This window comes from Amphiura filiformis, chromosome 11, assembly GCF_039555335.1.
Source record: "Amphiura filiformis chromosome 11, Afil_fr2py, whole genome shotgun sequence".
Lineage (NCBI taxonomy): Eukaryota > Metazoa > Echinodermata > Ophiuroidea > Amphilepidida > Amphiuridae > Amphiura > Amphiura filiformis.
Genome location: NC_092638.1, coordinates 24,778,754 through 24,844,745, shown reverse-complemented (window position 1 = coordinate 24,844,745; position 65,992 = coordinate 24,778,754). Strand labels below are relative to the sequence as shown.

The 65,992-nt window shown below is 36.1% G+C and overlaps 2 protein-coding genes across 6 annotated transcripts; both read left to right on the top strand.

Annotated features, from left to right (window-relative positions):
* Positions 1–7,961: 7,961 nt before the first annotated feature.
* LOC140164619 (uncharacterized) lies at positions 7,962–28,939 on the top strand. Of its 5 annotated transcripts, none has more exons than XM_072187953.1 (11): positions 7,962–8,074; positions 10,838–10,916; positions 11,552–11,650; positions 14,556–14,621; positions 15,345–15,527; positions 15,918–16,193; positions 17,113–17,178; positions 23,195–23,407; positions 24,662–24,934; positions 25,881–25,919; positions 26,825–28,939. In XM_072187953.1, the coding sequence occupies exons 2-11, from the start codon at positions 10,847–10,849 to the stop codon at positions 26,965–26,967; spliced, it is 1,428 nt and encodes a 475-aa protein (XP_072044054.1). In that variant the 5' UTR covers positions 7,962–8,074; positions 10,838–10,846; the 3' UTR covers positions 26,968–28,939. The 5 variants fall into 5 exon arrangements, with proteins under 5 accessions (XP_072044054.1, XP_072044053.1, XP_072044050.1 ...); XM_072187952.1 differs by having other exon boundaries at positions 15,327–15,527; positions 24,662–24,928; XM_072187949.1 differs by having other exon boundaries at positions 15,327–15,527.
* On the top strand, positions 9,192–10,133 carry LOC140163578 (uncharacterized). Its single transcript, XM_072186892.1, has 2 exons — positions 9,192–9,202; positions 9,416–10,133. The coding sequence occupies exons 1-2, from the start codon at positions 9,192–9,194 to the stop codon at positions 10,131–10,133; spliced, it is 729 nt and encodes a 242-aa protein (XP_072042993.1).
* Positions 28,940–65,992: the final 37,053 nt, after the last annotated feature.

Below are 65,992 nucleotides of genomic sequence, written 5' to 3'. Positions count from 1 at the left end.
CAAACGTGTGACTTGATCGAAAGACGTTAAGACAACATTCTTTTAGTTACTACTGTCGAGATACCTCTCTTTTATTACGATGGGCATTCAGGATTGATGTGCAAATCATCCTGGCCCGTGCCTTAATGTTTAATAAGACGAGTTCTCAGTGTACTTCTCCTGCCTATAGAATCATGCCAATTCCAGGGATGTGAGAGTGAACCTCACATCCCTGTGCTAATTCCAACTCAGTGCTCTCTGCTCTCTGGCTATATCGATTCTGAATAGCTAGTTGTGCACTTGTTTATACATTGTATTGACATGTCTCTTAGGAGAGGGCAGTATAATACTGAAAACATGTGGACTTAGCTAGTAGAAGCTAAGAGTATTAATGTTGACACATCACTTCCTTCGAATCTGAACTATGTATGACCTATCTATCCAGGTACTTCTTATATGAAGGATTATTACACATGCAACAGTTTCTGTCAAACTCGGTCCACTTTTGGTCAAAAAACATGCATACAGCAAATTAAATATATATATCAAAAAACGGTTCGGTTCGCCCATAGAACAGGGTTATTTCCCTTTTCTTTGCCTTATAGTGTATTATGTACGTAGTGTGCAATTGTAGTTTATTCAGTGCAACTTGAACCATTAGCAATATACCTATAATATTTGTTGGATCAGTTTTGTCCATAAAGGGGACATGCTTATGTCATTGGAAAAACACTGGAAGATAGAATACAGGCAAACCAATGTGCAATTTTAACCCAGTTGTGACAATAATATTGCGGGAAATTTGCACACATTATGTATTTTCACACTTTCGTGGTTTATTTCAGAACTATGAATGAAATCCTGCAAAAATATTTTCATCCATTAATGTGTTGCTGCTTGAAAGTTGAATTAAAGAAACTGTAAACAGTTCACAACTACCGTATTGGTCCGAGTATAGTCCCATGTTCGAGTATAATCCCACCCCCCCATTTTTTTAAAAATTTCAGAAATTGTAAAAAAAAAAAAAAAAATTGTTTAAGTTTTTTTTTTTTTCGGTTTTGGAGTGTCCCTGGACCTAGACCTAGATGCTAGAATCATTCATGATTGACAAAAAAAAAAAAATTTCAAGATATTTTGTATTTTAATATGAAAATTGATAATTTGTATTCATGTCATACTCTATTAATGATTTCAAAATGCATTGAATTTGAATGCATTTTGAAATCATTAATAGAGTATGACATGAATACAAAGTATCAATTTTCATATTAAAAATACAAAATATCTTGAAATTTTTTTTAAATTTTTTTAAGGTCAACCATGAATGATCCTAGCATCTAGGTCAGGTCCAGGGACACCCAAAACCGAAATTTGAAATTGAGTATAATCCCACCCCAATTGTGAAAAATTTTCACATAAAAAACGGGTGGGACTATACTCGGACCAATACGGTAGTTAAAATTAACACCACTAAAATTTCCTGCTCTACCAAAGATGTTTTACTTTAGTAAAACTAGATCCGTTGATGCTATACTGATGCCACTATGTAAACAATGTAGAGGTATTAATAATTAGGTAATACCAAATATGGAGGTATCCAAAAGTATGCAAATTAGAAGGTTCAACAAATCAGACTACGATCCTGGTATCCAAAATTATGCAAATGAGTTGAAGGCCAATACGTGAACGTGTACAGTAGATCCATCTCTTGTTTAGTAGATCACTGTATGTGTGCTGTATTAAGTAAAATGAGAACATAATGTGTACGACCTTATTGGTTAATATTGGTCAATCTGATTTTGTGCTATATTTGTAATGATTACACATATGTCCCATCTAACACCTGAATGGAATCAGCCACATTCGTTTTGTTTGTAGTTCAACAGAGCAATTTTATTTTGACACAAAGTCATATTACGACAGTAAGTCTCCCATATAGAACTCCACGTAAAATGGCTAAAAAAATATAATAGCCATTGGTATTTTCCCCACTTTACCTTGTTATTTCAACTTAAAATGGACAGAAATCCATACTGACATTTTTGATAAAGAATAGCAAAATTCAAATTTGATGGAAATTGTACATTATGGCTTTAAGCATTTTATTTTAAAGACCATTATTCAGTATCGAAGTTACGTAATGTTACTATGTCAACAGGATCACGCTTTTGAGTAATGGAAAACAATCGACACACAAAGTATATGGCATGTGAAGGCATACCAAAATAGTGTGATCTGGCAACCAAGAGAATTGCGTAACCACCATTGGGTATGTGGTTAATTCACTTCCACTACGTACATAAAGCATTGTAACCCGCATTGTAATAATGCCAAGTCTTTCATTGACTGAGCAGTATCATGTATAATGGTATCTTCTAATTGTGTACCAAGTGCAATGCTTATGTTCCATTGTGAATTCATTTTAACTTCCATTTATATTTATAGATAAGTTTGTGTTTTTAGCAATTACTAACAATGTACAGTAATATAAAAGTGTGTGTTCAGTAGATTGGTAAAATGCAATTAATGTACACAAAGTGTAACTATTTATTTGTATTTATTAATTTATCATTTACAAAGAGAAGAAGTATGTTATGCTTGCTGAGATCTTATTTGAAATTTTGAAGCTTTTTTGTTTAACGGGTAATTTAATGTACTTTAGATAAATATTCTTTACTCATATATTTTATTTATTTTTATTTTGGAAGAGAAAATGGAAATATTTATTATGGTACCAAATTTGACCATAACATGTCATCTAGAAATGATACATGATATAGTACCAGTAAAAGAGTCACAAGTTTGCAGTTGGTAAAGTATTTGATGTGTAAAATGATATATTTGAGAGTGCAAATAAAGGGCATCTTAGGGGCTGTGCAATAATTATGAGCCCGGCAGGGGGAAAACATTTCGAACGGCCTGCCAAAAATTACTTGCCCCCTCCCAGCCTGCCAAAATTGCTTGCCCCTCCCTGCTCAGCCTGCCCAAAATCTTTGCCCCCCCTTTGCACATGCCAATTTTTTTTGATCCCAATATCCAAACCTAAAATGGTGTAGATGTATATTGCGAGCTCAGCGAGCAGGAACATTTGCATATTCAAGCGTTTTCATCATGTTTTCCCAAGCCTTTTAGAGCATTTTATTTTAAAAGTGCCCTATGAATGTATGGCAAAAATTGCTTCCCCCCTCTTCACCTTGCCAAAAATTGCTTGCCCCATGCATCCCTTTTTTTTGGCTGACCAAAATTAAAAAGTTCTTGCCTCCAACTTCCAACTTTACTCTCCCCCCCCCCCCATTGCTCATAATTATTGCCATTTGCATTCATGTATTGAGGTTAATAATAAAAATACTGTAAATGTCAAAGTGACCACACACATATAGTGAGTTAAAAAAGTTAACTTTTTCAGAGGCTTGGTTAGCAGCGATGTAGCTTGCAACGCCATCACAGCGTCTTCATTCAGCATAGTGTTTACAATCCTCCGGTCACCTGATCACCTGATTTACATGTGTTGGGATGTTAAGGTGATACTACACCCGCTGATAAATTTTGTGACCAATTTTGCATTTTTCTCAAAAAATAACTACACACTGGTAACAAAAGTTATATATATTATAGGGGCAAGGAATCTAATTACTTCACTGAAATTTCAGTGATTCAAGACAAGTGGTTCATTATATATGTTAAGAAATGATGTACATTGTAGCGATACCTCTTTTCTTATCTTAAATAACGCATGCAGCGTGTCTTGAGTCGCTGAAATTCCAGCGTAGTAACTGGATTCAGTGCCCCTATAATATACATAACTTTTGTTACCAGTGTGTTATTATTTTTTGAGAAAAATGCAAAAATAGTCAAAAATTTATCAAGGGGTGTAGAACCACCTTAATTAAACCTAAATAATGGGTTTATGGAACGTTGTGTTTGGAAATGAGATCATATGTCATAAATCAACAAAAAGTACTTTTTCCAGGAGAGGGGATATTAAGATGTACATTCCACTATTTGCATGTACATGTAAGTAAATTTATTTTAAAGAACCACATTTTGGATATTCCAATCCCTCCCCAAAAATGGCTATGGGTCTGTATATGGAACATCATATATTATGGGCTTAAGTTTATATGGCCAAAAAATGGAATACCATCTTGTTCAAAAAAATATTGTGTTGTACAGTACTTGGTGTATATTTGGTCACATCACATACAGAGCTTTAAATCTAATACCATTTTAAGCAAAATTGTTTTACATACAGAGCTATAACGTAAAATACCATGTTACACAATATTACTCGAGATATTGGCATGAAGAATTTGCCAAAATTAAAATTAAGTGTCTTCATAAAAAATACCCTCTGAGAAAAATTAATTCAGCAATAAGTTTAAGGCTAAATCCAAAACCAGTATTGTATAGCTCTGTATGTGAAACACTGTTTTTGTATAGAAGAGTATGTGATGTGACTGACATAATGTATATAACAAAGTTGTTTATTGTAGCCACAGTGTGGTATATTTGTATGTACAGATGACACAGTATTAAAATGAACAAATAAATTGAAGAAAGCATATTTATAATGACTCATTTTAAAAGTCATTTAAGAGCAGTATAAGTGATTTTCATTTTTCTTAAAATGCTCAAAATTTTCCCAAAAAGGACTCGAAGAAGATGATTTCAACTAAACTATATTGGTGATATATAATATAAATGATAGACATGGGTCCATCTTTAGGGCTGTTTACTAAAGTGAATAGTGATTACGCAAATTAGATAGCAGATACCCCAAATTCGGTAATCACTTGTAATTCTTGATATGCAACTTTTTACCAAAAGAGAAAAATAATTTGCTGTGAAATTAAGTAAATACTGATCAATAAACACAAAGAATGACCTGCAAACCGTAAAAAGAGCGAGAGAATGACGTTAAGCATATTAAAAGCCAGACAATTTCTCTGAAAGCCACAAAAGCACATCAAAAGCCATAGGAAGATACTTACAGAGGTAATTACCTGGTCTTTACATGCAAGCAAGTTCAGAAACTTGTATCTGAAGGGCATATAAAGACGGGATAAAGTGCAAATATGGTAAGAACCAGAAAATATAATTGCAAATCACAGACCGCGGAGAAAGGGAAAGTCATAAACTGGCATTTATAGAAACCATACGAAGCCAGACAATAATGCAGAAATGTAAAGAAAGACACAGAATGACGCTCAAATACTTTAAAAAGTCAGACAATTCTGCTGAATGCTACACAAGCACAGCAAAGGTCATAGAAAGACACAGAATGACGTTCAAATACATTAAAAGCCAAACAATTCTTCTGAAAGCTACAGCAGCACAGCAAATGCCATAAAAAACAGAATGACGTTCACATAAAGTCTGCACAAAAAGTAACGCAGCTGTTATAAATACGCATATAGCTTCGGAACTAATAATTGTTTACAGCAGCACAGCAAATGCCATAAAAACAGAATAACGTTCACATAAAGTCTGCACAAAAAGTAACGCAGCTGTTATAAATACGCATATAGCTTCAGAACTAATAATTGTTTTTACAATTATTTAAAAAGAAGGATTGTTTATTTATGCGTATTTCGATACCCAATTTGTCCCATTTTGTTCAATATTAACAATACAGCAGTGTTTTGAAAGAACAATGCCCGAATTTAAAAGATGCAGCTATTTGTATTGATTTGAAGTAAGCGAGAAGATAATGGCGGGCTGCAGTACTGGCATGACTATTAATCGACGTAAACTGCAACTTTTAAATTCGGGTATTTTCCTTTAAAAGCACTACTGTGTTGTTAATATTGAACGACATTTGTCAAATGGGGTATCAAAATAAATCATCCTTCTCTCATTGTTGAAATATTGTGAAAACAATCATTTATAGTTCCGATGCGTATTTATAACACCTGCGTTACTTTTTGTGCAAACTTTACATTAAAAGCCAGACAATTCTGCTAAAAGCTACAGAATAGACCTGTAGAAAGACACAGAATGACGTTCAAATACATTAAAAGCCCTGCAACTCTGCTGGAAGCTATACTAGAAGCACAGAAAAGGCTATAGAAAGACAGGATGACGTTCAAAATACAGTAAAATTCAGACAATGCTGAAGCTACAGAAACACAGCAAAGACCACAGAAAGACACAGAATGACGTTCAAATACATTAAAACCGGATAATTCTGCTGAAAGCTACAGAAGCATGCACAGCAAAGGCCAAAGAAAGACACAATGACGTTCAAATACATTAAAAGCCCGGCAACTCTGCTGGAAGCTACAGAAGCACAGCACAGGCCATAAAACATGAATGATTTTCATATCGCTCTTGGGAAATTATTTCAAGATCCACTGACTTTTTACTTGTAAGTTAAAATAGTCATTTCCTTTTTTATTTAGGAGAAAATTTCGGTGAAAATCGCATTGTTGTAGAATTTTTAGCCGAAAATCAAATTTGCCTATACTTTTGTACATAGCCAGAATTTCCAAATTAGCATGGGCGCCCTCACATTGATTTTCGTCTAAAAATCTACAAAAAGGCCTAACAAGTAAAAAAAGTCAGCACCTCGTGAAATATTTTCATAACAGCGAAATGAAAATTATTGGGGCCTCACCAACCCAACCCCCTCTATAGTCATCTTTGATGACCGGTCCTACCCCCGGGTAAGGTTATGGGGTAAAAATTTCCCGGGAAAAATGTTATCACTAAAATAAGCGCAAAGGATGGATCTACGACTAGCTTAGGTCATTTGGGCGTAAACGCGTGCGGTTTTTTTTATGACGGTAGAAAATCTTAGGGGGGGGGGTGTAGTTCGTAGTTCAAGTGTTTTAACAAATTCTGTTGTGATGATCTGATGATGAGACCAAAGCTGCCAAATGGCTAGAATACTTTGATCAGACCATATGCGCCTTTTATATATAAAACATGTTCAATAGCCTCGTCCGTACAAACCACAGCTTCCTATAAACAGGAATTGGTTTAGGTATCCGTCCTACATCTGCTATGTCCTAGATGTTCATTTTGAATTGATAAATATTTGTTTAATGTTAAGCAACCAAATAAATTATAACATTTCCATAGAAAATAGATTAGTATTTCTTTTCCATAAAATGTTAGCTTTTACTGTCAGATAATGTCCCCTTTCAATTTTGAGCGGAACAAAATAATGTGTAAAAGCAAAGAAATTGGACTGTAGAGGACAGTGGCGTAGATTTCTTTTTGACATTGGGGGATGATGTTGGAAATTTTTTTAGCGAATCCAGCACCTTTTGGCGCAAGAAAAACTTTTTTCTACAATTGCGCGAGAAACGCGCGAAAATTTTTGCTATAATTGAAATATAGTGCAAAAGGGGAATAAATTCGCCCGAAGCGCGCAAAAATTGGCACTTTGTGTGCTAAATGACCAAATAAGAGGTTAATTTGGTCAGAACCCCACGTACAGGCCTCAACATTGGGGGATGATTGTATGGACAATCCCCCCTGGCAAAATATTGGGAGGGGGGGGGGGTTATCCTGATCTGGTGTATTTTCTGCAACAAGCTCTGTCCACGTCCTTTTTACGTTCAGACAGTCTAATGCCAAATTGTCTACCTGTTTCACCTGTAAAAAGAACTTGTTTTCTTGTTGTTCTTGCTTTTGTTGACCCCATTTTTTCTTCGCCAAGGCCAGCCGAGTACCGGCGGCCTAAGATGTGCCGACGGCCATGATGAACGGGGGCACCGGCCTTTCCCCAGCTACTCATGTAGTAAAAATTTTGAGCGGTTACTCGCCGGTTAGTAGGAAAATCATTTCCATGTATAACAACTTCCTGACAGGATCTACAGTGGTCATTAAAGAGAATTCTACAATGTGGGCTGAAAATGACAGATTTCCAGCTAACAAATTAGTGGTTTCAAAAAATTAATGTCCTTTAACGGCCATAAAAGGATAGACCAAGGTTATATGTATTGCTTTCCTCATTGGCTCGTCATTAGATCTACTCAAATCCATATAAATTTGCAAAACTTTTGAGAATTACGACCACAAGTTGCTTGGTTTTGGACACCAACACAACACGGACTAAGAACCTTTCCGAGTCAAAGCAACACAAGAGGTAAGAGTTCTTCAATTGCATTAAAGCCATAATATACGATCTTATAACATGAAACTAGTTAATTTTTTCAACTCTGAATTTGTTTGCATATTTGACATGTTTACACGTGTCCCAACTTACATCTAAATGCTATCAACCGAATCTGTTTGTTTGTGGGTCAACAGAGCATGACTTTACGTCCGCTATATTATCAAAAAGCTCCAAAATAGGCGGTGGGGTTTCTTTATTTGAGCGGGCTGGCTCACACTATGGCGTCAGACTCAGATAACCAACGAAAGGTGACGAACGTGAAAATCACAAAATGTTGGCGGCAAAGCGACGGCAAAAAGGAGTGGGAACGACCTTCAGCGACAACACGACGGCAAGGGACGAAAGGCTGCGGCAGGAAACGGAGATTAGCGACCAAAATCGGACGTTGTCTGGGCGGCGAGTGACGATGTCTCGACGGAGCCCGACAACAAGCAACGAGGTCAGACGGCTGGTCGGTAGCGGATTTGCTGGCGGCAAGAAACGGCAGCTGACGATGGATTGCGGCGACGATGACGTGACTCAGCGGTCGACATCAAAGCCTGTGTGTATGCGGGTCGTATAGTTCACTTTGGCAGTCACATTTTTCCCAACGTTTTAGTCATCCACTGAAAAATATTGATATCAATAATAATCAAAAATGTTATATTAACATCAATATCAATAATAATCAAAAATATTAAAATCAATATCAATATTAATCCAAACTATTGATATCTATATCAATAATAATCAAAAATATCAACAACAATATCAATAATAATTAAAATTATTACACATATATAAGTTATGTATTAGAGTCAGTAGTTTCCGGGACTTCAACATTATCGTATGAAGGTTAAACTGTATCATCTTTGGAATGTATTTTATAGCAATAATTATATAATTGTGGAGTCCAGAAAGACTTATCTCAGTGTTTGACCAAATTGAGTTCAGGCCAGAAAGCCTCAACTCGAAGTTAAGGCTTTCTGGCCTGGCCAACTGCAAATGTGTAGAAATGTGTAATATCTGCAATATGAAATTTGATTGGGTTATTATGATAGGAAGAATCCGTGGGTAGTGGTGATTATTTTGGTACAAAAATCTCAAAATGGCCAAAAAGTAAGTAAAGGGTTTCTGGTTCTGAACCCTCGACTTCATTATAATCGACAGTTAATCAGACTTTAAACAAAAGAAATACAATAAACAATGGAACAAAAGAAGAGGGCTAGACGTACATTGAAGAATAAAGAATGTTGAACAACGCAACATGTCTTCATGGTCTTGGAGCGTGCTTTGGCAGATGTAACCTCTTCGCATCTCATTTCTGTGCAGGTCAACATATGATCTATTACCAATACCAGCCAACCTGAGCGTCTGGTATGAGGATAAGACGGATTGTTGCAATGCGTGTGGAAAGAAGGGTACTTTGCAGCATATTCTGAGTGCATGTACACCTGCTCTTGCGAGTGGTATGTACACCTGGAGGCACAATAACATCCTCAGAGTGATATTGGAGGCAGTCAAGCTGCAAGTTGATCGAAATAATGTTTCACAAGCTCCAACCAACACCAAGCGCTACATATCATTTGTGAAGGAGGGCTCTCAGTGCAGGTCATATGAAAGATCGAGCATCCTTTCTTCAGCAAACGACTGGCGCATTAGGGCTGATCAGGATGGCAAAGGAGGTTTTCCAAGAGAGATAGTGATCACCACACTGCGTCCAGATATTGTCATATGGTCAGAGCCTGAAAAAGAAGGGATCATTGGAGAGCTGACTGTCCCATGGGAAGACAACATTGATGAAGCTCATGAGAGAAAATTGACCAAGTATTCAGAATTGAGAGCAGAATGCAAGGATAGAGGTTGGAAGGCTTCTTGCTACCCCTTTGAAGTCGGCTGCCGTGGTTTTGTTGTACACTCTTTGCAGAAGTGGCTGCGAGATCTAGGTGCCAACAGAAGAGAGCTAAAGTCAGTTAGCAGGGCAGCGTCAGAGGCTGCAGAATCAGGATCGTCGTGGGTGTGGTCCAAGTACATTAAGAGGAGTAGATAATCTCAAAGTGAAGTACATCATCGGTATCCTTAGCCAGATCAGGCGGGCCAGCTAGCTTTTACTTGTTCTCATTCCTTCATATCAACTCCAGTTAGCTAGGGTTAAGTGATTCCAGCTGCGTGGTAGGGTTAGAGGCGCCGGATCCCGTCCGCTTACTACAGACTAGTTTGGTCATCTGGGGCACACAGATCCCCCTTTTGATGGTGATGGCGTATCCCCATATGGGCAAAGCGTCTTGCTTTGTCATGCTGACATAGTATGGGTGCTAACTGGTGCCTGATCTTCTCTTTTGGTTGGCTGGCCTGTGCCTGTTACATTTTTACTGAGAAGCAGATTATTTATTTTGCAACAGATGCTAGAAGCATAGTTTTAGTTTTATTAGTAACTCACAAGCGGGAGGTGGTGTTTCTTTCACTGCCGGCCCCCACCTCGAGGGAGTCTTGATTATAAGAGGGCCGAAACTACCCAAGACAGGTGGCAATCAACTGATGATCCCGCTGGTGAAAGCACAAGACAATTTCCATCTGTGGTCTTTGTGTATATTTAACTAAACCACTACACTCATCATTTGAAAGTTGATAATATCATAAAAAACCGAACCAAAAAAGGAACTACGGATTGTATCCTTGACCTGCTGATGGACTATAATTTTTTATAATAACTTGTAAACTTTAAATATTTCATCCTTCTTTTCATATTTTCAGGAGACAACAATGAAGTTGGCCTTTGGTTTGTTGTTGCTGCTGTCATTTGCCTGTAACATCGAGGCATGGCTGATACGAGGTAATAAAAATGAATTTGCTGTTTCAGTTGACATGGACGCGCTAAGAAAAACGAAACCGCACGGCGGCTACATATCTTTTTTTAGCCTAAGCGGCGAGGTTTTAGTTTTGTCTCGTTAACGGCTCAGAAATCTGCTGTACTTATATCAAACTCATAACAATTATTACGAAAATATAAAATTAGATTGTTCTTGCATATTTTCTTGCAGATTCTTATTCAGGAGATTCATCTTCTGGAGATGATCCGACTATCTTCGGTCTTCCCAATGATATAGATCAAGACGATGCACGTGGTGTAGCAATAATAGGTAAGTTGTACGAATTATTTTATCGCGTGCAAAGAATTAAGTATTCGAATTGGTAAAAAAGAGTTAAAAATATCAATACCTAAACAATACAAGTATCAAGTAATTTTTCTTCAAAATATGTCTCAGAATTTCATGATATTATGGAAATAAAAATGAATTTGTTGTTTCAGCTAACATGGACGCGCTAAAAAAAACGAACGCGCGCGGCGGCTTTAAGATAGGTTTTTTAAGCCTAAGCTGTAAGCTTTGAATTTGTTTCGTTAACGGCTCACACGTTTGATTATTACGAAAATATATAATTAGATTGTTTACGCAAATTTTCTTTAAGATTCTTATTCAGGTGATTCATCTTCTGGAGATGATCCGACTATCTTCGGTCTTCCCAATGATATAGATCAAGACGATGCACGTGGTGTACCAATAATAGGTAAGTTGTACGAATTATTTTATCGCGTGCAAAGAATTAAGTATTCGAATTGGTAAAAAAGAGTAAAAATATCAATACCTAAACAATACAAGTATCAAGTAATTTTTCTTCAAAATATGTTTTCAGAATTTCATGATATTATGGAAATAAAAATGAATTTGTTGTTTCAGCTAACATGGACGCGCTTAGAAAAACGAATGCGCGCGGCAGCTTTAAGATAGATTTTTTTAGCCTAAGCGGCAAGATTTAAATTTGTTTCGTTAACGGCTCACACGTTTGATTATTACGAAAATATAAAATTAGATTGTTCTTGCATATTTTCTTTCAGATTCTTATTCAGGTGATTCATCTTCTGGAGATGATCCGACTATCTTCGGTCTTCCCAATGATATAGATCAAGACGATCAACGTGGTGTAACAATAATAGGTTGTACGAATTATTCTATCACGTGCAAAAAAGTATTCGAATTCGTTAAATTAGCGACATGATATTATCTGCTAGAGAGCAGAAATGTGAGGAAAACAATGATTGAACTGGATCTGAAATATCAACTGGTGTTTAGGAGCTTAGGCGACCGTGTTCGAATGTAGGAATACATTGATTATGCCTCCACCGGAGGTATTATGTTTCCTGGTTGTCCGTCCGTCCATCTGTCCGTCCGTCCGTCCGTCCGAGCTTGCGAGTGCAATTTCTCGGAACTGGTTATGCGTATTGTGATGCAATTTGGTGGAGGGGTGGCAATTGGTGGTCTCCAAATTTTAGCAGGTTTTTGTCGCAAAATATGGTAATTAAGTACCTAATTTGCATAATTTATGCATATCAAGCAATATAACCTTGTGCATAGATTATCTGGAGATCTGTACGAGTTACAGTGATGAAACTTGGCGGACAGTAGCACAGCCAGAGGTTCTTGACCTGATTTGCTTTTCAGCGAAAAATTTGCTAATCGCAAGGTCATTGTGAGGTCATTTGAGGTCATCCGGGGTCAAATCGCCATATATTGTTGCACATTCATGAAATTTGGTGGGAACGACTACTGTAAGAAGAAAAAAAATGTCAAGGTCATTTTGGGGTCATCCAAGGTCATCCGAGGTCAAATCGCCATAGATTGTCGCAGGTTCATGAAATTCTGTGGGGACGACCACTGAAACAAGGCAAAAATGTCAGGGTCATTCGAGGTCGTCTGGGGTCAAATCGCAATAGACTGCTGTAGGTTCATGAAATTTGGTGGGAACGGCCACCTTAGTGAGGCAAATAATGTTAAGGTCATTGCACTGGTTAAAATGAAGGGGCGTCAAGGTGGAGGCATTGCGGCCGACGCTTTGCGTCGAGAACCGCGCAGGTCGAGAACCGCGAAATTCTAGTTTATAATGAGTCAAGGAAGCAATAAAAGCATTTATATTTCCATAGGTCTTGCGGTTCTTGACTTAAGGTCACTAATATGTGATGGAATCAAGCAAAATTAGTCGGAAGTCGGAAATATTGATGTGAGATATAGCCATAAGTATTTCCTTTTGTTTCCCATTGTTTTGGAAACTAATTTTTTAACTATTTTTAACTGCTCATATCTTTTGAACTAGTTGTCCAATTTCATTGGGGTTTTCTGCTAAATGTAGCTTGAATATGTCCGACTTTAGGCTGATTTTACTGGATCACACCACTTATACTAAAACGTACGTTTTTGGACATTTTCTAATCTGGAGAAAATCATGCACATGGCATACGACACCCCTTTACAAGCTTTGGGATCTCCTTTATAGAATCCATAATATTCTTGACAGCTTAATTCAAAACGAATCTGAAACATACCTGTTCAAGTAGTTTGTCGTGACATATATTATGCTTTGTATTGTTTGTATTAGTTTATGTCTCTGGTTCATGTACCCAGCAAACACAAAAACGTTTTAAAAACGTTTTTAATAAGTTATATTTTGGCTTTTGGTTTACATAAAAACGTTTTAATAACATTAAAATGTCGGGTTATATAAAGGTCAAGAAAACGTTTTAAAACGTTTTGTATGAAAACACACTACAACAATATTTTTAAAATGTTTTCAAAAATGTTATTGTAAATTATTTTTGCAAACATTTTTTGCCAAATATTTTGTCAACACTTAAATAACATTATGTTAAAATATGTGCACTCAGCAAACACAGAAATGTTCTTAAAATGTTTTTTCAAAACGTTTTAATAACATTTAAATGTCGGGTTGTATAAAGGTCATGAAAACGTTTTTAAAACGTTATTGCAAATATTTTGGGCAAACATTTTTCGCAAAATATTTTTTCAACCCCCAAATAACATTCTGTTTAGAATGTTTTGTATCAAGTTTTCAAAAATGTTTTTGGAATGTTATTAAAACGTTTTATACCCTTTATATAACCCGACATTTAAACGTTTTCTCTAAAACATTTTTGTTTGCTGAGCAGTAGATTATCAAAAAATGATTTTTATTGTTATGAAAACGTTTTATACCCTTAATATACCCTTTATATAACCCGACATTTAAACGTTTTCTGACAACCTTTTATAACCTTTTGCGAATGATGTCGAAAACATTTTGTGTTTGCTGGGTAACTGTATAATTATATTTTCTTGTAAAGCGCTCCGTTCTTTCTGGGCGCTCAATATGTTATGTTATGTTATGTATAATGTTATGTTATGTTATGTTATGTTATGTTATGTTATGTTATGTTATGTTATGTTATGTTATGTTATGTTATGTTAATTTGTCGTAATATTTGAATGCAAACACTGCTAGGTTATGCTCTCTCCCGACACGCCTTAAAATGAGAATAGATGTTTGAGAGATGAAAATTGCGCATTGCAAGGTTCGTACATTATTAGTAGGGCATTGCTTTAACTGTTTGAAGCTAATTTTGTTTTATCTTCTTTTTAACAAGTAAACACTGGTGAAGTTGGTTCGGGCGCGGGACCAGAAGATTCAGAATATTCTAGTGAAATTTCAGGTATGTAATTGTCTAAAATAAAATTGTATGGGTTATAGCGAACCAGCGAACCCTTATATTCGATATATCGGACGATATAGCCTTCGAAATAGCTAACCTTCAACATAAAACGCGGTATACCTAAACAATTTTTAAAACATTGCTGGTCGAATACGATAAGATTCCAGTCATAGGCAGTTTAACACAGCTACCCAATAGGGCTGGGGTCTAAACTTAGTCTCCGGTCGAAAGAGGTAGTCGAATTCGGCAGGCGATCATGCATAGAGGCTTATAGGCTTGAAACATTGGTTAGGGTTAGTTTAGAGTTAGGATTAGGGTTATGAATAGGCTTAGGGTTAGGATTAGCTTACACAAAATATTTACATGAAGGTTGGACCCCCAGTAGCTAGAGAGGGCTAAAACAAGATCAAAACGCTCATCAGAAAAGTTTCTAAGTATAAAGAATCGAAATCTTATCGTAATCGACCAGTAATGATATTGCAATAAGACAAGAGTACAGTACATGGCATATTTTTGGCTATTTTGTAACCTCCCTATTTATCTCTATGTAGTGGTAAGTTGGGTGGGAAAGGTCAGAATAATCCCGTGATGGTACTGTAAGAAGACGTGGTAGAGGTAGGGTAAATATTTCTGGTATTTTCGAAATATTTGCTATTTATAATGTTGTCAGTTTTCAATTTTTATATTTATACATTGTAATTGCAGCAACGTGCTTAAAACAAGATGGGTCAAGAAGGGTACAGAACTCGGATTTCCAATACCCCTTTCCACAACTTCCCGTTGGTACTAAAAGGTTTACCTTTTCCGTCAAAGGAGGAAACAATGCTTATATTCTTTTGTCACCGACTAACAACGGTCTTCCCAATGATAAAGACCAAGACGATGCACATGGTTTACCACAAATAGGTAGGTATTTATTAGTGCCAAAACAATCTTTTGGATTAATTTGCAATTCACACCAACCTGGATAGTCACCTATTTCATTTTACTTAACCACCATTTCCGACATGAGTCTGGAAGTCAAGTGTTATCCAGTTTAAACTCTGGGGTAAACTCTGTGCATGAACTCTGGGTGTGCAGTGACACCCCGTATGTCGTAACATTCAATTTGAGAGTGGACAAATAAAAATAAAAAAGACCAATCATTCAAAACCAAATCTTAAAAACCAATCTATAGTCACTGGGCTTTAAATGGGAAAATTATCAATTTGAATTTTTTTGGCAAAGTGACAATTCTGACATCCAAGACACAGGTGGAAACCAGAAAATTGTATTCTTTTTCGTTGCTGTTTTCAGTTATTGGTGGATGGAACAATCAAGAATCAGCATTATTGTGCAATTCAAACGATGGCTGGAAACGTTTCCCTTCTCCCCATGTTTTGAGTGCATTCGAGGCAAGAGAATTTTTCGTTCAATTTCTTCCCGGCACTAATTATCTACAAGTCGGTAGAGTTGGACATCCTCCATTTTTGTCAACGCCGTATTGTTCAGAGAATGTGAAATATATGAAATATGTTGGTATAGCATCTGGTTTGGGTAGTAGCAACACTCAATGGAAATTTTGCTCGCAGGGTAAGGATACTTGATTTGACTTGTTCATTTGAAAGGAGTTTTCCAAGATTTCTGTTAAAATTGTTGCATTTCTATTCATGTTCTCTGTATGTTTGGGACGGTAAGGGCACCTTTTTGTGGTTTTGTGTATGAAACCCAGCTTATCTTAATCTTAATACTATTAATCACAGAGTGTCCGTCCGTCCGTCCGTCCGCGCGCTATCGCGTTCGCGCGGTGCTTTCGCGCTGTGCGATATCGCATACTCGCGGTGCGATATCGCGTGCTCGCGGTGTGCTATCGCGGAGTATCAACTGGGTGTGCGCAGAGTACCGCATCGCGCATCGGAAAGCATTACAGTGTGACTAACAGGTGCATCTCATCGGACCAATAGGCCTATTTTCAAGACATGATTAACATAAAAACCATCAGTTATGGTAAGGCCTATATAACCCGTTTGCCTTCACATTTCTCCCGATTGAATAAACGGCCTACATCCAGACACTACTAGAATTTCGGGGTATTTTTGGGTCCTCCAATGTGGTAGCAGGACAGGGCTTGGAAGAGGCGAACGATGGGTTACCAGATTATGGGTACCGAAGTAAGCGTCACAGCTACAAAACAGAGTTGATTAAGTTATGTCTTAATCATCGAGAGACGTATATCTTAGCAGATTGGAAGGTCAGGACAATTATTATGGGTAACGGGTGATGGGTAATTAGAGATAGGCCTAGGCCTATCACGAGAACCGCCCAACCCGAGAACCGCAAAAACACACAGCCTTCAACACTTATTTTCAATTACCTAAAATAAAATGTGTGCACATTTATTTCAGGATCTGTATCAGAATCTAGAGGTTTCTTTAAAGTCTCATTAAAGTTGAGTATAGGTAATGGGCTACGCACTTTGAAGCTAATTTGTTTTATCTCTTCTTTTAACAAGTAAACACTGGTGAAGTTAGTTCAGGCGCGGGACCAGAAGATTCAGAACATATTAGTGAAACTACAGGTATGTAATTGTCTGAAAAAAATTTCATTGGTTAAGGGGAAATTGATCTTGCGCATTGCAAGGTTCGTACATTATAGTAGGCCCCTGCTTTTAACTGTTTCTTTAAAGTTGAGTATAGGTAATGGGCTACGCACTTTGAAGCTAATTTGTTTTATCTCTTCTTTTAACAACATGTAATTGTCTGAAATAAAATTTCATTGGTTAAGGGGAAAGACTCTGGGATAATGACCAAAAGGTCCTATGATCAAAGATGATATGATAAGTGATGATGTAACAGGATTAACTGCCATAGCAATAGGTTAAAATAATTTTTGAATATATCGCACTACACTAATACGTTCACGTGGTACATCTGCATTGAACCATATCATGCTGAAGTGACTCGCACCTGTAAAATTAGTATCGTTGAAAAGAGCGGTGTTGTATTCAATCTATGATTGCAGACATACACAGGTGATGAGTGCAATCTGCTTGTAGTGCAGAGCGATATAGACGAATCCAAATACACACATCCCTACACCTGACTAGCAGCCTTTTAGTTGGGTCCCCGTCGGCTACAATGCATCCAAAATGTGAAATGATTCGGCCTTGGCGGAAATTTTAAACTGCATTCCATCACCCGTTTTACACCTTCCGCGAAAACACAGGTAGACAAAAGATTGATTTAAGTTTACAACACAATACAGTTCCCACAGTTGTGCAAATAAAAGCCGCCTTACACCTAGATAAGGTCGTCGAGGGTTAATAGAATAATACAATAGAAGCTAATAGAGATAATTCCGCAGGTAATCCCGTCGCATCTATTCATAGATGTACAAATGGATGAACAAAAGGACTAAGTATGAATAGATGCGACAGGATTACCTCTATTGTATATATTATTCTATTAACCCTCCTCGTCTTTGCATCTTCTCCAGGTGTTAGGCGGCTTTTATTTGCACAATCGGGCGCTCAAAACCCCAGGTTGGTGCTAGCGGGAAACCAAAGATGGCCGACCAAATCCTGACCATGACTTGGCTCGTTGGATTCGTCTATATTCCAAATCTGTTTTAACATATTGTTATGGTAGTTAATCCTGTAACACCATCACTTCTACGGCGAATACCATGATAGCCAATTCTCGCTATTCGCAATAAGGGCGCCGCCAGCGGTTTGCGATGTAATCGTGATGTATCATGGGAAAAGGTCGACATCAAGTCCGCGCAATACGAATATTACCATGCTATTACATAGGAACACGTGACAATATTTTTTAGTTTGTCAAAATAAAGGTGTTACACGCGAATCGATACTCAATAATACTTAATAATGTGATTTGAAATGTGCACAATTAATTTTTTTCTCTATCGATTTGCGTGTAATACCGTTATATTGACAAACTAAAAATATTGACACGTGTTCCTATGTAATAGCATGGTAATATTCGTATTGCGCGGACTTGATGTCGACCTTTTCCCATGATACATCACGATTTTCCCATGATACATCACGATTACATCGCAAACCGCTGGCGGCGCCCTTATTGCGAATAGCGAGAATTGTAGTATCTTAATTCTCCCACAACTCGTAACTTATATTGGGCTATTCCAGAAAATAAGTGCACATCCCCTATAGAGGAGTAAATTTTTAATCAAAGAAATGTCTGGATTTCCAAGTCTGCTTTCTGAAAACAACTGGAATTCCAGTTGTCAATGCATGCATATCACACTGTAACTACTCAATAAAAACATAACTGTACATACAAAATTTTTCAGCCAATTGGCACACAGGAGAGTAGACACACCTACATTGGTTCTTTTGTCTGATTGCTTCTGACCTCGAATGACCCCAATTTTCATTCAACTGGTATGAAACCTCTGTCCATTAGTTTTTCAAATTTTTCAAATTAGATTCAAGCTTAATATCTTATCTTTCTAACAGTACCAATCATATAGGTCGACTGTTACCTCAAATCGTCGACTTTCTTGTTAAACTTGTGCATGTAGAAAAGTTAAAAATATCACATGAGACCATCAACTGCATCTCTGACAGTATTGATTTATGCAAATTTTCATTCACAACAATATAAACTTTATTGACTAAGTGGATTAAGTCATGGTCATAAACGTGTAGAGCTATTGATTTGACTCAACCGCTGCAAGGTCGTGACCTACTGTTCACTACATTTATATTTTAACATTTATAATAATGTAATAAATATTTATTTAGTTTTATTTAAGTGCTTTGACAGTATATTAAAAATAATTTGAGTTTATTTAAATATTATTTAAAATATTATTTAAAAACTCATGCAAAATTGAGAATTGTTTTGTAATAATTATTATAAATACAAGTGTACGAGCCTCATGACTTAATATACAGTCAGTATAGGGACTAGTTTAATAAGAAATGAAGGGCACAGAGGGTACCTGCTTTCAGTAATAACCCGGTCTTAAAACTTAGACTACAGCACTCCAGTGCGTCCTCCAAATCTTTGTAGGCTTCTGGGATGACTACCCCAACTAAGTCTTTCAGTAAAAAAGTGTTATAATTTTAATGGAAAGCATTCCATTTAATAAGACGCTAAGAAGTTAGCCATCTTCACGTAGACATACGAGAAATGGCGAGAAAACAGGAAGCGTCTTTGATTGGCCAATAAAGCGAGCTACGCAATTGGCCGATCTGACCGTCCAATCAGACATCCGGGTTTACGGGCCAATCAGAGTGCAGCGGATAGACGATAAATAACGATGTTTTCAGTAAGAAACGTCATTCGGTATTTAGTACCAGAACCAGCAACATGGAATCGGCAAGCAAGCATAGCAAGCCAAGCTCATCATCCACCAAGAAGAGAAGACTCTCTTTAGGTGACAAACGTCAACTTTCTCCAAGCAAATCAGGTCCTAGTCAGGACTTGGTACCGTCGTCTGCAGATCAAGCGCCTAAACCTAGCCAGGTTAAGCAATCTTCAAGAACACCGCCTCCATCGAATCCAAGTCAGGATTCACAACCAACACCTGGACAGAGAGTCCGGGAAACTCACGAAGTATTTCTAGTAACAAAAGAGAACCTATCAAGGATAGCACAAACCGTAGTGACTGACGAGCTTCTCACTGTTGAGAAACAAGTTGTTGCTAGGGCAATCCTTGAGGAAAAGAAGCTAAAGCTTCAAGCAATGGTCGAGAACACGCGGGAGATACCGCGTGAACTCAGTGCAGTTAGAAGTTGGCCAGGCTTAGGCCCACTCTATAAGTTCTCAGCAAAAGCTAGACTAGAAATCGACGAGTTGGTAAAAGAGCAAGACCGCAAGTATGTGGAGATGCTACTGAAAGACTTAGTTGGGGTAGTCATCCCAGAAGCCTACAAAGATTTGGAGGACGCACTGGAGTGCTGTAGAAGAAGAATCAGGCGTAAGGTCAACGAAGAAGAGGCGACGGATACGGTGAATTACTTCGATGAAGAAGCAGCCAACCTGCTTATGAAAGATGAAGAGCTTCTTAAGCAAAGGCGACCTTCATCAAAGAAGAGAAAGTCATCAGAACGGCAAGAAGATTCCAGAAGGCCAAGTAAACGGCCCGTCATCATCAACATCGTCCTCAACATCAGAAGAAGAAACGGTCCTGGCAGAATAAGCCGGGCCAAAATAAGCGGCAGTAAAGCCCAAAACAAACGGCTCTTTTCAGAGCCACCAAAACTGCCAAAAAGAGACTTTGACAGTTGTCATATGTAATTATATTAAGTAGTTTACTTAAATTTAATTAAAGCTTTAAATAAATAATAACTTTTAAGCCAAGTCAGGCTTATAAAATAAATAAATAAGTTAAGATAGTAAATCTTAACAAAAATAAATAAACATGTTTAAGCCAAGTTAGGCTTATTATGAATAAATAAGTTAAGATAGAAAATCTTAACATTAACCCCAAGTTTCTAAAAAGAGACAGAATAGGTTTCAGAACCAAAGAATGAACGGTTCTCAATACGCAAAAAGACAGATATGATTGGTATTACCTTTTTGCTTAGATATTCAAAGTACCGAATATCTTTTTACCTGAAAGTATACTTAGGTTACATATATATTTCACAAAGAAACCAAGATAAGGTTTCAACACATAGGCTATTTGTATAAAACTTAGGAATTCTAAGCAGAAGAATTCCTTATTAGAAAGTGCACGGTTCTAAGTTTTAAGACCGGGTTATTACTGAAAGCAGGTACCCTCTGTGCCCTTCATTTCTTATTATATTGCGATTCGGGCTGAAATATTTTGGCAACCCTGACTAGTTACACTGCAATAGCGTCGCTTGAAAAAGCTTGGAAATCCAATTAAATGAAGGAAAAATCACGGAAATGTCTAAAATGAGCTCTCAAATTCAGGATTTCTTACTTTGAACTATTTTTCTGCTGGATTTTTTCGCCTTTGGACACTTAAAAAGTCTGGATTTCCAACAATCACGACTGGACAAAAAGTCTGGATATCCGAACTCCTCTATACGCCGTAGAAGTGACGTAGTTAATCGGATTAACTACCATAGCAATAGATGAATACAATTTTGACTATACCGCCCTGCACTACAACGTTATCGATGCATTGAACCATAGATGTCAAAGAAAGGCTGATCACTCGCACCTGTAAGATAAGTATCTTTGAAAAGAGTGGTATTGTATTCAATCTATGTTTGCTGGCATACACAGGTGATTAATGCAATTTGCTTGTAGTGCAGGGCGGTCTATTCAAAAATTGTATTCATCTATTGCTATGGTAGTTAATCCGATTATGACGTCACTTCTACGGCGTATAGGGTGGTGTCTTTTAATTTTGGAAAATAAATTACAAATATCGCTCGGGAATTTTAGTATTGATCAAGAATAGTTTATTTTATTGTTATTATTAATGATGTATCCACCCAAAGATTTCCCCTTTCATTAAAGGGCAGGTCTATAGCAAAAACAACATCATATCATTGGCAAGCTAAAATTATGAGGACAATGAAAATGACTCCTTTTTTGAGAAAATAAGACGTTTAAAATTGATATTCCGCAATAACCACCTTAAGCGGTGAGTTCCTTCGAACGAGTCAGATTTGGCCTAGATAAACGGTGACGTCATGAAATGAGATGTGCCCACTGTGAGAAAAGGGACTATAAACGCTCTCAATGGACAGAACGTATACTGTTGTTGTTCACAGAAAAAAATTCCAAATTAAGTATTACAAATTTCATGGTTTTTAAATATATGGATAAAATCAGCCGCTTCTTTTTTTTATATATTAGACAATTGTGATATTACATATGTATATATCAATATCATGAGAAATATTAGGCCTAAAAAATAAATACATAATTTGAGCTTAGAATTTCATCTGAGCCTAGCATATAACCCGTGTTAAAGTCCACAAAGTACAAACTCATGTATCTGATTTCCCTGTATACTGAAATGATATAGTTTCAGTTGGATGAAATATTACAAAGCAAACGCATATTAACAATAGTGTGTGTGCTTTGTTCCCGAAAGAGAACAAAAGTGTGCATATTGTTATGCAGCATTGTTATGGTAAGTGATAGTACAACTCATTGTTGCTAATGTCAAACTTGTCAAAGTGATTGTGATTGTATGATGAGAGCACGATAAAGTGCCCGCTTCATTTACCTACGTCATCAGTCAAACGGGGGAGAACACGTACGCTTCAAACGGGGGAAGAACATGTACGAGGCTGAACTTTACCACACAATTTCTCCTTTTTCAGGAGAAATACGCACAAAAAAATTGCAACAAGTGTCAACTTGTAATGTAATAATTATTCTCTTCGAATAGAGATAAACTTGTTTTTGCTATAGACCTGCCCTTTAATATTTGTATCGTACCATCATGTATGCTTTAGGCCTATACCCATAGGTCCCATTTACAAGGAACATTTTTACATGTTCTTTTTGAATGAATGCTTATTGACGATACTTTATGTTTATAAAGAATTTCATTTTTCAAATATATCGGACACTGCTGTTATTTTCCATTTTTATATTCATACATTGTAATTGCAGAAACGTGCATAAAACATGATGTCCTAAGTTATGGGTCAAGAAGGGTACAGAACTCGGATTTCCAATATCCCTTTCCGCAACTTCCTGCGGGTACTGAAAGGTTTACCTTTTCTGTGAAAGGAAGAAATGATGCTTATATTATTTTGTCACCGACTAACAGCGGTCTTTCCAATGATAGAGACAAAGACAATGCACGTGGTATAACAAAAATAGGTAGGTTGTACAATGAGAATTACTTTTAAACAATAAATTTTATGACTTTACATGATACATATCATTTGATCATTTTTAAATACTAGTACGCCCACCTGTCCACTTTTGAGCGAGAGCGCTTTCAAGACTTAATACTGCCAATAAAGTCTAACATTGTGGGCATATCGAATAAACACGGCACACTGGTAACATGCAAATCTAACTCTTTTCACAATTATCTCTTTAAAGATATATATTTATTAGTGCCAAAACAATCTTTGGGATTAATTTGCAATTCATACCAACCTGGAGAGTCACCTATTTCATTTTACTTACCACTATATTTCTGACATATATATGTGTCTGGAAGTCAAGTGATATCCTAATATTAAGTTAGACTCCGGGGTAAAATCTGTAGAAAAGCCTAGTTGTCAAGACAGTCTCACTTCTTGTGTGATTCATTCCTTCTACCAAGCCCCTTACGCCTCGGCAGAAACGTTACAATAGCAATGTTATTCCCACTCAGTGCCTCACTCGTGTATTCTATTTCTGGAATGAATTAACACCGTCCAAATAATGTAACACAAACCTTTATGCTGACTTTTAACATTGTTTGAACGTTGGGAGTATTATTTTCAAGTTAAATAACCAACAATGGACAATTGACAATGAAAGTTTCTTTGCAGGAAAAACATCGGCCGTACAATATATGGCGTGACAGTAGTCACGCACAAAGATAAACATTTCAACATGTTCAATATACGACTACGAATATACCCCAACCAAAAATCACGAAATTTTCAGGCAAGCTAACTTAAGTTATTCTATAACATGACACCCATTTTTTTTTCCGGCGCTTTTTCTTGCTTGATGATATGAACATTTTTGTGTTCGTGACATGCAATTTTTCTCATTTTCCGAGCTACTTTGGACATGTTCGAGCTTCTTTTTTCCCATTTAATTCAACTTTTACACATTATTTGTTGCTTTACACAAATGTTTGATGTCTTATCTGTGGTCAGGGTACATGAATGATGCTTATACGACCCGTGTCTTCCATTTCTGGAGCTATTTTGATAAAAAGCGTTTGCCGGTTAAAATTTCAACATTGTGTTACGTAACCCGTGTTCACCAACCCGTATAAATTTTCTGTCGAACAAAAGAGGTCACGAAGTTGCTGTCGTACTGTATGCCATGGTATGCAGTGTACGTGACACCCCGTATCTCATAACATGAAACCAGATAATTTTATTATTTTTCTTTTTCTATCTTAAGTTATTGGTGGATGGAACAATCAAGAATCGGCATTATTGTGCAATTCAAACGTTGACTGGAAACGTTTCCCTTCTCCCAATGTTTTGAGTGCATTCGAGGCAAGAGAATTTTTCGTTCAATTTCTTCCCGGCACTAACTGTCTGCAAGTTGGTAGAGTTGGACAACCTCCATTTATGACAACGCCGTATTGTTCAGAGAATGTGAAATATGTTGGTATAGCATCTGGTTGGGGAAGTAGCAACACTCAATGGGAATTTTGCTCGCAAGGTATAGGTAAGGGGCTGTGCAATAATTATGAGCCCTGGGGGAGGGTAAAATTGGGGGGGGGGGGGGGAAGAAATTTTGGCGAGCCAAAAGGGGGGGGGCAAGCAATTTTGGCAAGGCGAGAGGGGGGCAAGCGATTTTGGCACACATTCATGGGGCGTCTTTTTAATAAAACGCTCTAAAAAGGCTTAGGAAAACAGTACGAAAACGCTTAAATATGCAAATTTTCCTGCTCGCTGCGCTCGCAACATACATCTAGACCATTTAAGGTTTGCAAATTGGGATCCCAAAAAATTGCCATGTTCAAAGGGGGGGCAAAGATTTTTTGGCGGGCCGAGAGGGGGGGCAAGCGATTTTGGCGGGCCGAGAGGGGGGGCAAGCGTTTTTTGGCGAGCCGTTTGGAAATTTTACCCCCCGGGGGGGGGAAATAATTATTGCACAGCCCTAAGGATACTTGAATTGACTTAATTTACTCCGGGGGGGGGGACTTCAATATGAAATGGATATAGGTGTAGGGCTGGCACTTTCGCAGTAAGGGGCATTCGGTGAGAGCAAAATATCAAAAATATGGGGTCAATGGATGAGAGCATGTTTGTTGGCATTCGGTGAGAGCAAAATGTACAAAGTATGGAGTCACTGGGTGAGAGACGGACCAATTCGATCTAAATTAGTTACTGATGATTAAAAAAGTTACTGATTTCCCCTGTTTTGTCATACAGTTGTAAATTCAATGAACTATGACTTTTCTAAAGAGCGTTTACAAATTGATATGTTATTGACCTTTAACTTACCCGACATTTAATGTTATTAAAACGTTTTTACCAAAACCAAAAACCTAAAATATAACCTGTTTATAACGTTTTAGAAACGTTTTGTGTTTGCTGAGTCAACGTACATTCTCAAATACAATCAATAAAATGCATTCAATTTTATTTTATTTCGGGCTCTTTTTCAGAATCTGGAGGTTTGGCAGATGAAGGATCCCAATCATCAGGTAAAATACATATTATAATTAAATGATCATTATTATTATTATTATTATTATTATTATTATTATTATTATTATTATTATTATTAATTATTATTATTATATTGGTAGGTTTTTTGGACGATTCTTAAAAATGTTTTATACATAGCATGATGTTGATGTTGATGATGATGATGATGATGATGATGATGATGATGATGATGATGATGATGATGACAGGATGCTAGGATTGTCAAATTTTGCCGGGTTACGCTAAGTCTAACCTCACTTTTTGGTAAGGTCTCATGGTCTACTCAACAACTCTACTCAGTAACTTAGGGTAATGTACACAGGTTCAGCCTCAGGGAATGGATCATTATATACTGTATAACAAAATAAAAGCAACTGGTAATTTTAATTGGGACACTGTTAAAATCTAAAAAATATTTTAAATATCCTGCGTTTCTTACTCCAACCAAATGTCTCGACGCAAAGTTCCCGGAACCACCGCTAGGTGGCAGCACACGACGAAAGCTTTGATGGAACACCTCAATTACTTTCATATGCAAAAACCAGGTAATGCTCTGAGATGCCCGAGATATCTATGATGTAGCCACAATTTTGACAATTTTATAGCGCATGGAATGCCTTAGAATGGTTTCAAAAGGGTTGGAAACACTGATAAATATACGAAACAGCATAGATCTGGGCCAAAAAGTGCATTTAATCGACAGATCTAATAGACCCGTGACGTCTGCGTGACGTCACGGGTCTATACATGTACAGGTAGCCGGGTATAGCTCCCTTCATTTGGCCAGACGCCACCAACGGCATCTATCTCTAGTTCCGAAAAACTCTGAATGTAAAACAAGCCGGGAAGCGGCTATTCTGGTCATAATGTTTTCCCTTCTCACACTTTACCTTATATATAGATCCAGCTTTAGATGAATTCGGTATGGGCCGTGACTACCGTGGCACCGTGACTGAGCCTACATTGCAGCAAATATTGGACTTATTGGATTCTTTACGTAACCATAACTCAGCAAACACAAAACGTTTTACAGAAAAAGTTTAAATGTCGGGTTATATAAAGGGTATAAAAACGTTTTAATAACATTCCAAAAACAATTTTGAAAACCTTTACAAAACATTCTAAACAGAATGTTATTTTTGGGTTGAAGAAAATATTTTGCAAAAATGTTTGCACAGAATAGTTAAAAACGTTTTCATGACCTTAATATAGCTGACATTTAAATGTTATTAAAACGTTTTGAAAAAAAGAACATTTTAAGAATATTTCTGTGTTTGCTGCGCCTGGAAGTTTCACTTCTGAAAAAGCAGGCTTATTTAGAATGCCTTTTAACCTGCACATATAGCATTTATTTTAGGCAGGCTAATAATTACTTATGTTACATTTTAAACTGCGTTTATAACAAAAACAGGCTACCGTGTTTTTGCAGGTTAACCTTTAACTGTTATCTGTTAATCAGTTAATTTTGTGCAGGTTAAATTACAATCTGCTTTTATTAAAAAGCAGGTTAATGTTTTAGCAGTTTAATTTTTGTGACCAGTTGTTAATGATAAGGAGGTTAATTTAATTTTGCAGGTTAAATTTGAGACTGCTAGAGGTGAATGATGGGAATATATTTATAACTGCCATTTTGAGTTGTGTTAAAGATGATGTGGACTCGTTGTTGTTAAATGTTTTCAGCTGTTTTGCCTTGTGTTTACACTATTGGAATGTTACTTGACAACTAACAATGTCGAGGCTCCGGACGATTTTTCAAACACACTGATCGAACCATGGACTCTGCATAAATTTCTATTGAATTACGATCCAGGTATTTATGCCTATGCTTTGATAATCAAAAATGCGATGCAGAGTTACAATGTAGGTCTAGTGCAGGGCAATACATTAAAAATGTTTTCACCTATCGCTATGGTAATTAATCCTGTTACATAACTCCTTCTACAGCGAATAGGTGAAGCTTAGAATAATACGATTGATATACATGTGGTATAATATTTTAAGGTTTTCATGTTGTTGGCAGTTTAACTTGACATCAAATATTCACTTTGGTCAATATTACGATAAATAATAATATATCTGTCATATGTTAATTCATTATATATTCACTTTACTCAATTACTAAAATACAATAAATAACAATATCTCTTGCTTGTGCAAATTCATCAAATATTTTCTTTACTCGTTTAAACTATTATCATATCTTGCATATGCAAATACATCAAAGATGCACTGTACTCGATTACCATTTATATATATGTTAAAGCAATATTATAACATTTTCATTCCAAATAGATAAGTATTTCTTTGCCATAAAATGTTAGCTTTTATTATCAGATATGTCCCTTTTTAATTTTGAGCCAAACAACCGAGGTAAAGCAAAGAAAATTGGAATTTACTACCAGCGCCGATGTCGCCAATGTGTATCACTCCGTCGGTTGTGTTACGGTACTATCCTTTGATGTGTATTATCCGTCCCGCACGCAATGCACGTACTGTGTTGTCAATATCGTGTACGTGTTCGACTAATATTTCCATCGTAATAATAAAACGCTGAATCCGGCGTTTTATTCAAAATCTCGGATTATGACAAAACTACAGCACCTATAGTCTTGATTTTTTCAGAGTAAGTTAGTTTAATAAAGTACAATATAATCATGTAAAAAACAGAATTTTGAAAAACTATTGAGGGCGTTCTCCTCAGCAAATGTTATAATATGGCTTTAATAAATGCGAATAACTTGTTGGGAGTGAAATTGTACAAAATAATGCACGCGTACTGAGATGTTGAGGCGTCTAATGCACGAGCGCGAAGGGGGGCATTAGACGCATCAACAACTCAGTACAAGTGCATTATTTTGTACAATTTCTCGAGCAACATGTGATACGCATTTATTAACCTATTTCGTACACGTGAAAACAAATCCCGTGATTTTGGCTATTTTTATAACAAAATTGTCACTTAAAATGTTGGAAAATATAAGCAAATATAAATGAATCCATCCGCCAAAAAAATGAACGTGTCCGAAACACAGAGGAGTAATCTTACTCCTCTGTGGTCCGAAAGCACTGCGCGTACTACGCGGAGTGCGCGCCCGTGCAACTGTACAACATTTATACGCGGCTAGTATTTTACTAACGTTTGCTCTGACTGGTTCTCACTATCTATAGGAGTGTATGAAAATTCATCAAATATTCACTTTGGTCAATATTAGGCCGTATAAAATTAATATTTTGGTTCTCGTCCAGAGGATTTTCATGAATTGATGAGGGAGGGAGGTTTTTTTTTTTCAGTGTAAAATCAGCATTGTCCGTAGTTTTCGGTCTTTTCCAACAGTGCTCGAGGAAACGATGAGGCACTTTTTTTTTTTTCAAATGTGAGATTCTGAGGATAAACCCCTAGAGTACCACAAAAAGACTTGGAAGTGGTCCTTGTTCTCTAATAAACTTATTTATATGTATGAAAAATTCATAAATCATTCCAAAGTCTAAAATAATTGAAAAATCTAATAAAAAAAAAAATCTGACAAATCCCAGAAATTGAGGAGGGAGGGGACGAGAACCAAAACATTAATTTTATACGGCCTTATGATAAATAACGATATCGCTTGCATATGGAAATTCGTCAAATATTTTCTTTACTCGTTTAAAATAATACCATGCAGGGTGGAAAAAAAATAGGCCAAAGAATCGATATTTACGTGAGAACCAAGTTGAACTTTCCCTTTATTGAACGTTTTTATAAATGCTACACTCAACAATCACCTTTTGTGAAAAAGTTATGTGAATCGCAACTACTGTTTAATTTTTACGATTTTTACTACTATATCCAATTTAACTGTGTGTCCACGAGGCACCATGAATTTTGAATGAGAATACACAATGGGCAATAAAGACACCAGATCTGAAACTTATATGTTGGTTGATTTTTGTGTTCTTTCAATTCGTTTTTCAGCTCAAACAAGGGTCAGTCCATATGAAATCAAGGAGGCCCCCCCTGACCCCCTCAGATTTGCTTTATATTTTAGTCATATGTTGTACCTGTTAAAATATTAAAAACCTGCAAATCTGAGGTCTGTAGCTCTTACGGATTTTCTGTGGCAGCCATTTAAAGTTGGAGTAGGGTGGTCTAAAATTGGACTCAAAAGTTGCCCTTTAAATAAATTTCATCTTTGGGAGTCTGTGACTTCTTTACAAAGAGAGAGAGAGGTCTGAAACCTTGTATACACACTAACCGCATGCCCAATTTGTCAAAAAGTAAAAAATAAAGTCTGTAATTCTGTAATTGCGCGTTGTGTCACGGGGTCATTATATATGCAAGAAAAATGTAATGTTTGGTAAACTGGCAAGTTTAGCCCCCCTAAATTCACATTTTTTGTCAAATTAATTATTTTTTGTTGTCACTGATGCTAAATATAGGATAAATACAATACATATCCAAGTTGTAATTTAAGACTAGTAGTCATATAAAAGTGATGTTTTATAAATTTTGAAGGTGGACCACATCGACGTTGGGCCCCCCGAAAATGTTGAATTGCAATAAATTTCATCTTCGTGAGGGCGCTGTTCGAAATGTAAATGAATTGTGAGCTCAAATTTTGGATATGCATTGAATTTATCCTATATTTAGCATCAGTGACAACAAAAAATAACTAATCTGGCAAAAAATGTGAATTTAGGGGGGCTAAACTTGTCAGTTTATAAAACATTACATTTTTTCTTGCATATTTAATGACCCCGTGATGCAAAGCGCAATATTTTTTTTATATTTTTTAAAAAAAAAAAAAAAATTGGGCATGCAATTAGTGTGTATACAAGGTTTCAGACCTCTCTCCTTTTTATTAGGAAGGTACAGGCTCCCAAAGATGAAATTTATTCAAAGGGCAACTTTTGGGTTCAAAGTTAGATTCCCCTACTCCAACTTTAAATGGCTGCACAGAAAATCTGTATATTGAAAATAAAATGGAAATAATAGTAAATAGGGCCAATAACTACGCATCTATCTTTTTTTTTTCAATATTGTGGCCAAATTTGACTTTTAAGCCTTCCAAATTCGGCACATTTGCAGTACATGCAATCATAAGAAAATAATTTCAATCATAATTTACATTTTTTACAGGATTTTCATGAATTGATGAGGGAGGGAGGGTTTTTTTTTCAGTGTAAAATCAGCATTGTCCGTAGTTTTCGGTCTTTTCCAACAGTGCTCGAGGAAACGATGAGGCACTTTTTTTTTTTTTTAATTTTATATTTTGATGGATAAACCCCCTAGAGTACCACAAAAAGACTTGGAAGTGGTCCTTGTTCTCTAATAAACTTATTTATATGTATGAAAAATTCATAAATCATTCCAAAGTCTAAAAATAATTGAAAAATCTATAAAAAAAAAAAATCTGACAAATCCCAGAAATTGAGGAGGGAGGGGACGAGAACCAAAACATTAATTTTATACGGCCTTATGATAAATAACGATATCGCTTGCATATGGAAATTCGTCAAATATTTTCTTTACTCGTTTAAAATAATACCATGCAGGGTGGAAAAAAAATAGGCCAAAGAATCGATATTTACGTGAGAACCAAGTTGAACTTTCCCTTTATTGAACGTTTTTATAAATGCTACACTCAACAATCACCTTTTGTGAAAAAGTTATGTGAATCGCAACTACTGTTTAATTTTTACGATTTTTACTACTATATCCAATTTAACTGTGTGTCCACGAGGCACCATGAATTTTGAATGAGAATACACAATGGGCAATAAAGACACCAGATCTGAAACTTATATGTTGGTTGATTTTTGTGTTCTTTCAATTCGTTTTTCAGCTCAAACAAGGGTCAGTCCATATGAAATCAAGGAGGCCCCCCACCTGACCCCCTCAGATTTGCTTTATATTTTAGTCATATGTTGTACCTGTTAAAATATTAAAAACCTGCAAATCTGAGGTCTGTAGCTCTTACGGATTTTCTGTGGCAGCCATTTAAAGTTGGAGTAGGGTGGTCTAAAATTGGACTCAAAAGTTGCCCTTTAAATAAATTTCATCTTTGGGAGTCTGTGACTTCTTTACAAAGAGAGAGAGAGGTCTGAAACCTTGTATACACACTAACCGCATGCCCAATTTGTCAAAAAGTAAAAAATAAAGTCTGTAATTCTGTAATTGCGCGTTGTGTCACGGGGTCATTATATATGCAAGAAAAATGTAATGTTTGGTAAACTGGCAAGTTTAGCCCCCTAAATTCACATTTTTTGTCAAATTAATAATTTTTTGTTGTCACTGATGCTAAATATAGGATAAATACAATACATATCCAAGTTGTAATTTAAGACTAGTAGTCATATAAAAGTGATGTTTTATAAATTTTGAAGGTGGACCACATCGACGTTGGGCCCCCTGAAAATGTTGAATTTGCAATAAATTTCATCTTCGTGAGGGCGCTGTTCGAAATGTAAATGAATTGTGAGCTCAAATTTTTGGATATGCATTGAATTTATCCTATATTTAGCATCAGTGACAACAAAAAATAACTAATCTGGCAAAAAATGTGAATTTAGGGGGGCTAAACTTGTCAGTTTATAAAACATTACATTTTTTCTTGCATATTTAATGACCCCGTGATGCAAAGCGCAATATTTTTTTTTTATATTTTTTTTTACTTTTTGAAAAATTGGGCATGCAATTAGTGTGTATACAAGGTTTCAGACCTCTCTCTCCTTTTATTAGGAAGGTACAGGCTCCCAAAGATGAAATTTATTCAAAGGGCAACTTTTGGGTTCAAAGTTAGATTCCCCTACTCCAACTTTAAATGGCTGCACAGAAAATCTGTATATTGAAAATAAAATGGAAATAATAGTAAATAGGGCCAATAACTACGCATCTATCTTTTTTTTTTCAATATTGTGGCCAAATTTGACTTTTAAGCCTTCCAAATTCGGCACATTTGCAGTACATGCAATCATAAGAAAATGGTCAACTTTGGGCTTGTCGTTTTATATGAAGTCAACCTAGACAATTACTGGGACTTACCTAAGTTGTAATATAAGACTAGTAGTCATATAAAAGTGATGTTTTATAAATTTTGAAGGTGGACCACATCGACTTTGGGCCCCTTGAAAATGTTGAATTTGCAATAAATTTCATCTTTGTGAGGGCGCTGTTCGAAATGTAAATGAATTGTGAGCTCAATTTTTTGGATATGCATTGTATTTATCCTATATTTAGCATCAGTGACAACAAACAATAACTAATCTGACAAAAATGTGAATTTAGGGGGCTAAACTTGTCAGTTTATAAAACATTACATTTTTTTCTTGCATATTTAATGACCCCGTGACACAAAGCGCAATAATTTTTTTTTTTTTACTTTTTGACAAATTGGGCATGCAGTTAGTGTGTATACAAGGTTTCAGACCTCTCCCTCTCGTTGTAAAGAAGGCACAGACTCCCAAAGATGAAATTTATTTAAAGGGCAACTTTTGAGTCCAAATTTAGACCCCCCTACTCCAACTTTAAATGGCTGCCACAGAAAATCCGTAAGAGCTACAGACCTCAAATTTGCAGTTTTTTAATATTTTTACAGGTACAACATATGCCTAAAATATCAAGCAAATCTGAGGGGGTCAGGTGGGGGGCCTCCTTGATTTCATATGGACTGACCCACAAACGTTCTAACATCAAGTCCTTCATACCTCGCCCGACGGGGTCACTCCCATTGTGGCCTGTACACCATCCGCGATAATCAACTTTTGAAAAGCACCCTAAACAAGGATTTAACCCTTGGCTAAAACGATACCCTAAACAAGTGTTTTCACACCCTAAACAGGGTTTTTATTCCTTGCATCAAATTTCGTACCCTAAATTTCATTTCCGCGTATTAGCAATTGCAATTTTGCTACCCTTTTTTCCAATATTGCATGTTTTTGACACCCTAAACACGATACGCGCGTGTCGTGCCTACCAACTAAAAACTACCCTTTTTACGCGTTTTCATTATCGCGGATGGTGTACAGGCCACAATGGGAGAGACCCCCCGGGCTCCAACTCCAATTTTTCTATTCCCAATATGCCCAACTTACTGGATATTTTGTAATTTACTCCACTTCAATTTGCACGCATTTTGTTTCGACATTTCGAAACCCACCCACAAATTTGTATTTTTCTTTTTATAGACAATGAATGAAAGTAAAGGTAAATATGACAATAACAGTAAATAATGTTTGTTCTACTTAAGGCTACACGATCTATTGTTGGTCGAAGCAGCCGAAAAAAATCGATTTTAATTATCAAAATCAATATATTATTGACAAATAACACTTTGATGTTTTGCAAAGGTTCATTCTACAAATCATATACTTTGAAAACTTATTTATTGTTGGGAATAATTTATGTACGTTTTACAAAAGTGTTGTTGTTTCAGTCCTCTTTACAACATAACTCAAGAACCACAGGACCTACAAGGGTATACCTGTGATATTTGAATTCTTCTACACACTCGCTACGAAATGATCAATGCAATTTTGCCAAAGCTCACTACCATTCGCAAGATGCTGTGAACTACCAAATCGCAACAGTTTAAAATAGTTGCTAACCTTAAGCAAGACCATGGGCAATAACACTTTGGGTGCTCCATTCTACTTCAGAATGATGAGCTAAAGAAAATGGCAGTTGTTCCAAATCTACCTTTCATAGTCTAAATCCTCCAGCCTCGAATATACGCACGGCCGTTACACTGTAGCCGCCGCCATGTTTGTCCGCCATTTTGCGAGTGAGAGGCCAGGGACTCAGGCTACTACCTTTCATAGGGTGTGCTGACATTCGAAATTTAGATGTCTCGTGCCTCTTGGACAAACATGAAAATTGGGTGTCACTATCAAATGTGTCATAAAAACAGAACGGTAAATGCTTATTACGTCATTTTTCACACAAACATGTAAATTCATCAAATAATTCTTTACACATTTAAACTATTACCATATCTTGCATAAGCAAATTCATCAAAGGTAGGAAGGGTTTCTGTCCATTTTAAGCTGAAATAACAAGGTCAAGAGAAAGAAACCCCACTGAGTATTTTGGCCGTTTAACATTATTTGTAATTGCGCTGTTGACCTACAAACATTTAGGTGTAAGTTGGGACATGTGTGAACATTACAAATATGCCAAACTCATGTTTGAAAAAATTAACCAATTTCGTATTATAAGATCGTACAATTGTTGCATTATGTCACACGGTTCCTTATTCGCCAAAATATATCATGGACCCCAATGGAAATAAGCTTCAATAGAGGCTTTCTTGGGTTATCCAGGGCTAAAACCGAACAAATATAAATAAACATAAAAATAAAATAAAAAGGTTACATGTAAAAAATGAACCGCATTTTAGTCGTCATTCTTTTAATTGTCTGCTAAGATTCAACTCCGAATATTAAAAGCAATTATTAACTTATGATCTCACACCACCAAATCAGAGTCCCATAGAGATATGTGCTAAATTTGCCTTAAGAAAACGTCATTTTTTCTTCACAGGAGCGACTCAGTTTTAAGCGACAGCTATGATGGTTGAAATTAGCCCTTGCCTGATCCCTCTGGCTGGGAAAAATATAGGTTGACCGTCATTATTTTTTACGACTGGCCCTCAAAGTCTACGATGTCTGGGAATTTCCTATTTTTCAGGCAAAACCATGCCGGTGTTTCTGTAAAGAAAAGGCTGCTTAAAATCATTAAAAGTTATTCGATCTCTCCCATCTGTGGTACACTTGCAGGAATTAATATTACTAATCATGACCAATCCAAATTTGGCTAAAATTATGCAAATTTCGGCTCATTTTAATGCTTAAATTCAGAATCAATGGGTTTTTCTGAGAAGTGAAATTCAAGGGCGCACAACCATATATACTATTTGGTGGTGTGAAATCTTATGGGCGCAAGATGACAGAGGGTATAGTAACTAACCATCAAAACATAACATTACGGAACTTGAACACAAGCATACTTTTGTTTACATATCTTTTCTTTATTACCTTTTACTTTTATTTTTCTCTTATTTTTTTCATGGTTGAACTTCCAAAAATGAAACATTTTGACACGTCTTAATTTGAACTATATTAACTCTCTTCACGCGCTTGTCGACTGCAGACGACAAGTTTCATTTTTTTTTAAAGTCAAAAATTTCAGAAATGTGAATTTTCATGATCATATTTGGAATCAGCATGAAAAATGCATTAAAATGAGTACAAACAAGCCTAGTATTGGTTCAGTGGTTCTTGAGATAGCTCTTGATATTTTGAGAAAATATCTCCAAACGTACTTGTGACTTCTTATGTTGAAGCCTATGGCTAGCATGCAGAGCATTAAGACTTATAATTTATTTTATCTGTGTGTGTATTCAGTAGCACTACACAGCTGATGAAATTGCATTCACCTTACTCCGTACTATTTGTCTATTTTGAGAACAAGCTTTGCCCTTTCTAAATTTACCGATCAGTGCAGCTATTGAATACAAGTAAGGGTTAATTGCCGAATTTATTGGTATAACAAAGGTAATTAACCAAGCAAACACCGAGGCAGGTAACGTTAGGATTCTAAGTTGCACTAAAATTCCCAGAATAATAACGGGAAACCAGCAACAAAAATCTGTAGCTACAATAGCTATAACTGTAGTCGTCATTTGGATTTCTTCCCTCATTACTCGCGTTCGGCCGATAGCTTTTGAAGATTTTTTCACCGCCCTTACGAGTCCAATATAAGAAAACAATATCATTAAGTAACAGCGGATGAAAAATACACCCCTGACATCTTGCCTACGAACACAGTTCCTACATTTTTACCTTGTATCAATAGCCCGTTAGTATATTTAAGTGCGTCGTCTACGTTCGATTCAAACTTATCTGTAAGAGCTAAAGGCAAGCCGATACACACATGGGAGTTATCATAAAATTTGAAGTTTTTTCCAGATAACATTGACGGAATAAAACCCAAGCAGAAAGCGAAAAGCCATATAAAAGCAATTACAACAGTAACTGATTTCTTCCCTAGTTTTCTGTTCGAATATGGAAACTGTATGTTAATGAACCTGTCAATGCTTATTAAGGTAACAAGAAATACAGAGGCCTCGCTAGATATTATTGAAATTGCCCCGTTAATTCTACAAGTAATTCCTGACCTCCAAGCTTCAGCACTCATTGGAAAATGATCTCCAAAATAGACATCAGCTGATGCAATGATAATCATATAGACACCCATTAGCAGATCTGACATTGCCAGGTTGGTGAGCAATCTATCTTGCACTGTGCGACTTGCTAACGTCATCAGATTCATTATTAATTCAAAAATATTTCCAACAAAAGCATTGAAGCCAATAAGCCACATAAAACCAACCAAGACTCTATCTGATAATAATCTATCGCAAGTTAGGTAAGGTGACCTATCGTCTGTGGCAATACAAGCAATACCTGTACCAACATAGCATTCGCATATTTCATGTTGACTAACAATAACACTGAAGTTCATGGGAAGCCTAGAAAATGCATTCCCATCAATATCTGTCAATGGATTTTCTTTAATATTTATCAGTTTTAAATTAGCGAGATGTCGTATATCTGGAATTGTCTCCATACTACCGTTGTTTAAGAAAAGGAAGGCAAGTTTGCCCAGATCATCGAATATCTGAAATGGTAAACTTAGTAATGTATTATTTTGCAAAGAAATTCCCCTCATGTTTCGTAAGCCTTGAAAAACGTTTGGGTCAAGCGTGACCAGGTTATTGTATGCTAAAGTTATTATTTCTAAGTTTGTCAAATCTTGGAACAATTTCGCTCCTATGAAACTCAGTTGGTTTCGTGATAAAGACAGATGTTTCAAATTGTGTAAGCCTTGAAAAAGCTTATTCGGTAATGTTTTCAAACGATTCCCTGATAAGAACAACCAAATGAGATTTTGCACATCTTGAAATACTCCCTCACCTAACACCTCTAACTGATTTTGGGAGAGATATAAAACTTGCAAGTTACTCAATCCCTCCATTGTTTTATCATGTAATGTAATTAGTTGATTGGATGATAAATCAAGAACTTTTAAGTACAATAAACCCTTGAATGTACCCTTTTCAATGTTTTCTATATTATTATCAGTGAGATCTATTTTATCTACATCAGACTGGTGGTATACAATGGCTGCATCTTTTTGGTTCACATAACCAAGACATTGGAACTTTACCTCGCTGTTGTTTTGAAGAGAAGATGTGCAATTTGAGTTAAAATTGTACTTACAAACAACAGGATATGCTAATTCTGGATCAGTATGAATGTCACATACTATTATTTTGTTGAACCCCATAACATCTAAACAAACAGGTGTCACAGTTTTGTTCACGACATTGAGGCTAATGCCAAGATGATGGTCTTCCGGTCAGTCTTCGATCCGAGGATGTGCTTTCATCACGAGAATGCCATCCTGAAGATGAAACTTGATATTGGAATGTCTGAAGACTAAACTGCAAATGTGGTGTGGGTCTTTCACAAGGACATACTTAGCAGAGCATAGAGGATTTGGTGCTAATCGCTCAGCAAAGAAAGTAAAGCTGTGGGTCATTTCACTGGTTTCTTTAAGAAGGGTTACAGATATCGAAATATCATGCGATGCACTGACATCCACGCTGCAAAACCGCTCCCCGTTACTACGGAAGATGAAATCTTCTGAATCCTTCTCCAGCGTACACATACTAGAATTGACATCACTTACTCTCCACGTTGGAGAAACAAGCAGCTGCTGCACTAGTGGATATGTCCAGTTTTAAGTTCTTATGGACAGTAACGGCAGTGAGAGTAACAAACAGTAGAAGGATGAATTTCGTCATATCTTGTGCGGGGGAAAGTTCTGTTGTTGGAATACCTTAGAATTATGCGTCTGCAAATCTGTTAATAATGATAAAAAATATTTTTAAAAAAAGTTATTACAAACCTGACAAATGGCTGAAGAAACCCTCTATTAGATTACCAATTAGGACTTTACTGCAATGTTACTGAATCGGCCATGTGCTCCAAATTGGTGTGTTCATGGTGTTTGCAGTGTAATCTTGACTTCGTAAGTGACGTGTCACGCGTCCTGGCCACTTTCATACAGGGCCGGATTTACCTTTTTTTGGGGGGGGGGGGCTGGGCCAGGCCAAAATCTGGAGGCCCCAAATCTATCGTGAGGAAAGCATGCACTCAAGTGGCCAAGTTTTGATTTACAAAATAGGGAGCGTCAACAGTGGTGGCGGAAGGACATAGGACATTTGCGCGTGAAGCGCGCCAAAAAAAACCAGTTTTAGTCAAGATAAATCAAGTGCAGCACGGGTGATGAGTGCAGCACGGAATTGCCGAAAAAGCCGAAATTGGTGAAATGAAGCTATTAAAGCCATCGTGGACAAGTTCTCACCTTTATTACCTGTATAAATAATTACTGTAAAAATTGGAAGTGTCGGGTGTCCAAAGCAGAAACAAAACGGGCGAAAACAGGGGGGTGTCTGAGGGGGATGTGCAAACTTTTGCAAACTGAAGGCGCAAGTGCAGCCATATGGTGAACCATTCTGGCACTATTATTGTGTACAATTTTAGTTTGAAAAATCCGAATATGGGTTAAATGAAGGTCCAAATTGAAGCCATTCGTGGACAAGTTTTCACTATTATTGTAGAAATAATGCTTTTCGTGTTGGATTTCCAAAGCAGAATAGAAAAGGGGAATTTGTATATCCATACAAACTACTGTGTATTAACACAGGGAGTAGGAAAAATGTGCAAAATAAAGGTCCAATTGAAGCCATTTGGTGCATCATTTTTATACTTTCTTTAAACCTGTTAAGGGATCTGGAATGAGCGTTTTGAGCGTTTCGACAGTATTTTTTGTGGAACATGAGAGCACATCAGACATATCGAATTGCATTCTGAATACGAAGAATGTCTTTCTGATATCAAATAATTTTCATTTTTTGAAATTCATGATATAATACAAATTTTATGACAAATTATTAAAATTTGATATTTTCACATTTTGATATATAACAGTCCTCGAAGTAAATTTTATAAATCTAATGATATATTCTTAAAAGTGTATGTAGCTGGGAGGAAAAGCAGACGATCAATTGAAAATTTTGACCTTTCATATTGAAGATATGGATTTTTTCCCCAAAAAGACCTATTTTTTTGTGTGTTTTGGGGAAAAATCCATATCTTCAATACGAAAGGTCCAAATTTTCAATTGATCGTCGGCTTTTCATCCCACCTACATACACTTTAAGTATAAATCATCAGATTTATAAAGTTTACTTCGAGTACTGTTAAATATCAATTTTTAATCATTTGCCATAAAATGTGTATTATATCGCGAATTTCAAAAAATCAAAATTATTTGATATCAGAAGGACATTCTTCGTATTCAGAATGCGATTCGATATGTCTGATGTGCTCTCATGTCCCACAAAAAATACTGTCCAAACGTTCATACCCCACCCCTTCAGGGTCAAAAATAGAGATTCGATTGTTTATGTTCACCCAGACATGTTACACGTAGCACATTTTGAGTTTGATTAAAGTGGGGGCCAGACCTCCCGGTCGAAAAAGTGGAAGGGCCACTGGCCCACCAGCCCCCGGGGTTGGATTGAATACAATACCGCTCTTTAAAAAAAATACTAATCTTACAGTTGCGAATGATCAGCATGATTGATATGGTTCAATGCAGAGGTACCGCGTATGAAATCAAAAACTGTTTTCCGATTATTACGTCACTTCGACGGCGTATAGGAATTACCATATAGGTCACGATGGATTGCTGTAGATTGATTCTTATTTTACTTCATTATCAGGAGGTGCTGGATTTCTTTTTCTCACGCATTAAGCCCACCTGTTTACATGTTGTGTACTGAGTGTGGTATCCGTAATGCACATTGCAAATTATATTTACCCGTTAAAGCCAAATTCTAGAGAACTATTTGTACAGATTTTATCGATTTGAAAATCTGTACAAATAGTGTTCTAGAATTTGGCTTTAAAGTGCCAAACGGGCAAATAAAAATCAACTTTATTCTTAGACTTTGGCAAAATCCCGGGGCAAAATATTCATATATAAAAATCAGGTGGCAATATATGGACATTTTTATCTCCAGTCGTACTTTAATAGGCCTATACAAAAGTAGGCTATTTCAGTAAATAGATGCATTTGTAGGATTGTAGATTAAATAATTCAAACATTTTGCAGGGCAAATCCAATGAAAAAGTAACTCACTACTTAAGCTTTCGCCATCTGGGCTGACGGCTTGATCACAAGTGTCTTGGTCCACTGCTTTTCCCGCGAAACGGGAAATGTCAACAAGCCATTTCGCGAGAAAAGCAGTGGACCAAGACACCTCTGTTCAGCCCAGATGGCGAAAGCTAAAGTAGTGAGTTACTTTGTCATTGGATTTGCCCTGCAAAATGTTTGAATTATGTAGGCTATTTCAGTTTGACAAATCAGTATTTCTAAATGTTAAAGATTATGATTACCGTGCTTTTAACAAATATAGTCACTTTCAGCTTTAAAACTACAAACGTGAATATTGTTCTTGTTTGTTGATAAAAATCACACGATTGAAAATTACCAAAAAAAAAGCAAAAAACTATTGTTATGAAGTAATATTAGAGTGTCAACTTTCTAAAAAAATAAGTTATAAAAAAATTTGAATTTTGACGCATTTTCACCTCCTGCTTGTGCCCCGTTGAAAAGTTAAGTAGATTAATAACAAAAAAATGCATCCAGAGACACATTCGGTAAGTTTTATCAATTGTAACCATTGCAAAATTGAAATTATCACAATTCGTAATAAAATTTTATAAATAATCTTCATTGTTTTTCTCTCGTCGACTTTTGAAATGTTTGATATTCACTGATTTATTGGTCAAGTCACTGCGAGACACTCTTTTCGGAACAAAAAAAGAAAACAAATCCCATGATAATTATTACTTACCTTGGTAAGCTAGATCCTACATCAATGTATCATACGAATCTCTACTCGTTCACCTTTCCCCGGATGAATTTCACAATGCCTTTTATTCGGTGAAAAAAAATCAAGACAGCTAATCGTGGAACTTTGCATTAATTTTGACCAACATTCAAGTTCAAGCAGCTAAATAGCCAAGTTGATTTGTCTTTACCTTGCAAGTAATTTTTGAAATCTGATGGTCACGTGATGGTACTCGTTTGCGCATGCTCACCGGACTGATTGTGAAGGGTAGACGCGGCATTGTTGGTCGAAGCAGTCGAAAAATCGATTTTCATCATTTAAATCAATATATTATTGAAATATAACACTTTGATGTTTTGTAAAAGTTCATCTTTTAAATCATATACTTTGAAAACGGGCTTGACTTTTGTTCATGAGTTATGTACGTTTTACAAAAGTGTTGTTGTTGTTTTAGTACTCTTTACAACATAACTCAAGAACCATAGGACCTACAAAAGTATATCTGTGATATTTGAATTCTTCTACACACTCGCTATGAAGTAGTGATTAATGCAATTTTTGCCAAAGCTCACTACCATTCGCAATATGCTGTGAACATCCAAATCGGAACAGTTTAAAATAGTTGCTAACCTTAAACCCTGATCGTAACATTTGCTGAGAAGAAGACCCTCAAAAATTTTCAAAATTGTGTTTTTTTACACCACTGTAACGTATACATAATTCAGTAAACTAACATACCCTGCAAATTAGTAAGTTTTAGCAGGTTCGCCGTCGGACAAACGGGACAAGCTTAGAACTGTCAAGCTTTCGTCAGGAGTAGCTCTGACTTCTTCAGGACAAAGCACCTAAGAATTAAGCATGAGACGTGTAGGCCACCCCTTGCCGACTGATGGCTCTGAAAAGAGCTGTTCACCGAAGACTCCTTTGTAAAGAGAGAATGAGCCGGTCTCACCTATCTGCTAATGTAAAAGGTTTGGTGGCTCCGAAAAGAGCCGTTCAGTGAAGACTGCCCTTGTCAACAGAGAATAAGCATACCTCGTCTATCATCTGCTAATGTAAAAGGTTTGGTGGCTTTCAAAAGAGCAGTTCACTGAATACTGTCCCTTGTCAACAGAAATATGGGCGGCCGTGAGGGCCAAAAGGGTCTCAAAACCACACAAGGGTCTCAAAAGTACAATAAGGTCTCAAAAACACACAAAGGTCTCAAAAGTATAATAAGGTCTCAAAAACACAGAAAGCTCTCAGAAAAAACACACAGTAATGTCTCAATAGTATAATAAGGTCTCAAAAACAGGGAAAGGTCTCAAATACAGAGAAAGGTCTCAAAAACAGGGAAAGGTCTCAAAACAGAGAAAGGTCTCAAAAACAGAGAAAGGTCTCAAATACAGAGAAAGGTCTCAAAAACAGAGAAAGGTCTCAAAAACAGAGAAAGGTCTCAGAGAAAGGTCTCAAATACAGAGAAAGGTCTCAAAAACAGAGAAAGGTCTCAAAAATAGAGAAAGGTCTCAAAAACAGAGAAAGGTCTCAAAAACAGAGAAAGGTCTCAAAAACAGAGAAAGGTCTCAAACACAGAGAAAGGTCTCAAAAACAGAAAGGTCTCAAAAAGAGAAAAAGGTCTCAAAAACACGTTATGGTCTCAAAAACACGCTATGGTCTCAAAAACACGTTATGGTCTCATTAAAAATCACGTTATGGTCTCAAAAACACATTATGGTCTCAAAAATACGTCAAGGTCTCAAACCAGGTATTACAACCGACCGTTATATGTGCAGTACCGCATGCAGTACTGCACACATCAGCTTGCAGTTTCGCATGCGAAACTACACATTCTGTCACGCACTTCCGCATGAGGAACTACATATCCCAACTTGCATTTCCGCATGCGGTGATGCAGGTCGGGATGTTTTGCAGGTCGGGAATATTTTTGGTGCATTTCCGCATGGGGAATTGCAATATTTTTGGTGTATTTCCGCATGGTGAACTGCAATATTTTTGGTGTATTTCCGCATGGGGAACTGCAATATTTATGGTGTATTTTCGCATGAGGAACTGCAATATTTTTGGTGTATTTCCGCATGGGGAACTGCAATTTGTTTGTGGCATTTCCGCATGCAAAATTAGCTATGCGCATACTTAATATTTTTTTATACCATACTTATTGGTTTAGATGGTTTGTTTATCATATTTATAATATGAAGACCGGTGGCTATTGAGACATGCTGATGATATATACCACTGATTACCGTAAACATCGACCCTTTTCTGATCTCACCGGTGCTATTGATGTGCATCATTTGAGATCTGCGTGAATTGGTAATCGAGAACCGTTGGACCTATAATAGAATGTGGTCACAATGTCAAGTTGATCATTATTATAATAGTCATCATTAAGAGGCGTCTAAAATTTATTTTAATAAAAATTAATTTCATTCAATACTAATATTATAGGCCTCTATACTAAACCGGCCTTTCGGACAAGACTTTCCAAGATATATTTTCTTTTAATTACAACAAATGAAACGAAAAGTAAAACGATAGTAGGCCTAATATTGAATTGAATAAATTCATATCTACATTCGGACATGCAACAGTAATTATTACATGCGACATTAATTTAATTATTCTCCTCAGCGAGACTACAATAAAAAATAAAAAACTCTTACCCACTGTACATCTCGTCTTTGTGTGTGCAGTTCCCAGTGGCGTAACTAGCGCGGGGGGAGGGGATTTGAACCCTTGCCCCCCATGAAAAGGTAAAAGTAGGCCTACTTGAGAGTTATTAATTAACCTTATTATTTGGTCATTTTAACCTTAAAAAAAACAAATTTTGCGACCTTTGCGCGCATTTATTCAACTTTTGAACTTTTGTACCATATGTCACCAGTTTATCTTCAACTTATGCCATATTTTTTGCGCGCTTCGCTACCATAAACTTCTTTTGTCGCCAAAAGGTGCTGGATTCACTATACTTCAAGACAATCTTTCCAACCCCATCCCTCCCATGTCAAAAAGAAATCTACGCCACTGTTCCGGGGACACATTCCAAGCAGATCCCATGACTCTAACTTAGACTCCCCCTTCCCCGTGTCGACAGTGCGACATAGTAATTTAATTTAGCATGATGAAATGACGCATATAGGCCTATTCACTGCATGTCAAATCAGTGAATAGTCATTTGACTTAAACTTTCACAAAAATGCAACATAATTTTGATTAATAGGCCTACATCCCATTCGGAAATACACCAAACATATTGCAGTTCCCCATGCGGAAATACACCAAAAATATTGCAGTTTCCCATGCGGAAATACACCAAAGTATTGCAGTTTGTCATGCGGAAATAAACCAAAAATATTGCAATTCCCCAAGCGGAAATGCACCAAAATGTTAGCAGTTCCCCATGCGGAACTGCACATCCCGATGTGCATCACCGCATGTGGAAATGCAAGTTGGGATGTGTAGTTCCGCATGCGGATGTGCGTGACTGAATGTGCAGTTTCGCATGCGGAACTGCAAGCGGATGTGTGCGGTACTGCACATATAACGGTCGGTTGTAATACCTGGTTTGAGACCTTGACGTGTTTTTGAGACCATAACGTGTTTTTGAGACCATAACGTGTTTTTGAGACCATAACGTATTTTTGAGACCATAACGTGTTTTTGAGACCTTTCTCTATTTTTGAGACCTTTCTCTGTGTTTGAGACCTTTCTCTGTTTTTGAGACCTTTCTCTGTTTTGAGACCTTTCTCTAATTTGAGACCTTTCTCTGTTTTTGAGACCTTTCTCTGTTTTTGAGACCTTTCTCTGTTTGTGAGACCTTTCTCTGTATATGAGACCTTTCTCTGTTTGTGAGACCTTTTTTCTGTTTTTGAGATCTTTCTCTGTTTTTGAGACCTTTCTCTGTTTTTGAGACCTTTCTCTGTATTTGAGACCTTATTGTACTATTGAGACCTTGTCGTGTTTGTTTCTGAGACCTTTCTGTGTTTTTGAGACTTTATTATACCTTTGAGACCTTATTGTGTGTTTATTTCTGAGACCTTTATGTGTTTTTGAGACCTTATTATACTTTTGAGACCTTATTGTGTGTTTATTTCTGAGGCCTTTATGTGTTTTTGAGACCTTATTGTACTTTTGAGACCACTGTGTGGTTTTGAGACCCTTTTAGCCCTCATGGCCACCCATAGACAGGATTACCTACGGGATTATCTCAAGGATATAATTCCGTTCTCCCTCCTTTCTTTACATCTTCTCTGTGTAGACTGGACATGTGTTTATCAACATTACTTAGCACGTGCATATGACTATATAGCATATCATACATAATCGGGGTCAAAGGTGAAAGGTACATTTCAATAAAAGGCTGAAAAATAGTGATGGCACTCAGGTAAAAAAAATATCTTAATAGGGGAAGTGTGTAGTTCAATTTGAAATGCAAGCTTGGGATACGTTTTATAGAAACATACACTTCATATTATTGATGATATGAAATAGTTCATCAATGCCCTATCTAGTATGCTGAGCGCAAGTAATTCATCAATGCGTAATGCTGATAGCAAGTAGTTCATCAAAGCGTTACTGATAACAAGCAGTTGGTCAATGCGCTATAATAATGCTGCTATAGCAAGTATTTCATCAATGCACTACCCAGCAAACACAAAAACATTTTAAGAACATTTTAAATAAGTTATATTTTGGCTTTTGGTTTAGGTAAAAACGTTTTAATAACATTAAAATGTCGGGTTATGTAAAGGTCATGGTAACGTTTTAAAACGTTTTGTATGAAAACACACTACAACAATTTATTTTTTAAAGATGTTTTCAAAAAATGTTATTGTAAACTATTTTTGCAAACATTTTTGCCAAATATTGTGTCCACACTTAAATATCATTATGTTAAAATATTTGAACCCAGCAAACACAGAAATGTTCTGAAAAATGTTTTTTTTAAACCTTTTAATAACATTTAAATGTCGGGTTATATAAAGGTCATGAAAACGTTTTTAAAACGTTATTGAAAATATTTTGGGCAAACATTTTTCGCAAAATATTTTTTCAACCCCAAAGTAACATTCTGTTTAGAATGTTTTGTATCAAGTTTTCAAGAATGTTTTTGGAATGTTATTAAAACGTTTTTATACCCTTTATATAACCCGACATTTAAACGTTTTCTGTAAAACATTTTTGTTTGCTGAGCAGTAGATAATCAAAAATGTTTTTTAAGGTTATGAAAACGTTTTATACTCTTAATATACCCTTTATATAACCCGACATTTAAACGTTTTCTGACAACCTTTAATAACCTTTTGCGAATGATGTCGAAAACGTTTTGTGTTTGCTGGGTATCTACCGCTAATAGCAAAACGTTCATCAATGCGCCATCTACTGCTGATAGCAAGTAGGGTCAGTCCATGTCAAAACAGATTGAGTGTACACCAACCCTCTTGGATTTTGCTCTCCTTTGGCTCAGGGGTACCTTTCATGGGGATTTGTTATTTGGCTAGTTAGCATTTGGCTAGTTAAATTCAAAATCAATAGAGGGCGTCCTATTTTGGCTAGTTAAATGTTGGTCGCCCAGGCTAGTTAAAATTTTGTCCCTTAGGCTAGTTAAAATTTTGTCCCCTAGGCTAGTTAAATTTTTTCCCTTAGGCTAGTTAAAATTTTGTCCCCTAGGCTAGTTAAAAAATTTCCCTTAGGCTAGTTAAAATTTTGTCTCCTAGGCTAGTTAAAAATTTTCGCTTAGGCTAGTTAAATTTTTTGCCTTAGGCTAGTTAAAATTTAGTCCCTCAGGCTAGTTAAAATTTTGTCCCTCGGGCTAGTTAAATTTTAGTCTCTCAGGCTAGTTAAATCGGATGAACATTTATAAAATTGCTTTGTACCATCCATATAGAATTGAGTATGATAACACAAAAGCTGAGGTGAGCATGGTGAGGCCAGCATGGTCTTGTCACCATGATGATGGGATTTGTGGACTAAAAAGGAGGGAGGACTTGGGGAGTTATTCATTGCTAGGAGTTACAGTGTCTGTCAAAATGATCTCATCTCCTGTGGCAAATTCATTAACCCCATTCATTAAATATAGCTCAAAGTTGACCTCAAGTTGAAGAGTATGGGATTTTTTACCCAACAGACTCAAAGGTCATTGTATGCTGTACAAGTATATTGGGGTTCAAGAACAGAGCATGTTTGACATAACTCATATGAATGTGATTTGTGTTATATATTTGTGGTATTAATTGTTTTAACAGCCCTGGCTGCTAAACCCTTGTCCCAAGGATGTCTGTGTTTATATTTATCATTTCAGCTTGTCATATTATGTCTCAAGACAGGAGATTTCTGATAGTGGAGGGGTATTGTGTTGAATGTTGGATATGTAACCATGGTAACGGTGAACAGAAAATTTTGGAGTTTACCGATGTCAATTAGACATGAAATTGCAGAAGTTTAAATGATTAGTCTGATATATATATTTCTTTTACACAAAATGTTAGGGGCTGTGCAATAATTAAAGCCCAGGAGAGTTTAAAAGGGGGGTGGCAAACTGATTTTCCTGGTTTTTTAAAAGTGTTTTTGTGTATTTGCCTGATTTTTGAAATGGTTTTTAGCGTATATCATTTATCTGTTATGTTTCATAATAGGCTAACTCCCGCGTGACAGACGGGACAGTTAGATAGACCTTTTTTTTCAAATGCCTCAACAAAAAAATCTACAAGACATATCCCAAACTGTTATACTCCAAGTCAAAAAGAACATGTCATAATTTAATTTAAAGCACACAAGATGAATCCAAGTGATTCAATGGCTGTATGGTTGCAAATTGAAATACAGCGTGACAGACGGACGGAAAAAACATCTATTGTTTAAAAAAAATTACATGTACATTCTTGCAAAACTCTATCTGTTCTCAAGTGAGATTTATTGAAAAATGCTGTCAAAATTAAACATTGGTACATAAACTCTCAGTAAACATCATACTCAAAAAATACAAAGCTGAGATTTTTATACCTGGGCTCGCCAAAGTTGTGACAGACGTGACGTGACAGACGGGACCATTTTTGAACATTTTTTACCGTGTTCTTTAGAGCAATGGCGAGTTGCTCAAATATACTTTGTGGGATTTATTGTCACACAGAAATTACAAACAACATGATAAAATATTACCTTAAACATCATTTGAGGCCTCTCATGCGAGGGGATTCAACTTCAAACTTCCAGTACCCATAAAAATGATCAAATTTTAGAGTTTACAATGGTTTGACTGCCAGATGGAATTTTAATTGTCTAAATGAACATTAAATCATTTTTTATTGGCCAAAATTTAGTGCAGAATATGAATCTGAAGTAAAAAACTAAAAATTTCCGACTTGAAAATTTCCCCCCCATTTGATTGTACATGGTAAGAATGCTAAAATGTGACAGACATTTTGAGATGGAATATCTTCTATACTAAATGTCAGTGAACAATTTTACTTTGTTTTTTATATGAGGCCTACTTGATAGGAGATAGGAATTAAGTTTTGAACAAAAAATATATTAAAATATAGAAAATAAACAACTTTTTGATGTTTTTCTGTGACAGACGGGACATTTCAATACCCATATTTGAAGGCCGCAGTATACATAATTTATGATGTTATTGATGGGTTTAAATTTTGTCCGGTTTGCAGTAAAGATATCAAAGCTGATATTAAACCACTAATACATATCTTTTGTGCATGTACACTAGGATCAGCAATATTTATAAGATCAGCAATTTCCTGCAAAATTAGGGATACACAAACCTGTTCAATTCCCCAAACTTCAAATTGTCATAAAAATTTATAAAATTATGCGAGGCAAAAAACAAGATTGGTTTCTGAAAGCTTTGTTAGTCTACTTGACAGCAAACAATAACTTGGAAGCATTGAATGAACTTTTAAAATTCATGCAAATGTACCATTTCTGTGGAGTTAGCCAATAGTGTTTTACTTCTGTACATTATTTCTGTTTTCATTTTGGTATTTATTTTCCCGTTTATTTTAGGATGGAAATCATTGCTTTGTACATGTATAATGTTTTTAACTATTTCTTTATTTATGCTAAATAATGCTATGTGTGTATTTTAAAGGTTTTGATTGTTTTTGTATTTCTTAAGGTTGATTTGTTTTGTACAGCGCTTCGTCTTTTAGTAAAGGCGCTTTATAAATGCCGTTAATAATAAATGGGGGAAGCAATTTTTTTCAAGTTGAAGGAGTAGAGAGGAAACAATTTTAGCACACTTTCATGGGACACCTTTTAAATAAAAATGCTCTAAACGGCTTATGAAAACAGTACAGACACGCTTGGGCTAAGAAAAATAAAAACATTTTTCTTGTCTGAGTTTTCAAAAAAAATGGAGTAGGAACTTTTCAGAGACCCCCTCCTCCGAATAGTAATAAACTGAAATGCATAATTTCATCAAATTTGCATTATATAATTTAGTAGGCCAATAACAATATCACTTAATATGCCTAATAAAAGTATCTAAGAGGTGGAGGAGGGAGATGATGAAGAAGAAACAGAGTAAGATTATATATGTTTTCTTTATATGTCCACTAAAACAAAAGAAATTGAAATATGGATTAGCTTTTCTGTGTCCATGATTTCAACTTTCCACTGCCAATAATCCACACAAAAAACAATTTGAAACAACACAAATCCTGTGAGGTACTACTTCTAGCGAGGGTGATAAGACCTTGCAAAATTTCAAACATGCTCATCTATAGAACACATGTCTCTATTCATAATGTTTGTAAGTTCTTGTAGTGACCTTTTAATGTGTTTAGGTGTAAAAACTCATTACCTCAAAACTTGAGGTCAAATTGTGAGTTATATGCTTGTTACATGCAGGTTATCAAACTATGCACTTACGACCATTTTGGGTTTATTTTTAGTGTTAGAGACTTTGAGCACTGAGTGTCCTTTGGTATACAGAAACTCATACTCCACAACTTGAGTTTGCATTTTAAGCAATTACTGTTGTATGAGGCTATTGAACTATGCCATTAAAAATGAGGCTGGTTTGCTTCCAAAGACTTGAAACAAGTCCAGCGCTTATCAAAGAAAACAAGTCTACACCATGACATTGGAAGTATAGGCATAAAAATGCAGTGCAACTCCTCAATCTTGGGAGCTCTACATAATTTACTCATTTTAGCCTGAGAATCTTTGGCATTGATGGACACAAAATTAACTAGCCTGGGGGCCAAAATTTAACTAGCTTGAGAGACCAAAATTTAACTAGCTTGAGAGACCAAAATTTAACTAGCTTGAGAGACCAAAATTTAACTAGCTTGAAGGACAAAAATTTAACTAGCCTGAGCGACAAAATTTTAACTAGCCTAAGGGACAAAAATTTAACTAGCCTGAGGGACAAAATTTTAACTAGCCTCAGGGACAAATATTTAACTAGCCTAAGGGACAAAATTTTAACTAGCCTGGGTGACCAATATTTAACTAGCCAAAATAGGACGCCCTCTATTGATTTTGAATTTAACTAGCCAAATGCTAACTAGCCAAATAGTTATCCCCCCTTTCATGGATCCCTAGGTGAGGTCACAAGAAAAAAATTCAAATTCCATTTCGTTTGCGAATGGCGGGCAATCAAAGTTTGGCGACCTCGACCAAAATTGGGAATTTAAGGGGTCCAAATGACAAAGTGCTCTCTTTGAGTGGCACTTTCTTCTTAATTGAATCAGTTGTGATCCTCTTTTTGAATGTGGTCACTCACTGGCTGTGTCTGAAATACCTAATGCCAAAAAAGATAGATTTCGGAATTTCGTTGGGATTTCAGAGGGGTCAAAATCAGCACTTCGTACTGTTCAATCAAATTATCTTGATTTTGAAGGACCCATGATAATGTCACAGTGCACTTATAGGTCCTACTTATGTTCAGAATGGATTAACCATATGCCAATGTCTATGAGCAATTCAAAAAAAGAGAAATTTCTAGACCCCTACAGAATTTTAGGCCACCCCTAAAGTGGTTCAGCCACAAATGGCGCTTAAAATCGGCAAATTTTGACCCCTAATAACTTTAGGTGTACACCAGATATGAATTTCTAGTCTTTTGCATCTGAAAGAATGTAGTTTAATGTTACTAGGAACATAAGATTTGTTTTGTATTTTTTGTGTTTTAGTATTAAGTTGACGCTTTCTAAAATAGCCATTTTTGCCTAACATACCATGCATACAGGATACGGTACAAAATGCCAATTTTAGTATGATATTTTTTTTATATTTTTGATCACTTTATAGCCATTTGTATTATTTATCCTGATATTTCAAGTTGCTCTTGAGTCAAGTAATAAGAAAAAACTACTTTCTAATCCTCTGTATGGATTTTTAAGGGGGTCAAAAATGCACTTCCTGGCAACGATGCACATGCAAAGTAAAACAGGTTAATTTTCAGAATGCTCCCAATTATGTCAAGTAATATATCAAATTACTCGTATGGTCATGAGGATTCCAAAATGTATAGTTTGTTATGTGTCAGACCTTTCAGGAGGGCGCTATGACGACCTTTTGAATTCTGACCATAGTTAACAACGTCTGATTTTGGCAATTTATTATATATAGTTTTCAGCATGAGAAATACAACTAAGCAAATTAATAAATTATACAAGGAACCGATGACCCTCTTTTGTAACATGGCTGCCAAAAGCATCCATATTGTAATAAGGAGGTCATTGGTTCCTTGTACAGTTTTTTAAGTTGCGTAGTTGTATTTCTCATGAGCTCTCATGCAAGAAAACATAATTAGACACCAAAATCGGACGTTGTTAACTATGTAATAACAGGATAAATAAGACAATTTGCTATAAAGTGATCAAAAAAAAAAAAAGGGTATGTTAAAATTGACATTTTGTACCCATAACCTGTACATTATTAGTCAAAAATTGGGATTTTTGGCACCATCAACTTAGTATAAAAAAACAAAAAATACAAAACAAATCTTATGTTCCTAGTAACATTAGACTACATTCTTTCAGATGCAAAAGACTAGAAATTCATATCTGGTGTACACCTAAAGTTATTAGGTGTCAAAATTTGCCGATATTAAGCGCCATTTGTGGCTGAACCACTTTAGGGGGGCCTAAAATTCTGTAGGGGGTCTAGAAATTTCTCTTTTTTTTGAATTGCTCATAGACATTGGCACATGGTTAATCCATTCTGAACATAATTAGGACCTATAAGTGCACTGTGACATTATCATGGGTCCTTCAAAATCAAAGATAATTTGATTGAACAGTACGAAGTGCTGATTTTGACCCCCCCCCCTGAAATCCCAACGAAATTCCGAAATCAGTCTTTTTTGGCATTAGGCATTTCAGACACAGCCAGTGAGTGACCACATTCAAAAAGAGGGTCACAACTGATTTAATTAAGAAGAAAATGCCTCTCAAAGAGAGCGCTTTGTCATTTGGACACCTTAAATTCCCAATTTTGGTCAAGGTCGCCAAACTTAGATGGCCCGCCATTCGGAAACGAAATTGAATTTGAATTTTTTTCTTGTGACCTCACCTAGGTGTCCATGAAAGGTACCCCCGAGTCAAAGGAGAGCAAAATCCAAGAGGGTGGGTGTACACTCAGTATGTTTTGACATGGACTGACCCAGTATAGTTCATCATTGCGTTACTGATGATAGCAAGTAGTTTATCAAAGCCCTATCTACTACTGATAACAAGTAGTTCATCAATGCCCTATCTACTGCTGATAGCAAGTAGTTCATCAATGCCCTATCTACTGCTGATAGCAAGTAGTTCATCAATGCCCTATCTATTGTTGATATCAAGTAGTTCATCCATTCCCTATCTAGTACTGCTTAGCGCAAAATAGTTCATCATCAATGCGCTATCTACTGCTAATAGCAAGTAGTTCATCAATGCCCTATCTATTGCTGATAGCAAGTAGTTCATCAATGCCCCTATCTACTGCTGGTAGCAAGTAGTTCATCAATATGCTATCTACTGCTGATAGCAAGTATAGTTTATCAAAGCCCTATCTATTGCGGATAGCAAGTAGTTCATTAATGCCCTATCTAGTACTGCTGAGTGTATAACGCAGTTCATTATCAATGTGCTATCTACTGCTGATAGCAAGTAGTAGTTCATCAATGTCCTTTTACTGCTGATAGCAAAAAGTTCATCAATGCGCGATCTACTGCTGATACAAGTAGTTCATCCATGCGCTATCTACTGCTGATAGCAAGTAGTTCATAAATGCCCTATCTACTCCTGATAGCAAGTAGTTCATCAATATGCTCTATCTAGTACTGTTGCTGAGCGCAAAGTAGTTCATCATCAATGCGCTATATACTGCTGATAGCAAAATGTTCATCAATGCGCCATCTACTGCTGATAGCAAGTAGTTCATCAATGCGCTATCTACGCATGACAGCAAGTAGTTCATCAATGCCATATCTAGTACTGCTGAGCGCAAACTAGTTCATCATCCATACGCTATCTACTGCTGATAGCAAGTAGAAGTAGTTCATCAATGTCCTAGCCTCCTATTTACTGTTGAGCGCAAAGTAGTTCATCATCAATGCGCTATCCACTGCTAATAGCAAGTAGTTCATCAATGCCCCTATCTATTGCTGATAGCAAGTAGTTCACCAATGCCCTATCTACTGCTGGTAGCAAGTAGTTCATCAATACGCTATCTACTGCTGATAGCAAATATAGTTTATCAAAGCCCTATCTATTGCTGATAGCAAGTAGTTCATCAATGCGCTATCTACTCCTGATAGCAAGTAGTTCATCAATGCGCCATCTACTGCTGATAGCGAGTAGTTCATATCAATGCCCTATCTACTGCTGATAGCAAGTTTAAGTCGTTCATCAAAGTGATATAGGAAGTATATATTTCGTCGATGCGCTATCTACTTCTGAAAGAAAATCATTCATCAACTATATACGACATAATTATGGGAAAAAAAATCTGGATTATTTCTTAAATTAATACGAGCCGCAAAAACAAACGCACGAACAAACAAACAAACGATGTTATTTTATTTTAATTTATATTTCAATACCGTAAAACCCCGTCTACAAGCATATAGAGTGCTCCTAATGAAAGCTACAATAATCCAGACGCCATTATGGAGTTTGAGCAAATAAATTACGGATCCAAGCATATACAAACAAGTATTATTTTAAGACCACATTGTATTGGTATATTTACGCTTGCTTCGAATTAATTTAGTTTTCATAAAAAAACACTATATGCTTGTACTAGACGGGGTTTTACGGTATGTTATTTTTTATTTATTTATTTATTTTTATACTTATTTATTTATTTATTTATTTATTTATTTATTTATTTATTTTTTATTTATTTATTTTTATTTTTTTATTTATTTATTTATTTTATTTTTTTATATTTTTTTTTTGGGGGGGTTTGTTTTGTTTTGTTTTATTTTCTTATTTGCTACTTAAATTAATTTTTAATTCAATTTAGCTTTTATTTAATTTATTTATTTGAATTTGATCGATTGATGTAGTCAAGCACGTAGTCAAGTATCCAGGTCAGTAGGTATGTCAAGTGTAGGCCTATTCGATAATTTTGACAGGATTTCATTTCAGCTTTTAATCTTCTAATTGGGCTGTTGCAGTTCAAATGCACACACCCCATCTGGAAGACATGACCTTAATCTTTCACACAGGGAGTGTATGTTTCAAAGTGAGTCCCCCTTTATCCTTAATGCATACTCCCTGTGTTGAAGATTAAGGTCATGTCTTCCATAGGGGTGTATGGATTTTAATTGGAATTACCAATTGAGCATGCGCAGATGTGATGACGATGACGCCAAGTGACCAATTGAGACCAAGTGGCGCGAAAAAGGAATCAAACAGGCTGCGGTGCAGACGAGAGAAGGATGCTCGGAAATTCAGGTCGTCTTAATATTTGCAAATTCCACTGTCAGATTGGTAAGTAATCTGGTTTATTTGTCATTTATCTGCTTAAATTTTGTTCACAGTCACCTCACTATTATGATTAAATTTTAATTCGTAATGATACCAATAAAATGACAGTCAATTTCGGACAGGGATCTCAGGTTAATAAAATAGGTGCCACGATGCAAAACAAAGTAATAACATGAATAAACAAAACAAGAAAATAAATCGGCATCTTTATCATAATCACCCGCATCACCGTATTTTTTTTTGTCATCTATCATCATCATTATTATCATTATCATCATCGTCAGCCATCATCATAGACTTAGACGACAAAGTTTTAACTTTAAAATGAGTAAAATTGTGACGTTCATCATTGTTCATGATCGATCCAAGGGAGAACACTCAGACCAGTGCCAGTGCATTGATTGGTCACCCCAGGTTAAGTAAGAAATAAATAGCAGCATGGATACTGATATTGGACTCTATCATTCTTGACATTTGCTTAAAAAGTTACCATCACGGCGTCTTCATTCAGCGTAGTGTTTACAATCCTCCGGAGAAAATAAATAAATAAATTTACCTATTTCTGGCTTTTAGTAACATGAATATTTTTTTATTTTCCAGGAACAACATGACTTGCGTAATGTACGAAAGACGTTTGGAGCGACTTGATAAGATACTGCCTGGGAAAACGGAAGACTGAAATCTTGACGGACATAGCTGCAGTGTACACCATTATTCTGAAAAAGTTAAGTAGCCCAATATACTATTCTTTTAAAATTTGTTATTTGTGACCCATTCCCACAAAACATGGAGCATCGTGAGAAGAAAGTGGACTTTATATATGTTAGAAAATTGTTTGAAATTGTACATTTCTCAGAATTGCATGACACTAAATATCTATTGCACCCTTGATAAATTGTACCATATCTTCAAAAGCATCCACAGAACAAAAACAAAATGATCATGAATTATGCGTCTATCTAAATGTCCAGATTTCACCAGATAAATGGTAATGTGAAACTAATATCTCGGCGCTGGAATTGTTGCCTGTTTTTACTAGCCCTACTAGTATAGGGCCTTTTGACTGTGGCCCGGTGGGTTCAGTTTGTATTTAAAGGTAGGACGTATGACCGTTCCAGGATTTGAAAATGACCCCTATTTCACGGGGAATCGAGGACATTTGCAGCAATTTTACCCCCTATTTTGCGCGAAATCAAGGACAATTTGCCCCAAATACCTCCCCTATTTTTATCATTTTGAGGACGCATTTTCATTTCACCCCCTTATCACGAGGAATCAAGGACATTTTTTCGAAATAAATACCCATATTTTTACCATTTAAGGACGCTTTTGAATTTTTGCCCCTATTTCACGGAGAAAGGAGGACAATAACGAAAACTGTAGCGGTAAAACACGGACGAAAGTCCTAGAAATACACCCTATTTTTCATTTCAAGGACAATTTTGCTCCAAAACACCCCTAATTTGGACAATCGCGAACAATTTTGTCCTCGAAAATTCCGCGGACATTTCTTGAAAAGTACCCCTAATTGGAACCATCATGCGTACACATTGTAAGTGAAGACTGAACCCACCGGGGACTGTGGTGATCCAAAACCATGCAAGCATAAAACCTGGCTATGTCCTGAGAGCTGCTGCCAGTGACTGCTAATTCCCCAGGTTTATCTCGGGGACAGCGGTTAGTGGGTTGTGAGCTGTCACTGGGTTTTTAGCAGTTCTCAGTATATAGCATGGTGTATATAATGTGTAATATAAAAAAAAGGCCCTGTGGTAGGGCTAGTTTTTACCTCGAGATTCCGAAATCTTCAAAATATTGGATTCTGTCATATTTACACCATTATTTTAGTATTTGAATATACATTGTAATTGTTTGAAAATTTTAATTTTCAGAAAAAACGAGGGCTTTGATTTGAGAAATTTTACATTTATTAGCGCACGTGTACATTGTGTTAATTTTCCCATTCAAGTATTTTAAAGTAAAAGACCGCGCTGATTCCGAACTTGATGTTCATCACATCTTAAGTGATAATGAAATCAAATTTTTTGACATTTTATAATCTTTTGAGAATTATTGAATAAGTAGATTGAAATTCATTTCATGATACTGAAGCTCAGAATTGATTCCATGCATTATCAGACAATTATCATCGTCTATTTGGCGATTTCAAGTAATTATATACCTCGAGTATATCGTACATACAGAAATGTTGGGCTCCCTGTAATTTTAGTAGTTTTGATTATGAACACTATCTTCTGGTGAATTGTGTTTGGTTAACATTTGTAGCTGCAAAAACAAGATGTTGTATGCCTATACGCCTATACCTTAAAATGTGGTGTGTTACTAGGCCTAGTATAATAAACATCTCAAAAAAAGTAACTACCCCCCCCCTTAAATAATGATCATTTTTTTTAAAAACGGGTGATTGTATTACAAATCTGGACATCACTACATTAAATTGACCGGTGTTTTATTGTTTTCTGGGCTATCGTATCAAATGAGGTGTCAAAATGCGCAGAAATAAATTCTGCTTCCAACGCATTTTACAGATTTGTAATACAATAGCCTCTTTTTGAATAATGGCCATAATTTAAGGGGGGTTAGTTACTTGTTTACAATCAATTACATTTCTGATTCAGGGTGATGAAATCCACGGTAATGAGTTTTACAAAATCGTGGAAAGAACGTGCAAATCGGATATTTCAATTTTAATATAGGCCTAGCTGATTCACACCCTCTGTATAATAAAACACTAGCAAAATTAAGGCGACTGCCATTTTCTTTGGGAGATAGGTCCAGTAAAAATAAAAATTAACGTGACCAGATTCAATTTGTGTAAATCTCTAAATCTGAGGTTGATCATTTGTATGATCGAGAGCTCTCCTTGCATTCAACTTCATGAACCCATTTCCTGGGGACCCATTTTCAATTGTATTTGAAAAAGGACCCACACTTCAGTTTTATAAACCCTATATTTTAGTATATCAAAATATTATGACTCTCGGTGATTTGTGGGCCTATTTCCAAACAAAATGACAGTAAATTGCAAGTTACTTATCCTACCATACACTGAAAAGATTGGTCAAAAAATGTGGTATAATTTGACAAATTAAAATTAGTCAATGTAAATGAAATATTTATCATTAAAGACAAAAATGCTGAAATGTGCTTGGAATGTTGAGGAAACAATTTATAGCATTTCAAATTAATATTTATCATTACAAATATTTTCACGACTCATTTTTAATGACAAATTGTTGAGTAATTTATAAAATGACAAATTAATGAATGACAATGTAGTTGTGACAAATTAAACGACTAATTTTAATTCATAATTCATCATAAATTTGTCATGCTCATGCACTAAAAATATTTTAAACCACATTTTTTGTCGAATTAGTCTTCTCAGTGTAACCTAATCTTATATTTTGCAACACAGTGTATCTCAACCTATAACCTGATCGTGCCTTCCCAGCAAACACAAAACGTTTTCGACATCATTCGCAAAAAGTTATAAAAGGTTGTCAGAAAACGTTTAAATGTCGGGTTATATAACGGGTACATTAATGGTATAAAACGTTTTCATAACATTAAATAACATTTGTTGGTAATTTACTGCACAGCAAACACAAATGTTTTACAGAAAACATTTAAATGTCGGGCTATATAAAGGGTATAAAAATGTTTTAATAACATTCCAAAAACATTTTTGAAAACTTGGTACAAATCATTCTAAACAGAATGTTATTTTGGGGTTGAAAAATATTTTGCAAAAAATGTTTGCCCAAAATATTTACAATAACGTTTTTAAAATGTTTTCACGACCTTTATATAACCCGACATTTAAATGTTATTAAAACGTTTTGTAAAAAACATTTTAAGAACATTTCTGTGTTTGCTGGGTGAAAATATTTTAACATAATGTTATTTAAGTGTTGACAAAATATTTGGCCAAAAAAAAAAATAGTTTACAACGACATTTCGAAAACATTTAAAAATATTGTTGTAGTGTGTTTTCATACAAAACGTTTTAAAACGATTTCATGACCTTTATATAACCCGACATTTTAATGTTATTAAAACGTTTTTACCTAAACCAAAACCCAAAATATAACTTATTTAAAATGTTCTTAAAATTTAAAAACGTTTTTGTGTTTGCTGGGTTATAGTCCCGGGTTATAGTAAACCCAGCAACCACAAAACGTTATTTAAACTTAAGGGTATGAAGTGTGCAGGGCCTACAATATTTTAATAGCATTGAAAAACATTTTTGAAAACTTGCTGAAAAACATTCGAACAGGAGGATGTTGAAGTGTTTACAAAATATGTTTGCCTAAAATATTTTTCAATAAAATTTCATATAGGCCCTAATGTAATTTTATGTTTGACTAAAATCAAAACGTTAATGTTTCAAAACATTTTTATGTTTACTGGGAACACAACTTTCTACATTTAGGCATATAGTGTAGGCCCAATTAATAATATATCAATATATTTAACTTATTTAAACGCATGCACCTAGCATTACTTTACATAGAGACCGTTCACAAACACTTGTAAGGGGGGCCCCCTTTACAGACCTCAAAATTTCAGGGCCCCCTTTTGACATAAATTATGGGCCATAGAAAAGCATAAATACTTTATATAATTTTTCCAGGAAAATTTGGGTCATTTTTTTCAGGCCCCCCCTTAGGAGGGTCAAAAAATTTCAGGGGCCCCCTTTTTGCATCAGCCCCCCCCCCCAACCGTGTTTGTGAACGGTCCCCAATAGCCTAGTCGTACCTAACATAACCCAAGCATGGCACAACCTAACATAACCAAGCATGGCACAACCTAACATAACCCAAGCATGGCACAGCCTAACATAACCCAAGCATGGCACAACCTAACATAACCCAAGCATGGCACAACCTAACATAACCCAAGCATGGCACAACCTAACATAACCTTATCCGTTATAGCACAACCTAACCTAACCTATCCCAAAATCTCACCTAATATACACTGCAAAAACTGTGTCTAGAGATTTTTTTGTCCTCGATTTGTAAACATGTGCAACATGTCTAACTTCAAAACATCCAGTGTTTAATATCTATATATATATATACCGTAAACGTTCGCCTAATGGCGCTATGGAGTGCATGGAAATGATAGAGCGCCATCCCTGTAAAAGCCGACTATTATCACTGATCATTAAGGGTACGTGTAGTTAAAGGGTGAAACCTATCGACACATACAATTATGAACAAGATCGAACAAACTTGTTCATGATAATGCGGTAATCATTCACCTGATACGTTGTGGCCCAGTGAGCAGAGCATTAGACTAGAGTGCGAGGAGAAAGAGAACTTGTGGAGAAGATTGATGGTTCGAATCTCATGCAGTAATTTCTGACAGATTATGATGTCTGTCAATGTTTTTTTTTCTGATTTGAGGAAATTTTATTCTCTATTTTATCTGTAACATTGTTTATATAATTTTATTATTTTATCTTGTATGTGTCTTTTTTCATGCTTTGTTTTTATCGTTTCATTTTAATCAAATGTTGTAATGAACCTATTTGATTGTATAAGCATTTGTTATGTGTGTGAGACGAACTGTCGTGTGCGACAAGTCTTTCAATTCGCGCGAGTGTCCTTGCCTATGCATCAGTAGTCATAAGAGGTTTATCATTTTATTCGAAAGGGGGGGGGGTCCCAATTATACGGGGTCATAAAGTCTTGGAAAGAATAATAGGAGGGGGTCATAAAATGTTTTATGACCAAAATGTAGGGAGTCACACGATGACCACAGAAAGTGTGTTATTTTATTCAAAAAGACTGATTTCAATACAATTTTGGGGTTTGGGATCATAAAATGTTTGTTGCCGAAATAGGGGGTGCGCAATTTTATTGACGCAGACTTTGTAAATTTGGGACCCCCTTCCGAAAAAAATGATAGCCCTCTAAGAGGATTCAAAAGATAACCTCTGCCCCAATAATCCCTAGCTATTTTGTTTGAAACTGTTCCACGGAGGATGTATCATAATAGGCTCAGTCTTCAAATGATATAAATAAAATTTGAACGAGTGAACGAATAAAATCATACAACGACCAACTGACTAGAGGCTGTGCATATGACGTATCATCCCGTAAATATGGCGGACTACTCAAATGCATTCAATTAACAAAAGCATGATTGCATCTACCGCGACAGTTTGTCTCACACACATAACAAAATGCACTACGATCAAATAGGTTGACGACAACATTTGATTGAATGGACTGCACTGCGCCATGATTACGGGGAAGAAACCGGTTCAAATCCTTTGTTTGGAGCCAATCGATAAACGCAAGGCCTCTATAGCTATCATTGAATACTGGCTAGGATTCCACAACACAATGAGAACATGTTATAAGGCGCTTTGGACGGCACATAATACCCCAATGACTTTCCATATTATGTGCACTCAACAACTATTCAGTATCGAAGCCCGGTATCGAAGTTACGTAATGTTACTATGTCAACGGGATCACGCGCTTAAGTAATGAACCACGATCGAAACAATCAGTACAGAAAAAAGGCATACCAAAATAGCGTGATCGTAATGATCGCCATACAAACAGTGCTTGGTTCCGATACCATCACGGAGTTACGTAACTACTTCGTGGTCTGATAGTTATATGATCAATGGTCTGATCTACTTGGGTTCGATCCTTTTAATAAAAGAAAAAATAGCTGATCATTTATAATGCATAAATGAATAAAGTAATGTAGTTACACAATTGAGGCCGTTCTATTTTTCAAAGGTCATTTAACTGTTAAATGTAGTGGAATATATCACGCATTGATAGGTAGCAGGTGGAGCAAATTTTGTCAGCGGTTTTTGTTGCCGTTTGTTCGCAGTGCCTTTTTATCTAAAAAAAAATAAAAAAATAAAAATTAAATCAAAAAAAATTCACAATATTCATTCGTAAAATGGGGACAAAATCCAAAAACATTTCTTGACCCTTCTTCACATAAAAGTGGGAGCTGAAATCAAGATTCGAACAAGTACCATTCACCATTCAAGGCGCACCCTCTACCGACTGAGCTAACGGGTCAGACAATAGCAGGGTGTAATTTTCAACTGAAGAATATAAAAAAAATATGAAGAAATTACAATGTTATAAAAAGATTTAGCAAAATGAGTTAGGTATAACGTATGAATCGATTTACAAATTAAGTCAAATGGCACTTTGAGAAAGAATACCTGAAGGAACCCCAAAACATCTGCTGCTCTAGCAACTAACCTAGTGACCTAAAGTATTGGGTCATGTCACGATATTTTTTTCTGAGGCATTATGTCCAGGTTGCTCAATTTAACATACACGTATCCTTAATGCTGTTGAGATTTTACGAGGATGGCGCTCTCACATTTCTAAGAATCCAAAAGCGCCATTAGGCGAACGTTTACGGTATATATTTAGCATTTAAACATGTTTACAAATCGAGGACAAGATAGGTGTCTAGAATGGTGTTTTTGCAGTGTAACCATATAACCCAGCACACGGACAGATAGGCTTGGTCTCTAAAATTTTGTTGAAATTTGTTGAAATTATAATCTTTAATATAAACGCGTTTTATGTTGATTTCATCACCCTGTGCCAGAAATATATTAGCCTATATGGGCCTTTTTTAAAATTAAAAACCTCCTTGGTATCGGCCCAGACCATGCGACAATACAATAACAGAGAAGTATGCTTTACATTCCCGGGCCTACATTTCTGCACAATAAATATATCAAGGCATATTTCTTTGAATCGCCAACTAACTTTGCGATGCTAATTGTCATGATACATGCACCGAATCAATAAAGAGCTTCAGTATCATAAAATGAATTTCAACCTGCTTATTAAATCATTCTTAAAAGATCATCAATGTCAAATGATTTGATTTCATTATCATTTAGATGTTATGAACATCAAGTTCGGAATCCGCGTGGCTTCTACATTAAAAAGTAGTTGAATAGGAAAGTTAACATAATGTACATGTACGCTAAATATAAACGTAAAATTGCTCAAATGGGGTCTTCGTTTTTTTCTCAAAATTACGATTTTAAGACGACAGCATTGTACATTTACATACTAAAATGAAATTCCTTGTTAAATGGAAATCTACTTTGGTGTAAATGTGACAAAATCAATATTTTGGATAAATTCCAGGATCCCGAGGTAAAAACGGCCAACCATTCCAACACCGAGTCATTAATTTCACATTATCATTTATCTGATGAAATCTGGACATTTTAGATGGACGCATAATTTATGATTATTTGTTTTTGTACCGTGGATGCTTTTTAAGATATGGAACAATTTATCAAGGGTTCAATATATATTTAGTGTCATGCAATTTTGAGAAATGTACAATTAAGAACAATTTTCTAAAGTATAAGTCCACAGAAACTTTACATTATTGTTTTAAATATGCTCGACAACCTCAACCGGGGGAACACTCCCTTATAGTGTAACGTGCATGAGTGTCTACCCTTTTTGGAGTACATAGTGATTTTAGTGTTCCACTATTTACGCCGTAGAAACCCGAATATTAGGCATTTTTTCGAAATTTATGCATGCATTCAATCATCTTTCTATTAATTTTATTTTATTTTATTTTATTTTGCATTATGCCGTACGGAGACTCATAGACCCATCGGAGGACTATTGCCGAAATCAAGTAGGCCTACATCAGAAAAGATCAACGAAGCTATACATGATACACGAGCATGATAAGTAGAGGTGGGCATGCAATGATAGAGGGACCAAAAACACTGATATCTGAAGACCTGCAAAGCGGAGAACCGGAAGGCAAAAGGAAGATTGCACGATGATATAAAATCATGCAGATGGGAGCGGAACAAGGGATGTACAAGACAAGCAGAAATTGAACATTATTGAAGGCTTCACACTACAGAAGATGAAACGGAATAGCGAGGGGAAGTGAAGACTATTATAGTTGCACCAATACATTTTGCATTAGGTAAGTTGTCGAAGTAGTAGGTAGACTTTATAAATCTAAGTGTATGTAGCTGGGATGAAAAGCCGACCGTCATGCGAAAAGTTTGACCTTTTGTATATCATAAAGTTTCCCAAAAGACTTAAATGTAGGCACTTTCAACATTTTTACGGCGGCCGGCTTTTCCTCCCAGCTATATACATTTTAAGTACATAATTATCATTAGATTTATAAAGTTTACTTAGTCAAAAATGTCAATTTTTAATAATTTGCCATAAAATTAGCATTATATCGCGAATTTCACAAATTAGAATCAGAAGGACATTGTATTCAGAATGCTATTTGATATGTCTGGTGTGCTCGCGGGTCCCAAACTGTCGAAAGATGCATGGGTAAACCCTATAAAGCCTTTGAAACACAGGCCAAAGGGACCGTTCACAAACACTTGTTAGGGGGCCTGATGCAAAAAAGGGGGGGCTGAAAATTTTTGACCTTCCTAGGGGGGGGGCTGAACAATTTTCCTGGGAAAATTCAGTTTATATGCTTTTCTATGGGGTTGACCCATAATTTTCATGTCAAAAAGGGGAGGGGGTCCTGAAATTTGTGAGATCTGTAAAGGGGCCCCGAAAAATTTTCGCGATAACAAATTTTTCATCAGGCCCCTAAAAAGTGTTTGTGAACGGTCCCTAATTATTAGTTGCCGCTTATTTTTTTTCTTCAAAAAAATGCTCATTTTGCATATATTTAAGTTTGTGAGGTCTGTTGAAGCTATAGAAAGAGTAAATGAGCTGATCGATCACCTGTAGATCGGCAACTATATATAAGGCCTACCAAAATTCGATTGCAAGCATAGGCGTAGCGGGTGGGATAAGCCCCCCAATATTTTGCCGGGGGAGGGGGGTGGTGGTCCATAAGATCACCCCCAATGTTGACGCCTATGGTTTCTGACCAAATTAACATCATATTTTGCCATTTTAGCCCCCAAAATGGCAATTTTTGCGCGCTTCGCGCGAATTTATTCCACTTTTGAACCATATTTCACCAATTTTGCTTCAATATGGCAACATTTTTCGCGCGCTTTTAAACTTATTTTGTCACCAAAAAGAGCTGGATTCACATTACTTCAAGAATTTTGTTCCAACCCCATCCCCCATGTCGAAAAGAAATCTACGCCACTGATCACATGACCAA

Excerpts from the sequence above, each read along its gene's own strand:
- LOC140164619 (XM_072187949.1), top strand. The coding sequence starts at position 10,847 with ATGAAGTTGGCCTTTGGTTTGTTGTTGCTGCTGTCATTTGCCTGTAAC. Across the intron at positions 14,622-15,326 it reads ATATTCTAGTGAAATTTCAG|CAACGTGCTTAAAACAAGAT; the intron begins GTATGTAATTGT and ends TTGTAATTGCAG. Across the intron at positions 23,408-24,661 it reads ACGTGGTATAACAAAAATAG|TTATTGGTGGATGGAACAAT; the intron begins GTAGGTTGTACA and ends TTCTATCTTAAG.